The sequence below is a fragment of the Sander vitreus genome, chromosome 12, assembly GCF_031162955.1.
Source record: "Sander vitreus isolate 19-12246 chromosome 12, sanVit1, whole genome shotgun sequence".
Lineage (NCBI taxonomy): Eukaryota > Metazoa > Chordata > Actinopteri > Perciformes > Percidae > Sander > Sander vitreus.
The window spans coordinates 25,675,183-25,747,271 of NC_135866.1; the positions used below are offsets into that span (position 1 = coordinate 25,675,183).

At 39.2% G+C, this 72,089-nt stretch overlaps 1 protein-coding gene across 1 annotated transcript; it reads right to left on the minus strand.

Moving 5' to 3' along the window:
• Positions 1-587: 587 nt before the first annotated feature.
• Positions 588-50,326, minus strand: tox (thymocyte selection-associated high mobility group box). Its single transcript, XM_078264841.1, has 10 exons — positions 49,668-50,326; positions 32,481-32,546; positions 26,012-26,113; positions 19,654-19,938; positions 13,135-13,380; positions 10,102-10,338; positions 8,839-8,919; positions 8,159-8,674; positions 3,671-3,831; positions 588-2,834 (listed from the first exon to the last, which is right to left on the minus strand). Exons 1-10 carry the CDS (start codon positions 49,770-49,772, stop codon positions 2,798-2,800), a joined length of 1,836 nt encoding a protein of 611 aa, XP_078120967.1. The 5' UTR covers positions 49,773-50,326; the 3' UTR covers positions 588-2,797.
• Positions 50,327-72,089: the final 21,763 nt, after the last annotated feature.

Sequence of the window (72,089 nt, forward strand, 5' to 3'; positions counted from 1 at the left end):
ACTCGAATAGAATGCTAATATATGAGGCACAAATTGGGGCTAGACCAAATTTAGATCTTTTTTTTATGAGGAGTCACAATCAAAACAAAACTACACCCTCGGTTAAGCCGTAGATATACTCGCTGTTTAACCAAGCGTTGCATAGACAACAGCGTCACATTAATTTCTGCACATCCGACAGACAAAACGGACGCAGGATAAGTGAGGCAGTCATCATCCGTTCACGCACGTGCAGTTAAAAGTAAGTATATCTCCGGCTTGAGTCCACTGCATGCTAGCAAGTTGGATGATCACCACAGTTATTACAATTCATCTTGTACATTAATATTCAATACCAAATTGCAACCTAAAACCTATTTTAACATGATCTGATCTGAGCTAACAGGAGGTTAAAAGTACATCTTTTCTGAGCCTTCAAAGACATTTGTTTTGCAATTACAGCTCAGCTAATTTGCATGAATGCAAAAGGCCAGGATACAAACACAAAGTGTGTCGCAGGAGTGGTAAAGGTTTACATTATTATGTGCAGTTAATTAGAGTTACTGTCACAAACTGTTCAGACATAAACAAAGGAGAGCGGAGGCAGGTTTTGGAGTAATGACTGCACATCAATGCAGCGCTGACTTTATTCTCAAACACATTAGAATCTAAAAATAAGAAAATCTTCATGGTTGTTGTTGCCCAGAGTCTTTTCATCTGCCAAAAAAACACATTAATACAAAGAGATACAGAGCGACAGGGATTTGTCTCTCATCATCATCATTAACACTAAAACAAAACTTGATTTGATTAAAAAAAAACAACATTAAAACAGCCAACCCAGCAACAGTTATAGTTTCTTAAATAGTCTCTGTGCACAGAGAAATAGAGATGACAAAAGAGACCATGCAACCCAATCAACCACTCTGCCTTCTCATTAACACTTCACACACACACACGCACACGCACACACGCAGTTTGGATCCAAATCAATATTATCAACAGACATATGCCAGGAGGAGGAGCTGTCATCGTACAAAGGAGTATTTTTGTTTCTTTTTTTTTTTAAACAAAGAACTGTTTGACATTTCATTATTTCATGGAGTAAAATACATTTAGTTTCTACCCTGCAGATCTGAGCCTCACTGCGAGAGAACAAGGAAAGTTCTTTAATCATACGCAATTATTCACAGCCAGCAGCTGGTTAAAAAGGCAACAAACTGCTTCAGGTGCTGTTCCACCTCTTTCTCTTATTTGTCTTGAGCTGAATAAAGCAGTGCGAATTCAATCATTATGACTCTGTTCAACACTGCGATGTGTTTTTCTGTATCTACAGACAGTGTGTGGGACTTCGGTCCAAACTGCATCAAATCGAATGCTTATAATCGCATAATGAAAGATAACAGCGGGGAAACAACTTGGGTAGTATTTGGTTATCAACCTATCATTTGTGTGCTGTGTTTTCTCGACTTTGGCTGTACAATGATACACCAGCTGTGAGGTCAAAGAAAAAAAAAATCAATTGGCTTTAAATCGACAGCTCACAGTATTATGATACAGCAATTTACACTTGCTCTTCGGAGCCTTTTGGAACTGACGGTAAACACCATCTTCACAGAATAAGGAACTAGATATGGACTTTATAGGGCAGACAGGAAATTAGACAGAATATCCCTTTCTGAGGGACGTTGGGGTATATACACCTATAATCATGGTTCACAGCAAAGGACCTGCCCCCCTCTCCTCGCTGATATACACAATTTCAATTCAAAGCATTACCGTACATGGCTTATGCTGTAAATGGTCAGTAGAAGAAAATCCAGCCAATAACATTGGGACATGCAGAAATTGGAAGAAAGTATTTCTTCTTCCTGTTCTTAACACTGGCCTTTTGTCCCTAAGAAGATTCTAATGCCTCATTTCCACTGCATGGTGCGGTTCAGCTCGACTCTAGTCGACTCACTTTTGGTACCAGGTACATTTCTAGATTTTGTTTTCCACTGCTGATAGCACCCGTCAACTTAGGTGGGACTTTTAGCTGATCGTCACAGCAACGGCGCCAAAAACTGCCGTGACGTCATCTTCAATTCCATTCATTTATTAAGAAAAATGCACATTAATCAACTGTTCTGTAAATGTGCCAGTGTTAGCCAGCCGGCTAATTTTCCTTTGGCAAGATGTTTTGAGACCACAGCAACAGGAAACAGCAGGACGTTAGCACAATGCTAAATCCTTTCATCAGCAACCAAACAAAGGAACATCTGCACCTCGTCCATTGATCACGCCAGGGTCTCAGTTAAGTGATTTTTATTTTTATTTTTTAAATGCGGTCGCCATTGACGGTAGCTTGGTTGTTAATAATTAGCGGGTTTGTGCAGGGCACGGGATACCGCGTTGCGCAAGTGACCATTCTGGTGAGGATTCTCTGACCAATCAGTGGTCCGCAGTGTTTGAACGCCACCTTCTAGTATCGGCTCAGCACACTTGGAGACTCGATTCAAGTGGTACCAAAAATAAGTACCAGGTACCATCCACAACCTTTGCTAATGGAAAACCAAAAAGTACGGTTCCAAGTGAGTTGAGTCGAGCCGTACCATGCAGTGGAAATGCGGCAAAAGTATTAATACACAGAAATGTCCCATTATTCTACTGCTTGGGCTTTTGTTTGAAGTGCTGAACCCGAGTTTAGTTTAAGTGTAGGTGGTTTGTTGGTTACGGTTGGAGGAGGCTGGCCCGGGTTCCTGTAGATGAGGCTAGAGGTTCCATGGTGTGGCAGCCGAAGGGCTCGGTTGAAGTTTGGTGTCACTTTGTCCTGAGACTAGCTCAGATAGAGGTGTTTGTCTCTTTGCAGACCGCTGCAGGAGGAGAGGAGAAACAAAGAGTGAGGATGAAGAACAAAAAAATCAGCCACAGGAACAGTTGCAACGGTATTTACTGGATCCAACATCATCCAAGCAGAGGTGTAGCCAGCGGAGCTGTGCTATTCCCTTTGTTTTTAGGAAACAGCCATTTTACTCTATATGACTTTATGGCTTTGTTAAGTGACAAAGGCATTTCTTTTGACAGATTAAAATGCTGACAAGCTGGGCGCCTGGATAACTCAATTGGTAGAGCGGGCGCCCATATATAGAGGCTTACTCCTCAACGCAGCGGGCCTGGGTTCAACTCCGACCTGCGGCCCTTTGCTGCATGTCATTCCCCCCCTCTCTCTCTCTCCTTTCATGTCTTCAGCTGTCCTGTCAATAAAGGCCTAAAAATGCCCCAAAAACAATCCTTAAATGAAAAATGCTGACAAGCTAATTTAAACAAGATCCTAGTAACAGAAGCTTTGCCCAACATGTAGAAGTGTGGTTTTGTTTATTAGTAGTAGTATCCTGGGCTTCAGAGGCTCTGCTACGTAAAAACAAGAAAAAAAAATTTGGGGAACAAATACATTTCAACAACAAAAAAACAAGCAAATATTAAAACGCTGCAGTCCAGCTAGCCTTTAAGAGTAACTTAACATCAGGCTGAAAAGCAGTGTTTTGCTGCCCTCTCTGGTTCTATTTCACCCAGTATCACTGATAGGTGTGAGTGATGTCACAGTGGCCTGGAGTACACCTGCACATCATCACAGCAAGGTGAGGAAGAGGGCCGCAAAAACAAGCTTTCAAAGATTTTAAAAGTTCAGCTACTCTTTAGAAATACCTACCCGTTGCCATGGTAATCGGTGCTCCAGTCCAGAGAGGGGTGGTGGTTCGGCGTGTGTCGACCCAGCTGGTGGTAGTCCACTGATGATGACATCACTGCTCCACCATTAAGCATACCTCCTCCCATTGGCTGGTAGTCAGACTGGAGGGACGGGTGGTAGCCCTGGAATTAAAGATTAAAAAAAGTTATAATAAAAAAACAAAAAACTTAATACATACAAATTCCTTATGTATGCAGAGTGTGTAAACAGCTGATCACACTGAGAAAAGGAAAACGGAAAAAGAAAGAGGACGGCTGGTCAGCCATGTGCTGATGTGCACTCTGCTAACATGAGCTGTGAAAATTCAGAATCATATTCCAGTTGCTGTGACACAGTTGACTGAGATACCAGATGGTGAGCAATGCTTTACAACAATTAGCGTCCAATTGCCGGAATTTCTGTCATAACTCAATCAAATCTGAACACAGACAGGATACCCAATATTTGTACACTCAGTTTGTCCATCACAAATTTAAAAACATATATAAATAGATACATTTTTCATAGAAATTGATGCTCCTTAAAACTCTAGAACTGAGAATCATCACGTTTGTAAGTTTTCTTCAGTATCAAAGTAATCCAGTGATAGGTGTCTGTACATCCGTGGGTGGAAACAGCCAATAGCTACTTCGACATTCCTTTAATTTGCCAGATCTAAACACAGGTTAGGCCGGCTACACATGATCCACCGTAAAACCGCGAGGTAGAGGCAAAGCCCAGCGCAGGTGTACGTCATGTCGTCATTGCTTCTGTTACTGGTTGCGCCTTGAAAAGTCAGCGCTTCCTTTGAGTTGTCTCCACCACTCTCTCCATAGGAAAACAACATAATAATGTAAACCTTTACAACAGGTTTTTACCGCGGATCATGTGTTGGCGGCTTTAAACTTAGAAAATCTCTGTTTTACCTTATAACCTTTATCTAAAATGGAATTTTATCTCCTATATTTTTTGACATGTAATAGGTTATATTTTGTGGCAAAAGTGGTTCCAAAGTAAAATCCTTTACATTCATCACAGAGCTACGGTGCGGGTCTGAATGTGAGATGCAATCGCAGTAATGATGGCGTGTTTACATCCTGCTTCAACCTGAATAAGTCTATTGACAGCTGATGGTTTTTATCAAACCAACCTTTAGCAGCTCATTGGTAAAATGGTTTCTGATTAACACGAATATGAATGAATGCAACTGAAATGAAAAGGAGAAAAACATCAGTCATTGGTTCATCAGCACTAATTACAGTCTCTTGAGTGTCTTGCTGATTCTATCATCTGCCAGAGGGGAGGCGGTGAGCTGTGGACGAGTGAAGAGGAGATCAAAAGGTAAGAGGAGAGGAGGAAGCAGGGGAAGAGGAGGAGGAGGAGAAGAAGGAGGTGAGCATGTCTCTAACCATCATATAGTTGAGGGAGGAGAGAGAGATGGAAAAGAGAAAGATAAGCAAGTGCAGTGACAAGGTACAGTGAGTGTGTGTGTTTGTGTGTGTGAGAAAGAGAGGGAGACACACACAAACACTCACTCACACACATAAACAGAGAGAGAGAGAGAGAGAGAGAGAGAGAGGCTGAAAGGGAAGTTAATCTGAGTGTTGTGAGTGAAAGAGGAGAAAGAGGAGGACAGCAGGTGGTTGGGTTCTCCCCCCTCTCCTCCCCCTCTCCTCCTCTACCTCACCTATTCATCCATTGTTGAGCAAATTCTTCTCCTTCACTCCTTCACAAAGACCCCATCTGCCTCTTTTGTCTCTCTCTCTCTCTCTCTCTCTCCCCCCTTCCCCCATCATTTCTCACTCTTTACTCGGAGAAAAAAAAAGTTTAGCACTCTGTTACTGTGTACTCTCCATCTTTTCCTTCACTTTTTCGTTTGTTTTGTTTGCCCAAAATATGCAAAATGGAAAAAAGAAAAAGGGGGATTATGGGAATGTGGGATTTAAAAGTGCACTATAAAAGGGGGATCAAATGGGAAGTAAGACTGAGTGGCAATCCATCCCGCCATTTTTAACTATCATAGCATCTCACATCAGACTTAAAACAATTTCATATCACAGCCACTTGTCTCCGTCTTCCTCCTGTTGGGATCGGTTGACTATCAACAGACCAACTCACAGTGAAAAACTGACTGACTGTATAACATGAGTAGAGAAAAACAGAAGTAGAGAAATAGAGAAGTCCGGCCAAAATGGATTTTCCATTTTCTAAGATTCCCAAACTTTACTACTAAGCCCAGTTCAGACCAAAGATTTGCGACGAGACAAAACCGTTTAAGAACGTTGCAGGGAAAATTTGCAGCGGTCTGAACCGGCCCGTCACCTTTTTCAACAGCCAATCAGCTCGTAGCAAGGTCAGCTTGTCAAAATATTTTTTTTATTTTCTCACCAAGAGAGAGGAAGCAGCAGCAGCGGCGGTCAAGCGTGAAAAAAAAAGAGCTGAGAATCAGAGTTGTTGCTATGGAGATTATACACTGTCTCGTCGCATTGGTGTAAACTGGCCCACTTAATGAGGACCAATGCAAAATATTATTGTATTAGTACAGTTAAAGGTGTAAATCTATGGCACAGCTGTCATCAGGAATTGAAAACATGTGGGACAAAACTGACAAAACTAATAATAATGTACTGAAACAACATGAAAATAGTTGAGCTGAAAGTAAGTAATGACAAAAAAGGGTGATACATGAGTAAGCTGTGTTTGTTTTGATCTGGATTGTGCTACTGTGCTGTATATATGATTGTTTTGTATTGTCTTGTTTATTCTTGTTTGTTTACAATCATCTGAAATAAGGCAATTATTATTATTATTATTTTTTTCTCAAACATGATTTGTTTAAAATGGGTAGGCATTATAACCAAGCGCTTCAGCCTACACCTGTTTCAGACTGCTGATATGACTTGTAAATACATTGTTGTTGGTCGGCTTTATTGTTGTTACTGAAAGTGAGTCTGAAATAAACAGGTTCCAAGTTTCCGACCGCCGCATTGCAATTTGTTGCAAGTTTCAACTTGTCCCGTTGCAAATTTTCGGTCTGACCTGGGCTTTAAAAACTCTTTAAAAAATGCTTTAAAAGATCTGTTGATTGTCTTCTTGTAGCATCCAAACTATTTCTACTTGTCTGTATGTTATCACACATCCATTTCTACAGGCAGACAGCAAGAAACAGAGGTAAACTAATCCAACAGCAAAGCTGGAGACAACTGGATAATAATTAGGAATAACGGAGATAGGACAGGCTAGATTTCAGTTTTCAATTCAATACAGTTCTAGTCTATTCAGTGCTGCGGTCCTAAATGAAATGCTGATGCATCCTCTCCCACTCTAGCACCCATCTAATTTCCACTGTGTGTGCATTGTCTCCTCTGCTGATATATTCATCTATCTCCATTCACCTCTGTGCAGCTTTTAAATCAGCAAGCTGTTACCTCGAGGAAATGGGCTAACTGTGTATGTGTGTGTGTGTGTGTGTGTGTGTGTGTGTGTGAAATGGTTTGATGCCCGGGAACGTACAAATTGAAGACTAATGACGACACTATAGCTGTGTCCCAATTCCAAACTAAAGGAAAGTGTTCACACTGGAGTAGTCACAAAATTAGGCCCACTTTAAAACGGCAGTATAGATGCAAGAAGATGGTGGATTTTTTTAGGATCCTGTAACCCTTTTATTTTATTAACCTGTGAGGTCAAACGTGATCTGTGTTTTAAACCCTTAGTTAGCTTGACTACATAGAAGCTTTTAAAATTTATGTTCTTCTGTCTGTGCCTAAAAACATGTATTGCTAACTTTCTAATTAAAAATGTCAGAAGAAAAACTTAAAATCATGAAAAATCCAATATGGTATAATTTGATGGTTTTTAAAAGTTTGCAAGGCATAGATAACTGGACATATGCAATACATCCAAATCTTAACGGTAGTATTTAAACAGTTAGGCTGATGAATATTCTATATATTATATTATTATATTATAAATATTGTCAACAAATCCCATGAAAAGACCAAAACCAACAATGTACATGTGTTATCAAAGCCTGATATGTATCATTCTTCTGTGCCATAGAGCTCCATTGTTGTCCAGAACCTATTATTAAAAACACATCAGTGAGCCACACTGTTGTACTGGGTGAACACACAAACACTGTAGTTTATTTTGACTCAACTCCAAATTCAACGTCCTGCTGCCCTAAATACTCACTAGAGCACCAAATGTGGATTAATCCACAGCTAAAAATAGTCCTGAACAAAAGCACAAATTTCCTGCTGTTTGAGTAACCTTTTCTGAACACTACAGGGTCCACTTGTTAAACTAAATATTTGGACTTGGGGCTGAGTGCTACGGACAGGTAGGGAAGTCTGAAATTATTTAGAGACAAACTAACTTCATGTCCAACTTACTGAATTATATCAATAACCAACAATTAAACGAACTTTACAAAGTTATACGATGTACATTCAGTGTGCGACTCACCTGTGTGATGGCGGGCGAGTGCGTCATTCCCAGTGAGTGTCCACTTAGCTGCTGGTGCTTGTGGTGTTGATGGTGCTGGTGGTGTTGATGGTGTGGACTGTGCAGCCCTCCCAGGTGTGCCTGGCTGTGGAGGGGAGGGCTGACCTGGAGAGGAGGGGTGGACGCCGCCACCATGCTGCCAAGGGACAGACCTCCCTGGTGGGGGACGCTGGGCCGCGGCACGGTCCCTCTGGAGGACAGAGCATGGAGCTGGGGGTGGATCTGGGTGTGATGATGGGGCAGGTGCGGGCTGAGGCCAGGGCTTGAGGCGTTGGAAGGGTGCGATTGGTGAGGGTATGGCATGTACATGCTCGGGTGCTGATGAGAAGGGAGGGAGTGAGGGTGGGCCAGTGAGCTGGAGGAATGGTGCTGGCCTGGGTGACCAGAGTAGACTGAAGGTTTGGGTGTAAACATTGAGGTAGAGGAAGGTGTGGAGGAAGAGTGGGGCGGCTTCATTTCAGATGGATCATTGTAACTCTGGAGAACAAGAAAAAAACACAACAGAAAATCAGTTTGTAGGTTTCAGATTGACTCAAAGACTGCTTTAAGGCACGAGTTAAATGCCAAGTACTTGAATTATTATTGTGTGTGTGTGTGTGTGTGTGTGTGTGTGTGTGTGTGTGTGTGTGTGTGTGAAGTACCTGTGATACCAGACTGGCTCTGTAGGCAGCCAGTTGTTTCAGATACTCCTTCTTAGCCGTCTCTGTCCTCTTCTTGTACATCTGAAACACAAACGTTTGACTTCTCAACCAGCTACTGGACTATCAACCTCTATTACAGTTAGCAGCATTTAAAAAATGATTTCTACAAATCAATTTAATTAGCAGTGCATCATTTGTAAAGTAACCGTTTTTATTTATGTGAACTGAAGCTGTGGACAAGCTGTGAGAATTGTGGCTGCATTAAATCATCGCAGTAACGTAACATGCACTCAGGAATAACCGTCATGGGGCTCATAGTATTTCCCTCAGCTGACACAGTTATCTAATACACATAACCACAATAATTAATTCCCCAAGGAACCTACTACAACTCTTCTCTGAACTTTTTAAAATTCAGTTGACATGCTACTTCTGGCAATTTTGCGAGCCCAGTAATGATCGGTAGTCTCAGTGGTATTGTTAGAGCTGCTGTTTCCCTGCAGAACTGTTGATTCCTGTCACAAAGACAATGTAGCTAGTGAGACGCTGTCCATCTCACTCATCCTTAATGGTTTTACTGAAGAGGACAAACATGTTATTTCTTCCTTTTCTTTCATCATCTGCCATTGCCAAAATTCAGAAACAAGATGAAGGGTCGACAGCCATGCTAGCTTCTCTGTGAGGCTGTACTTAGGCACAGGAAGCTACACAGGGAGGATGATGCTAACATGCTGATGTTTACCATCTTATTGTGTTAGCATGCTAACATTGGCTGCTTACAGTAGCACTAAACACAAAGCACAGCTGAAGCTGATAGGAATAGAATAGTTTTAGTTATTTGGTCATAAACCATCACATTGTATTAGTATTGGACACACTGACAATTGATCTGGTGGTGGTGCTAGATGAAATTAAAGATATCTCCAAAGTTATTACAATTCTTGCTGTGGGGAACATGAATATATGAACCAAATTCCATTGCAATCCATCCAATATTTATTTTGATATTTCAGTCTAAAAAGTCAAAGTGCAATCAACATCTTTAGAGCTGTGCTGCTAACATTGCCAAATACTTTAACAGTATTTTCCTAAACAAACCTAATTTTTGTGTCACATTTTACAATTAGTGAATCATTATTTATTAATATAAATGCATTTGGATAACTACCATGTAGATATTCTTCTTAAAATAAGACTTCAAATAACAGTGATGGGCTAGCAGAAAGGCACATAGACATGCAAAATTAAAGATGGAGGATGTACCTGTTTCTCTTCCTCTCCCAGGCCGTCCCACATGGAGGCCACAATCTTTGACACCTCCCCGAAGGTGGCGTTGGGATTCTGGGCCTTGATGTTGGCTTGGGTGTCCCTGAAGAACAAGGCGTACGCAGACACTGGCTTCACTGGCTCATTAGGGTCCTTTCGCTTCTTCTTCTTTGGTGTTTTGGGTTTCTTGGAGATGTCCACTGTTGCTGGCCTCTTCTCTCCTCCGCTGCCCAGCTAAGAGGAGAAGAAGGAGGTTGAGTAGGACACAGGTAGGTTGGTATGGTAAGGATGAATATGCACTATGGATGGACAGAGGGATGGGTGGACTTTAGTTCTGTAGCACAAATGTATAAAAAAAAAAAACTAAACTGGGTGGAATGTAAATAACACGATTTGGTAAAAAGAGTTCTGTGTAGTAATTGATTATAGGGATTGACTGATACTGTTTTTTCAAGGCCGATACCAATACCCATTATTAGTAGCTAATGAAACCGATAACCGATATCTGGAACCGATATGCATTAACAGTGAAAATGACAATCTTTAAGCCAAAATTAACAACACAAGACGTTGATGCTTTAAGCAATAATTTAATAAATTAGAAACTTTAAACATAATACACAGTAACAGATAGTCAGATAGTGTTGTGGACGGGATATTGAGTCAGACTCAGTGGTGAGTGAAACCGAAGCAGAGGGACAGAACCAGAGTTGTAGTGGAGCCAAAGTAGACCACTTTTAAATTCATTTATCATCCAAAAACGATATCTTCCATTCTATTATTACTAACCTGACATTTTAACTATTCACACCTCTAGTGGTGTCTTTGATGACTCTCACATGACATGTGACCTCAACCTCTTCTTGTTTGATGTCAAGCTATGACTCAATCACAGAGATCACAGCATCTAAGATCAGTGATTCAAAATCATCAAGACTACACACAACAGTCTGTCTGTATCTACACTACATTATTTCAGTCAGAGTACTGCTTAGGAATATTGTAAGCACTACTGCACTATGCAATACAAAATCAACGCAGTTACATGTGTGTAGTTTATTCAAAAACATTGTTTTGATGCCAACCAAGAGTTGCTGCACGAAAAGAGCAAGTGAAGTGAAAGCAATTTCCTGCTAATTTCACAGGATGCTTTCTCGAACGAACCATGTCATTTGGCACAAACAGAGACAGTGTTCAACTGGTGTACTTAATTACCAACTAATGAATTCCAATTAAATGCTAAAACAATCTTTAAGTCGGTGCACAGCAGTTCATCTGACCAAGCAGAAATGTGAAATATGTCAACCAAATACCAATACTACAATGAACTGGAAATCAACAACTGCTATAATATAATAGCTAACATTAAATAACCTCAGAACTTTGTTCCTTATTTTAAACCAAAATTAGTTTGAATACATACTGTAGTTCTTAACGGGCAGTGGTGGAACAAGTATTCAGATTCTTTACTGTAAAATGACTAATACCACACTGTAAAAAATACTCTGTTACAAGTAAAAGGGCCGCATTGAAAATGTTACTTAAGTAAAAGTATGTGAGTATCATCAGGAAAATGTACTTAAAGTATTAAAAGTAAAAATACTCAATGCGGATTAACCCTCACATGGTCTCATCATTTCATCTGTACTTATATTGTTGGGTAGTTTCATTTATAATAAAACATAGTATTTTATTAACTACATGTGTTTTGTGTGCAAAAATCTTAATTTGTAAAGTAACTAGTAACTAGAGCTTTCAGATGAATGTAGTGGAGTAAAAGTAGAAAACGGCATGAAAAGACAAGACTCAAGTACAAGTAGCTCAAATTTGTACTTAAGTAGATGTACTTAGTTACATTCCACCACTGTTTACAAGACACTTTTAAGAAATTATTATTAAGGAAATGACAGAACTGTAAAAAATAGTTACAAACATTTGTATTGAACAAAATTGAAAATTGTAGCTCAGCTTGTTATCACAGCTTAAAAAAGCATATTAGCCAAAATGGCTTCCTAGTATGAAATACATTCTGTATTTCTTGACCTTTAACAACATGATATCAAGCAGAACCTTATTTTTACAGTCTATGAGCAGAACATAGTTTTAGGAGCCAGAGTTCACTGCTGAAGAAATTCAACAAAGTGCAGCAGAGGCTTCACTTTGCTAACTGTTGTTGGTGCTAACGGTGTAGATAAAGAGCAACATTGTTTTGATTGTGGACTACTAGACCTTTATTTCTGATGTCTGACAACAAGCTTTGAAAAAAATATTTTTTTAAATGAAAAGAAGAACAATACAGCAGTTGACTGATGGGTGTTTCTGTAACCAACAACTAACCCTAACCCTAACTTTAGAGGCATGAATTGTGTGTTCTTGGAGGATCCATTACTTTCGGGTTAAGCAGATGAAATATGATCAAATGTGGGCCTTTAAATAACCAATGTTTGAATGGTGCTATACAAATAAACCTGCCTTACCAAATATAGAATTTGCTCATAATTACTAAAAGCTGAAATATATACGCAAGTAAAAGTTAATACTACATGTTGTGTAGCTTTATAAAAGCAGCCATTGTTTAGATGTATAGAAGTATATTATAAAGGTATAAGCAAATTTTGTGTGCTTCTTGAAGCAATAAACTACCTGTATAGTGCCTATAATGTTGCCTATATACAAGCCATTCTTCTAAACATAACCAATGAGAATAATACAGTTGGTAAATATTATTCAGTAGTACAGTAATGGTTTCATTCTTTCCAGAATATGAACAGTCAGTTTGGTGCAGAGTGCTTGTTTCAGTGTGAGTTATCTAACAGTGAGGGAGCTGATTACCATCTAGTTGATATGCAAGGAGAATGGGTCTTTTATGACACATAACATTAACATAACAACTATCCACTGTACACACACACACACACACACACACACACACACACACACAGAACAGAACAGATATGGTTGCTAGAGCCCAGCGAGATATGACTCATAGAAACAGGAGATACAGTGTCTGTGTGTGTTTTGTTTTTTTACCCTGAGTCCGTCATCATTCTCGTCCTCATGTGCTGAACTGGAGGGAGATGGTGTTGCGGATTTACTTCCAGGAGGTGAAGGAGAACTATGGGTAACAGAGTTTCCACTGAGTCCCAGCTGAGATTGGTTGATGGTGGACAACTGACTTTGCTGGCTCATGCCGGATTGGCTCCTGGGTCCAAGCGCAGCTTCGATTGGCTGTTGGCTGCTGGTAAACCGAGAATCAGAGTTCACCATCTGCTGCATCTGTTGCAAAGACAACAAGTGATAATGACAGTTAGTATATGAAGGCAAAAATCAGGTTTCATGTGGCGTTTGATAACTTGATGGGTATGTTTTTTTTTGCAACATCTACAAACATCTACAACAGTCTACATTGTCCAATCAGAATCCCGTTTCAAGTTATTTGTTGCCATTACTTCATGTAGATCATGATAAAACAACTTGGACAGACATCTAATTTAATATAGGTTGAAGAAGCGTTATTGAAGAAATATCAACTGGACATAGGCAGTAGCAAATGGGTTGTATATATATATATATATTATTTTTTTTTATCGTCATCACAATATCAACTGGTGCAATAAACACATCGCAAAAGGCTTGACATATCGCGGAAGACACTCAGTGATATTTTTGTGTTTATCAGTAGAAAACTGCACTTTAAAATGTCATTCTTTATTTAGAGCTGCTTTTTATATTCAATTCATTGCTCAATTTGTTCAATAAAAGAATGTTGGAAATTATTTTCTTTCATTTGTTTTAAATTCAACAAGCAGTTTGTTGTATTTTAACAGAATACTGAAAGCAGCAGAACTGATCTGTTTATTTATCGCAAGTAATATCGTTATCGCGATATTCAACAACGTTATCACATATGGCATATTTTCCTCATATCGTGCAGCCCTACTCTTGGTTCCTTCTTGGTCCACTTTAAAGCTACAACATGCACCTTTTTGTCTTGTGGCAGGGAATGTATAGCTAGTCCTACTCTGTTGCTCAGGTTTTTAGTAAACACACTGAGGGTCCTACCTACTATTCGGTGCCTATACAAAAAAATCCATCATTTTATTATTTCAGCTGAAGGAGGGCTTGTTAAACTGCAGTTCAATTTTTTGTGTCGAGGATAAAAAGGTTTCCTCAGATCAGGTCAATGCTGTACTGCACAGAATACACATTTGTTCAGAGTTATAATTATAGCATTACTCACGGGAGTCACATACAAAATATTATGTGTTTAATAGGGCTGTGCAATTGATCACATTTTAATCACGATCAAGATTTTGGCCCCCAACGATCACAAAAACAATGTAATCGAGAAAAACAATTATTACGTTTTGCAAGTAAACTCTTATTTTATCTTGTGTTCTGAGCGAGAAAAAAAGTTCAAACAGTAAAGTATTAAGGGGAATTTCATGGTTCAAGGTGTTTTCACTGTTAATTTGTTTCACTGTTTCTTAAACTCAATAAATGCAACATCTTTCCAAAAGTCAATGAGTAATCGTCTTAAATTATCGTGATTTTAATATTGACCAAAATAATCGTGATTATGATTTTTTTCCATAGTCGAGCAGCCCTAGTGCTTAATCAAACAGGTTCACAATATAACAACTTTATGAGATGATATGTCCAATGAATTGACAGCTCGTTCCACTGCCCCCAAATGGGAAAATAAAATCAATCAACTTAATGTAAGTGTCAGTGTTGCCCTGAAATCAGGATTGTATCTTGGATTCCATATTGGACTGAACAGAAGGTGTGCAAAAAAAACTTATCTGAGCTGGCTCATGTTCATGTAACAGAGCTGGGCTCTGACACAGAGTCTTTCTTTGCGTGACAGGTTTTGTACAGTGTGCAGCAGTCCAGGATTCACTAATAATGAAATGTGATAGTAACCGTGGCAACAGGCATTACAGGTGAGAGTGATATGAGAGAAGACAGGATCAGAAGTCATTTTAACACCAATTCCCGCCCGTGTGTAAAAACATCAATAGAGATTCTAAACTCCATTTGCTACACTCGGCAGAAGTTGCTTCATAACTTTCTCTGGAGGAAACATTTCGACGTCCACAGACGCAGACTGAATAGATACAAGCACTGGTTTATTTCCTTGGGCATCCATGTCCTCAATAATTTGTCAGAAAGCTGATGTACTGCAGGATATAAAGTGTCCAGGCAGTTTTACTGTCACACCTGTGTCATGAATGCACGCACAATCCAAAACAAATGTCTCCCAAGAGACAATGTGGGAAATCTTGAATAAATCTCATGAAACGGAATAAAATGTCAACATGCCTGAATCAATCTGTATACAATCAAATAAAGTGACGGACATTTTTAATGTCAAATGAATCATGTCAAAATGAATGTTAACATAACACAGTGTCTCTGCCATGAAGCAAGAAGCAACAAAGCACCTAATTCTGTTTAAAGTAGTTTTGGACAAATAGGAGAATGTTATTTCATGGTATATTTTGGTGTTTGATCCTTCCTGTTCATAAGCCCCTTCCGTCCCCCACAGTGTAGCGTAGTTCAGTCTTGATCGGCAGTGCCAAAATGTCTCGCAGTGAGTCAGCCATCAGTGATGTTCTGTCCATTTCTCAGGAAAACAAAAGCTAAACCAAAATTATATCTAACACCCTCAGCATGGGAACTTTGACACCAATCGTCACAAATATGAAGATAGGGACACGGTTGATGATGTGTATTTAGAGTTTCCTCTTAGTAAGCATCAAATAATAGCGGATGTGGCATTACCTGAACGTATTTACTGGCAGCAGCCTCTGAATACTGCTGTGGTATTTAGATGGAACACCGAGTGACATTTCTCTAACATGGGAAGAGGTTTCAGATTGATGTATGCGCTGGTAGAAATGCTGAAAAATAATAACTGTGGTTCGGCAATGGTTGGGTTGGGACTTCAATAAATGTCATATTAGTCAACAGGCAAAATATCCTACTGTCATAATTCTCCAGAGAGCTTTGACTGTTGAATGAATGTTTAAGTTGAAATAGGTTACATTGTTTGACGACCTGAGGACCAAGCTGACCTATAGACGATGCATTTATTTGAAAAAGAAAAATAATCAAAACTTTTTGTCTTAAAATACAATATATATCTGTTTGTCTTCCCGTCGACCGTGCAACTTCTTGTTTTTCTGGGTCAAATTTGAAATTGACACTTTGTTTTCCAACGTTTTGGTCTGTTTGGTTTTGACACTTTTGTTTCGGTTTTCCCGATGTTTTTGTCACTGTTTTCGACGTTTTTGTTACTTGTCGCGTAGTTTTTGAAGCTTTTGCCGACGTATTTTTGTCGCTTTTTATCGATATTTTTGTTGATTTTTTTCTGTACTTCTTTTGACGGTTTCGTTGTTTTTTGTCACTTTTTTCAACATTCTTTTATAAATTTTCTTTCAAATGCTATGAAATTGAATAAAACACCCAAATTCAATGAAAGTAGCGAACTGATAATTTATTTTACTTGTGAAGAGCGTTTTATGGAACCATCATATTTTATTTTTTGACAATTTGGTTGAAAGAAACCCAAATTTCTGATATAGAAACTTTTTGAAAATGGGTTTGAAAATTTGACCTGAGGACAACAGGAGGGTTAAATGTAATGACTGAAAATTCTTATAAGTGACTACATTATAGTTTATATTATTATAATAACTGTATGTAATATATGATTAAGCTGTCAGATTGATAAGTTAAATAATAACAAAAAATCTTAACTTAAAATGCACTAAAGAAAAATGCAGAGTAAGAAATGTAAGAAATGGAAAGGTTTTTTTCCGTTGTAGTGTTCAGTGGTTTAGGTAATAGCATCGCAATGTTGACAGGGACAGGAGGTCATCTAGGTGCTAAACGTAACATTATCGCAATTTAAAAACACTTTTGGAACTAAAAGCATCACCAGTGGAAACAAATATTTATCAGATTTTCCTTTGGGGGGAGTCACAAAAACATTTCTGACAATGGCCAAAGAGAAAGACAGAGGGGGAACCCCTGAGGAAAGCAGGGCGAGTAATGACTGACTCATGTCTCGAGAAGGAAAAAAGCTTTGGCTGTACACAGGATGCTCACATCATCACATAGGTTTGGTTGATGACAGGATTTCAATATAAAAAAGTACAGCGGTAAAATTCTGAATCTGTTCTTCATTTTAGACTGGAAATTTTAAATTTTTTATTTCATGAATGAGTTTTTCCAGTTGTCGCGGAATTGTAGATAACATTACAACATTAGTTAACATTTCCATTTGAGTTATGTCTCATTGTTGTTATGTCATAAGAATGATGCTGATCATGACTTCGATGCCAATGTGGTTACTTGTGGTTACTATCCCTCAGACTCAAAATGTGTTCAAAAACTATACTAAAAATCGAAATAGATTTAGACGTATTCGAAGACGTGGAAACAAAATGTGTTTATTTTCTAAAATAAAACTATAATAAAAATCAAAATAGATTTAGACGTATTCGAACTTTGACACATCACAACACATCAGTCTAATAGACACACATGTATAGGGAAGTTGGGTTGATATTATTAATATTAGGACTAGGGCTGTAGCTAACGATTATTTTCACAATTGACTAATCTGCTGATTATTTTCTCGGTTAATCATTTGGTCTGTAAAAGACTTAGACAACACTATAGTTAAACGTAAACATCAAGGGTTATTATGAACCAGGTAAGAAGAACAAAATCACAGAGATGGCAGCCAAAAGTAAAAAAAGAGCAGTCCCAAATTGCCTCTTACACACACACACACACACACACACACACACACACACACACACACACACACACACACACACACACACACACACACACACACACACACACACACACACACACACACACACACACACACACACAGACTTGAATCTTCCTATCCCCCCCACCCAGATTAGGCTGAGCCAGACATGGTTGCTAGGCAACCATCATTCATGGACTGGCAGTAAATGAATGTTAGTATGAGAATATAAAAGCGAAGTAGAGAGAAGGAGAGAGAGAAAAGGTAGAACTGAGACAGACAGATGGAAAACAAGACCTTTCCTTCAGGCCAATAATTGTCTCCTCTGTTACAAAGCTAACAGACAGGTTAGTCACACTCCAAGAGAACAAAATCTGGATTTAATGAAATGTATTAAAAAACCTCTGTCTGGTGTTTTATAGTCATTCTAATTCAACCACAGTCAGGGCTTTCATGAGGTTTCAAACTGACACTTCATATTACAGCAGGTGGATTTAATATGGAGATGGAGACAACAGACAGAAAGATTGAGAGATCAAGAGTGGGAGGTGAGAAGTTTCATTTTCAGTAAAATGGGAGAAATCTTTATTACAGATACTGACACATATATGCCTTTGTCACCCCACTGAATACTCAGATTTTATGGCAGTTGAAGTAACTACAAGTCTATGAAGGAGACACTTTCATTTCTTTACTGTATGACACAGTCAGGCACATCTGAATGTTACAGCTAAAAGCAAGATTTTCACTTTACTGTGAAATGAAAACTTAAAATATGAGGAAAATGTCACATCGACCAGCTGCCATGATTCAAATAACATTGCCCCGGGCAATAGTCCATTTCACACAGTTAAGGTGAATAAAAATATTAAAGAATATAGTTAAAATATATTAGCTAGTTGTCAGTTCAGATCTTAAGACTCACTGAGATCCTCGAGCTTCTTCCAATAAGTAAAGTCAAAGTATCTTTGAGCAAGACACAAATTGATAGTCCACCCTAAAATATTTTTTTTAAGTATCAAGCACAATCCAAGGTGACTGTTCAAAGTGTGTAGGTCCCAGTTAGGCAGCAGCAGCAGCTTCAATTCATCTCAGTTTCAATCATTTCATTTTATGTTTTTACAGTGATAAAAGTATCTAAACCTTCATACAGTGTTTCCCCTATAATTGTACAGGCCTGGCGGGCCGCCAGGTCAATTGGAACCCCCAACAGGCCAGAAAAATCATTTTTTAATGCCAAAAATAAGACCAAATATCGTTTTTCCTCTATATGTATTCTGCAGGGGCGCAGCACCGTGAACTTCAGCGCCGCACTGTAATGAGTTCATGAACGAGGCAACTGTTTGTGTTCATGCATTAGTTCATGTCTGTAACAGCAGGGCAGTCGAGTGTGTTAACTAAACTGTTAAGCCAGTTAAAACATTGTCGGTTACAAACAGGCGCGATAGTGAATGACACGCTAACGTGATAAAGTATTCTGTGTTTTTACTGTAGCTGAGCTGGACCAGAGGATAATCAGTTAAAACAGTTCGATGACGCTGTTTTGCCTTCGTTGTTTAAGTTTGCTGGAAGTGATGTAATGTAGCGTTTTATGTGGAGGGAGCCCTGCGCTGGACTCGATAAAAAAAAAAGAATCAATCAAACCGATTAATCAAATCTTACAATCGCTGGCGATTCATTTAATAGTAGATAACTAATGGTTTAATCTTTGCAGCTCTAATTGTCATTAATATGTGAGATCATTTATGAGCACTCACCACAGAGAGTGTACTGGTCATTGGGCCGCCATCCGGACTGAATGTGCCACCATCTTGGTTCAACATAGCATTTCCATCTTGGCTACCAGGCATGCCAGGCAGATCCATGCCCTGCAGCTGGTAGGGGTGGTGTGGAGCTGAGCTGGAGGGGGGGTCCAGAGGGTGGTACGGCCCAGAGCGGGAATCGTGGGGGAGGTGGGGGGGCAACATGTGGTCTGGCAGGGTGGGGGGAGTGATGGGCGGGATGTTGAAGTCCTCATCGCCCAAACCTTGCACTGAGTATGACTAAAGAGAGACAAGATTGGAGAAAATACAATTAAATCCATTGAAACTATACTTTTTTTAAAAGTTTTTAATCGTATTCGCTACATGGTTGTTTTCCTTACTAACTCTTCACTGATGAGGGACAAAGTCAAGTTTCGGGAAGCTGACGTTTCTTGATAGAGCTTGAAAATCAATAAGATTTACATAGGGGACTATAAGAGACCAAAGTGGCATGAAGCATTACTGTCAGAGATAATAGATGGAATAGATGGAAAAACTGCCCATCGCCAATCACCATTACCTCAGAATGCTATACCTAGTCTGAACGACAGCTCTGTGTTGTGTCGTGTAGTCATTCTTCCTCAGCTCCTATCACAGACTAATTATCAATAATGATATTCCCAGGCTTAAAAAAAGAGCAAATACTCATTCAGCAACAGAACACAGTCATTTACATGTACAAGCCCCCTTTTGCCTAAGAGAATACACACAGGGCAGATCTTTGTGCGTGGAAATGTATCAATGCTAATCTGACATGAAAAAAGAAAACCAGTAGCAGTGCCATGTATGATAATTATTCTGAGAGCAAAGACGAGAGGGAGACATGGAGAGGGAAATGGAGTGAGAGAATCATGCAAGAGAAGAGTGAGAGATACGAGGGTGAAAAGAGAGAGAGGCAGTGATAGAGAAGCCCTCTCATACTAATCTGACAGAGGAGATCTTTTATAGAGACTGACAGCCTTTTTCTGCTTGGCTAGCCACACCAGTCTCTCCCTCTCGTACTCTTTTGCTCTTCATCTCTCACCATCCTTCTCCTTCCTCCCCTCTTTTGCCCTCTCGCTTTTCTACTCTCATCCTCAATTTCTCTTTCATCTCTCTCACTCTGTCATTCTCTCATACTCTTTTCTACTCTATCTCAAACCCATATGCGGTGTTGGGTTATGAGTTGCGTGACTTGAGAGCTGAGTGATGAGTCAGGAGTTGAGTTATGTTATTTATATGCTGACTATGTCATTAACAGCCACTGCGCTAAACCACAGTTGGAGTTCGTATCTTCACCACTTTAAAATAAAATGTAGGAAACGTGCAATATGGAAAATGATCACACCTTGCACCCTAACAACTAAAAATGCTTCCCATGATCTCCCTTTCCATTATTAATTCACAAGGATCTAATTCTAATTGGGCACCTGACTTGGGCAAACTGTAAATGTTTCCCCTCCTTCAGTGGTGCTGTAAAAAGCTACAATGGGAAGGAGACCAAAAGTGTCAGAGCTCCATTGTGTGTGTGTCTATCTTCACACACATCTACAACTAGAACCAGTTTCCTGCAACTTAATTAAAGTGCTACACATCTTTCACCTACTGTATGCATACTGTAGGTAATCATTAGGGCTACAAGACAACAGACTATTACATCCTGAGGATGCTGTTGATGTAATACCTTGCAGCTGGATTCTCGCGATATCACATATCATATGTAAATCCCTCTTGTCAGACTTTAAGTAATGTTTTTGTGTCCGAACAGCAGCGGACCGGACCAATCAGCGTCCACTAAGGAGCTACTGGCAGCTATGGGCGTGGTCTAGGTGTGTGTGACAGCCGCGAGTGTTTGTTTAAAACAACAATGGCGAACTAACAGACAGATGGTTCATCCAATCACCTGCCAGGTATGTTTTGGAAGTGCTTGCCCTTTCCCTAACAGTTTCCAATGACGGCTTCTCAGATAGTTCTGTGTAACAAACCATCTGGCGTGTCACGTTAGTTGATGTAGTGGATCTCACAGATTATTAAGTTCTCTTCTCAAAGAGTTCTTCTCAGCCCTGGCCAACTCCAGTCATCTGAGCCAGTGGTGCTGTAATCAGATTCCAATCAGTCCCAAACATGTCTGAATCTTATAAGCTACTGAATACTTAATTGTGAAATGTAATCACTACTGAAATCTTAATGTTGAAATTGAAGTACCATTGAATGTATAGCTCTGAATTTTTTTTTACTTTAAAAACCATCAATCTAAATGTATGTGGTCTGAATTCCCATCTGGTCAATTCCAAGTTGTTCAACTTCAAAAACATAATTCCCACTGTATATATTTTTTTCAGTTCACAGATTCACATAGACACTTTACTGTACTTTACAGTACTTTATATTCAAAAACTATGTTCAGATTGCCAAAATTCAATCAGCTCAATTCGGATCTAAAAATTGTGATCCGAGTCAAAAACATCTGGCTGCTCAGATTGGCTTGGTCAGATTCAGATCCTAGAATTTAAGATTGAAGACTGACTGAAGACTGAAAATCCGGGATACCAAGGATAAGCAATCAATCCTGGATGGAATCGATCAGTTACGCTTTTAAGATTCAAATCTCTATAGCCAATATTTGCTTCCATACATTTAAACATGTTTATTAGGGCTGGGCGATAGAGAGAAAATCAGATATCACGATATTCTTGACCAAATACCTCGATATATCGATTTTGCGGTGAAATTCTAGGGTTGACAATTGGTGCTTTAACAAAGTATCTTCAAACTTAGATTTTAGATAAATAATCATCAGTAATGTGGACATAATGTCTAAGTGGGGAAAAGGCAAATAATAGAACAGCTAGAAGAGTCTGGTAAGTTCAAAAAAAGTACATCACTTTACTGTAATGCAGCCTTTAAAACCAGTAAAGGACAACACTTATGTCATATTACGATATTACGATATCCAAAATCTGAGACGATATCTAGCCTCATATCACGATATCGACATAATATCGATATATTGCCCATCCCTAATGTTTATGTGCTGCTATTCAACTATTATCTAAGTACTAAAGGCACATGTGTGTACTACATATCACAATATTACTCTCATATATCACTAAAGGTCAGGTGTAAGTGAAGCTGTTTCTTTCTTTGCATTCTTGTTCAGTCACCCACCAAGGTCTTAAATCCTAATCTGCAATCATGAATCCAGTAATTTCTGTCTAGAGCCATCCAAAGTTAACCCTCATGTGTTTGACCCCTTTCTCCTACAACATGTGTTGTTCAGCCTGAACGCCCTGTCATGTGTATCCAACATTATACTTAGTACACTGTTTATCAGGTCCTGCCAAGCCAACAAGTCCAACAGTTTGTTTCTTAGACACAGTGTCCTGTTGGAGCTCAGAGCTCTGCATAAATTACACTGCTTGTCTGTTGTCTGTCTGCCTCTCTCTCCCTCCCTTGTCTACTCTCTCTATCATTTCTTCAAGTTCTGAATAAATTACTCCTCTCTCTTTTTCTCTGCTCTTCCATTCATGTCAGTACAATAGCCTGTTCCATGTGTACTGGGAGCTTCGAGAGAGACTAATGTAGTCAGGATTAAGTCCTTTCACGCATGTTATGTTCACATTACACACTTCTCATAACTCCATGTTCATGACTGTTTCATACAAGATGAAAAAAATATATTGTGTGACCATCAGCTTCAGTTTCTATGGGAGGATGGTGATTAAATGTCTCCATTAGGGGTAGATAACTGATGTGAAGATATCATTTAGTCATTAAATTAGATCATATTAGAATTGCCTAAAATGTATTTCTGTTTATTTGATGAACTGGTGCATTTTCTGGCCATATTTATGTACATCATGTATGCCAATCTGTTAATACTGACTTAATGAAGTTAAGAGGATAGCTGGTATATTTAAATGTTCTGGATAATGTGTTTGACCAAACCTCATTTTTGTTTTATGCTCTTCTATCTGTGTCTGTTATATGGTGTTACTGTTGCATAGTATCTACATACAGTAGTTGTGGATCTGATGATTTGAATATCGTATATAGTATTATGAGTAATACTTCCGTCTACTTAAACAGCTGCAATTATTGCAATGTAAATCTTCCCTCTCTCTTCATCAGTACGGTCCCTCTTCTAGGAAGCTGACATTTTAAATAGATTGTAAATGCTGATTAGCCTACGAGACAGAAATCCATTATTATTATAAAAGTAGCCTTTGAGGGCTTCATACAAACACACACAGAGACAAAGAGACTGAGCTAGATGGCAGGCAGCATGTGTTTTTATGTATGAAAATGCAGGAGAGAATGTGTATGCAAGTGTGGGTTGCAGTTCACACATAGCGCTCCAGCGCTGATTTGCGAGTGCCGAGCCAACAATGACTTGCCTCTGATCTGGTGCTTTTGTTGGGGAGCTCCTAAAACTGTTGGCGAGTGGAAAATAAGGGCTAATGTCCTGTGTTGGGTACTACGCATAGACAAAAAGCTGTATCACTCTGTTAGAGTTGTTGGGACCATAGAAACACTATGTCCACTCGCGGTTGTAAAAAAAGGTGTTACAGAGTGATGCTTCTTTTACTTCACAAACAATCTTGCAGCGAGCACACAAACCCGTCAACAACTAAGTTTCATTTCGGCCTTTCATCAAGTTACTTACAGAATTAAAGCACAATACAGCTGATATGACCTGCCACAAGAAACATTTGTCATTTTAACCAGTGACGGTTAGCGCCGGCTGTAAATGAGAAGCTGCTCTTTGTTAATTAGAAAGTGAGAGGAGAGACAATGGATTTGTTACTGTCAGAGCTTAACACATTTTGGTGTTAGAACAGAGCCAATCACCAGTGCACCCATAATCGATTTTTCACATTCACACACTAATTTTAAATCTCATATGCAGTGAGCTGCTAGCCTGGTCCTACCAGACTCTCTGGCCACTCTCCATTGACAAGTGTTAACTTCCTTGAAGGCGGGTACTCTGTTGAAGTTTAAAACTATTGGATCTGCCCAGAGCCACTCTGGATCTGCTATAACCAATCGCTAACGTTTGGTCGTGACGTCGGCTTAGCATCGCTAGTGTTCGTGATTGGACCGGTAAAGATTTGACCGGAGGAAACCCAAGAATATACCGCAAACCCAGACGGAGTACTGAAGGAAAATGAAAATTGAGCAGAAGTACGTAGGAGGGCGGAGCCAGGCTAGTGAGCTGCATCCCTTGCATTTTCTTTTTCTTTAAGACAAATACAATCTTGTCAGGACTGCCTTCCTAGCCTCTTCAAAGTAATAAAATGATGATGGGCACATGCCATTTAGAGCAGTGTGAACACACACACAAGTAGCAGCTATAAAATAAAAATAAAAACGTGTCAACGCTAAAGAGTCTTTTTACTTTCATTCCCTATAGATGGTGCACATCTGCAGGTCTTAACTGCTGCTACCTAAGTAAACCTTCCCTATACAGCAGGTGGTGCAGGTTGGACTAGAACTTCAAGTCCCGTTCTGCCACTTAGATGATACTGGCTGAACCTGCCATCTGGTGCATTTAATCAATGGACTTTTTCTTTTAATAAAAACGACACTGTTGGTGTAATTGCTACAGTTGTGTGCCCATTTAAGCTCAGTTTTTATGTGTGAGTTTTAGTGTTATAAAATTAGGGGTTATCGGATTTGTGATTAGATTTTTTTTTGCACACTGATTCATATTCTCATTTGGGACATTGGCTTCCAGTTTTTGCTGCTTGCTTTTCGTGGTTGTAAATACAACTTTCGGTCCTAATTCCATTTCCCCCCATTGTAGCAATCCACAGTCTGAAGGGAAACGAAAGGGAAGTGAAGGGACAATCAACGAGAGAGAGAGAAAGAGAGAGAGGAAGGGAGGGAGAGAGAGAGAAAGAGAGAGAGGAAGGGAGGGAGAGAGAGAGAGAAAGAGAGAGAGAAACGCAAGCTGCAAACAGCTCGTTATATGTGCCTCCCCCTGCTGATTTTGACAGAGAATCATTCATTAATTACAAAAATAGTTAGCGCTCTGCTAGTGCTATGTTTTTATGTGATAGCTCTAATTGATAAATGTATTCGAAAATAGGCTATATATCATGATTTATTGTAAAATCAGACATTCAACAACCCTATAGCACAAATGGAATGATCTTTGTTTATAACCACATTTTATCGCCACTGTGACGATTCGACTGGGAGACTTGCAGTCTCCTCAGATCGAATCCTCAAATAGTTGACTATTCAAGCTCACCCCTATATAAAATCATCCTAAAGACAGTGTTGCCTGGATTGTAATGTGTTTTAAGTGTGTAAGTGTGTGTGCATTTACCCAAGGCAGACGGTGTGTGTCAGCCATGTGTGTGTCCCTCCTCCAGTGCTGTGAGGGTGGGTTCATCTTGCTGAGAGGGTGAGGGGGCTGTGGCACACGAAACTGTGGGAAGAATAACAAAGACAAACAAAAGTTCAAATGGACGCAGAAGCCGGGAAAAGGTCAGAGGTGAAATGAAAAGGTCATTAAGAGGAGCAAGGACAAAGCAAGAGAGAGAGAGAGAGAGAGAGAGAGAGAGAGATAGAGAGACAGAGAGAGAGAGACAGAGAGAGAGAGAGAGTGAGAGAGAGAGAGAGAGAGAGAGAGAGAGAGAGAGAGAGTGAGAGAGAGAGATAGAGAGACAGAGAGAGAGAGACAGAGAGAGAGAGAGAGAGTGAGAGATAGAGAGACAGAGAGAGAGAGACAGAGAGAGAGAGAGAGAGCGATAGAGAGACAGAGAGAGAGAGAGAGAGAGACAGAGAGAGAGAGAGAGAGAGACAGAGAGAGAGAGAGAGAGAGAGAGAGAGAGAGAGAGAGAGAGAGAGAGAGAGAGAGAGAGAGAGAGAGATTCTACACAAGCCCTTGCTCACACAGACGCATACAAACAGTCTCCAACACACAGGTCAAAATTATATTTTATCTTTATAGTTGGGTAAAATTGCTTTTACTTTTACAGCAATTGAATTGAATTGACAGAAAGAAAGAGAGAGAAATAAAATGAGAATCAGAGAGCTATTTAGAGAACAAAAGAGATAAGAGAGAGAGAGAGAGAGGCTGTAAATAAATTGCTTCCCTCCACAGCTAATCCCTGATAAGAAAAGGTTACATTGAGTACTGTACAGCCGCAATAGAAGAAGAAAGACAAACACATACAAACATCATAAGCACACAACACTGGCAATAACAGGCTAATTAGTTTAAATAGTTCACGTTTTATTTTAGTGTATATTTTTCTTTAGGAAGAAGTGTGGGTTTTTTAACACCACCATCCTGCACCTTTGTTAATGTCTAAACAGTCACACCTGGAAGCCTCCCAGTACAACCACTGAGCAGCTCTATAAAGCTGGGCAGACACTTTATTGATTAAAGGAATAGTTCAATATTTGGGAAATATGCTTATTCGCTTTCATGCCGAGAATTAGATGACAAGATCAATACTACTCTCATATCTGTCCATTAAATATGAATCTGGAGCCAGTAGCTGGTTAGCTTAGCATAAAGACTGGAAACAGGGTTCTGTTCAGGCAACCAGTGGAGGCTCAAGAAATAGTCCAGCCTATCACTCCCCATTTAGTCTACATCCTCGACGTTCCACTTCCGGGATTGCTCCGATGCCGCAGGAAATTCCGCCGGATGCATGTATTTTTTTTCCTTCTGCTTTCTTTGTGTTGGAATTTTAAACTCCCATGGATTCATGAGGACTATAGTTAACTGCTCCTCAGATCTCTGCAGGGTAAATCCAGACAGCTAGCTAGACTATCTGTCCAATCTGAGCTTTCTGTTGCACGACTAAAACAACTTTTGAACGTACACGTTCCACCAAAACAAGTTCCTTCCCGAGGCTATTCTGCAGCGACTCTGTGTAGAGCTTTGTGATTGGTTTAAAGAAATGCCAATAAACTACAGCACGTTTTTCTCCCATCCCGGAATGCTGTGTGGACTAGCCAGACCCTCCTCCGCAGCGCTGTGGAGGAAGGTCTGGCAATGCGAGACTACTCCCCATTAAATCACAATTTATTGTTTTTTTTGTACGGATTAAACAGTTACTAAACTAGTGGGCTTTATAGGTGCTGGTAGGTGCTGATTTTGTAACCTTTCCAGACATTCATGGTTCCCAGAGGATGAATCCTAATGAGCCCCTGACTTTTCCTCTGGCATCACCATGAGGTTTTGAATAAAATGGTTCGACAACTATTGGAATGGATTGCCATTAAATTTAGTTCAGACATTTATGTTCCCCTCAGACTGAAGTGTATAATCACTTTAGCGATCTGTTCCTCAACACCATCATCAGGTCAACATTTTATTTGATAGTTTGGTTTGTGACTAAATACCTGTAAAACGAATGGCATTCCCATCAGCCTCAGCTGTACTTTGTTTAATGCTAATTAGCAAATGCTAGCATGCAAAAACGCTAACCTAGGACAAAGAACACGGTAAAGTTTGTGTTACCTTATTTGACAGAAAATTTGATAAACAGAAATGTTGATAACACTTGAGGAAATAAAACCTGGACGATAAAACTGAGATAAGTGCTCCTATTCAAGTTTATGTTCTGCTTTTCAAGAGTTGTTTGGTAAATTGCTATTAAACACAGTCGAAGAGGATTTGAATTGCTATTTTTGATCTCAATTCTTATCATTTTGGTGGTGCTGATTTACCTTTGGGCCTGGCAAAAACCTTGATATATTGTTTCATCGAGCCGCTTCCTTTTAAAGTAATGTTACCTCTCGTTCTCCCTGTTTCAGGGTAAGATCAGTAATATCACACTGCTGCTCCATTAACAATTTAAAATATGACGAGTGTGAGGGTCAGACTGGACTAATATTGGTCACATTCATCACACCAACCTCTGACTTTATGAAAGCAATGGTACTTCAATAATAAAACCATAAATTCTTATTCCACACACCACTCCCCATCGTCTTATGGCACAACACTATGAATAAAACATCAAATCATAGATTCCTATACCACACAATATTCTCTACATTGTGCTCTATGAATAATGTATCTCTAGTGCTGTTTCTTATTAATATTGCCTTTGCTTGGCGGTGAGGTAATTCTGTGCTAACAAACACACATCTTACTCTCTAGAGGCTTCTCTAGGTCTCTGGAAACTACATAGTAAATGCAGTTACTCCCACAGCCATATAAAACAGTGTCTGCTGCATAGTGCTGTTCCGAGACTGTTGCTTAGTAATCTAAAAACAGCTGATCTTTAATACATTGGTCATCGCACTGAGGTGACGTAACGCGACAGCTGTACATACACCATCAACTACCCTTACACGTTGACTTTACTTTATGCAATGAACGCAATGTTCTCTAGTGGAAATTTCTATCCATGTATCCATTCTCTACACTTCTTGTTCTGTTTACAGAGTTTTCCCTACCATTATAAGGCTTAGGCACAGCACCCAGGCAGTTTTGGGCACCACCTAAGCCGAATAAATGTGAGCATCAGAACTAAATAACAATGACTTTTCGCAAATCTAATGATTGTAGTTGGTCCCCAGTGGACTTCTTTACAAAGCTTTGTCTTTAAGTTTTTGTTTTTTTGTTATTTATGTATTGTCTGCTCTAGCGTTTCCAATGTTTTAGACACAGATATGGTAATAATAATAGTCTGTAATGATGTGAAATTGCATTTTTTTCTTTTATTGAAAGCCGTAAAGTTTTATTGAGGGAGGACCCCTAAACCCCCTGCCAAATACGTGCACCTACCGTAACTCTCTTCCACAAACCTGGGGAAAACAACAGTTTAACGTCTCAGCGGGATTAATCTGCATTTATTTGGCCTCTGGCCATAATGTTTTTTTTTTATTAGAGATGAATATTGGAATCCTACAATTAACATTTTAATTGTTAACCATAGGCCATGCTGAACAAAAGTCTACCCAATTTTCTTAGTTTGATTAATACCCATTGTGTTCAGTATAGCCACTTCTGTACTATACATTTTCAATGTTGAAATAAAGGCAAATAAGGATGGTGAAGTCTGTAAGGAAGCCCAGCTCACTGTTTAAGTTATTGGGGTTTGGGACCTAAGCAGTGAAAGATAAGTGAATTTCTTTCTTTTAACTGTGCTGCAGTTTACATTGAAGAGACAGACTTAAAGCTGTAGTGGGTCTTAGTCATTCAGTGTCTGAATGGATCAGGGAGCAGATACTCATTTAAGTGCAATTTTCATGTAACTTTAGCTCCTGAGGGTAGAGGAGACAGATCATAGATTCAGAAAATCAGGCAGTAAGTGGTTATTTCCACAGACTGCTTACTGACATAGGTACACACCCAGAGGGGGAATAAAGATTACATGTGCATCTTGGAGAGAGGCAGATGCATTTACACTTTTTCAACATCTGGCGGGAATGCGTCTCGGATTTCAATCTGTCTTGAACGCTTCTTAGATGCAGTTACTCTTAACTTTGTGTGAATGGGGTTAGAGAGTCACAGTGATTTCTGACTGACATACTGGCGTTAGTATGTGTTCAGTACAGGATTAGTGCTCAGAGCTTTATACATGAATAAATAATAAAAAACAGCACATAGTAACGAATAGTAACGTTTTTTTTATCACATATAGATCAAATTCAAATAATCCAATTTTTTGTATTTTAAATTTTTCGTCATTCCTTTATCAAAAATAAACTATTTGTGCTACAATTAAGTGTAAATTAACAGAAACTAAAAGTGTACGTGACACAAGATACAATCAAGAACAATAATTATATTCAGCACTTAACTATTGCCATTTTTCAAGACTTTAAAGGCAATTAATAGTAAATTGCTTTAAAAACAAACTAATTCTATGCAAACATCCCAAATAAAGGAACTACTTTTGAAGCCAGAATTGCATTTAGTAAGTAACTCCTGCGGCAATCCACTCATACTGCTCAATAACCCTACACAGTACTGCAGGAGTTCTCTATTTGTGTAAGAAAAGAGAAAGCTTCAAGATAGAAAATCGTTGTAATGCTTTCTGTGCCTCAGGTTGAGTGCAGTAAGTGATATTGATTTGTGGAACAGGATGGGAGGAAAGGTTGGTTTGAGGCAACCGGAAATAACTGTGAAGACTGAAATAGCTAAAGGTGAGCTCAAAGATACAGTGTGGCATGATCAAATGATCACATAGAAAGCATCAACAAAAATGTTCTGTAAAATAATATCATTAATGCACTGCACTGTAAATTCATCTGAACATGGGCATAATGCTAACGTTATTTCTACTCTTTGATGTACTACTGATGTTTCAGAAGGGCTCTTCATCAGAGCTCTGGGTTTGAATTAGGGATGCACCGATATGAAAATGTTGGCCGATACCGATAACCGATATTAACATCACTGTTATATATACTCGATATTTACTCATCGGCCGATACCAAATGATTGCCCATATATCGTGCATCCCTAGTTTGAATGGCATTCCCAACTGTCAAGTACAATATAGTCTCGCATTGCCAGACCTTCCTCCACAGCGCTGCGGAGGAGGGTCTGGCTAGTCCACACAGTATTCTGGGATGGGAGAAAAACGTGCTCTGGTTTATTGGCATTTCTTTCAACCAACCACAATCATCTTGGGCAGCGCTAGGCGCCGCGCGGAGCCCTGGAGCCGCTGCAAAATAGCCTCGAGAAGGAACTTGTTTTGGTGGAACGTGTACGTTCAAAGGTTGTTTTAGTCGTGCAACAGAAAACTCAGATTGGACAGATAGTCTAGCTAGCTGTCTGGATTTACCCTGCAGAGATCTGAGGAGCATTTAACTATAGTCCTCCTGAATCTACCGGGGTTTAAAATTACAACACAAAGAAAGCATAAGGTAACGTAAAAGAGGGCCATACGGCGGAATTTCTAGACTAGACTAGACTACAATAAGTACAATAAAACCTATGATCACAATAGAAAGTAGTTTATTAAAGCCTCAGAGACCACATCTAAGGTGTCTACTGACAGGTGATACAACATGGTTTTGTCTCACTGTTTCTTTCATTGTCCTGCTATAATTAATATCTAAATCCTTGCTGATACGGACTAATGAACTAATGTCTCACCCTAATGTCATCAACTAAACAGCAACATATTCATTCATAAATATCACATGTTTTGGTTTCTTTTTTCGCACATATCCCAACAACAGAACAGCTGAGAGACTTATACAGTCCTTCATTTACGGTGCTATCTTGCGCTACATCGTTAATAAAGACCGAAACACACTTCATCGGCCGGGAAACCAAGTCCAGGCTTCATGAGCGATAGCTATCGATCAAGGTAGACAAAGGAGGTTTGTGGGTGGGATCGCCTTGAAAGTGACCAATCATAGGAGGGCCAGTGCCTCCCTTGGATTCCGCCACCAAAATGTCAAAAGTCAGTTTCATTTGGGCGAGCAGAAATCAACTTCGAGAGCAGAATTTACCAGCGAGAGCGTGTATGCCCTCCAGCGCTCACAAAGCAGACACTCGTGGGCGCATGGTGCAATTCTTTCCCTCTCCCTATGTTTTGTTTCACGCTCGCAGCTGCCTGTACAACTCTCAATTGTTGAATTGGAGCGCAAAGATTAATATCTGCGCGTGTGAAGCACATCCAATTCAGTTGGGAAATGTTTCAACACCTTTACAAGTAATTTAGAAAATAGCTTAATGTAATTAGTCAGAGAAAGAGCTTCATAGGGCCCTCACTCTGTCTATGTCTCACACACACAACAACAACACACACACACACACACACACACACACACACACACACACACACACACACACACACACAAACACTAACCTGATTAGATGAGGCATAGTCAAGGCCTGCTTCTGGCATACCCAGGAACATGGTGTCCCCATCCAGCTGGAGAGAACAAAAACGCAAGAGCAACAATGTCAACAAACTATAATCACACACAGCAAACAGAGAACAGCCAGCAAGGAGACGAGACGAAGTGAAGATGGAGGTAACAGATTACAGGGTAGCAGCCAGTATGAAAGATTAGTCCACTATCTGTATGCCATCTCTTTTGAGATATTGAAAACCCTGTTTGTGACCTAAGTGAGGGCTGTTACATGTAAAGGTCTGGCCCTCATTTCCAGAAACAATGTCTGTTGTGAGCAGACTTTTTGTCCATCTCCATCACACATAGGCTGAAATAAGGTTATTTTATGGTAACCGCCTGTAAACCAAACAATTAACAGAATCAACAGAATCTCAGACATCATGATCCACATGTGCTTAGTAGCCAGGTGTAATGTCTTGCTTTTCCTCTAAACCCTTCCCACTTCCCATTCCATAAACCAATCCCCCCCCCCCAAACAGGATAATGGCATAACTGACTAGATTGAAGGATATTGTGCAGCAAAACAAATTCCAGCTCAAAATCACAGAGAGAACCTCACAGTATACCTTGCCCACATGATGACAGGCGAATAAATAAGTACTCACAAGTCTCAACTCATCAACTGGTGATCAAGACGCTATCTTATATAAAATATATTAAACTATAGATTCAATTATACAATCATATGTGTATTAGTATACAAAATGTTCACATCCTAAAAAATATACTTATATGCCTACATTTTTTTAAAGCAGGTTTGGAATATGTAGTTTGTTCACGCTGGAAAAGTTCCCCAATCAAATACCTCAAATTGTCAGTATGTATATTAAATCCTAATTTTTGATTGTGCTGTTGTTGATTGTTAAATGACAGTAACATTCCAAAATTACAGTGTGATTGACATCAGTTAGTGTACATTTTACATCATTTCCCGTTAACATCATTTTCTGTCCATTACAGGAAATTATCTTGCGGTCTTGTATACTATCAACATAAACTGTATCCAATTACAATATACATTACATAGCAAAATGAACTTTTACTTCCTCATTTCCGTTTCTCATCTCCCCTATATTTCCTCCTTTCTCCATTAGCTATTATTTGTCCTACACTACAGACAAACAGCAATAGTTGATACAAAAAAGAAGTTTGAATGTCCCTGTGCATGCCATAGGTACCCACAAGACAGCTTCTGATATCACCATATCACATGCTCACTTTGAGCAGCCTGTGTTGTCTCTTTCTGATATGATAAAGGTTACTTTTTGTGCACTGTTACAATATATACTCTCAGGAAACACATTTTAGTTAATTATTCATTTTAATTTATTAAATTAAAGGTGCTCTAATGTCACACGTTTTTTAGGCTACAACATTTTTTGTCACATACAACAAACATCTCCTCACTATCTGCTAGCTGCCTGTCCCCTGAACACACTGTAAAAAAAAGCGCGGTCTCTGTAGACAGCCTAGGCTCCACAAACGGCAACAAAAACAAACTGGCCAACCTGCACCACGAAACATAATAAACAGTCTTCCAGCGTTCAAGCCAATAACCGACAAGAAGGATTTGGGGGTTGGGGTTGGGGGGGTTAGTGCACGGAAGCACAGAAGGGAGGGGGGGGGGACGGTATGAGGAGGAGGGAGGGGCGAGCTAGCCTTGTTTTTTTTTTTAAATACTTTGAACGTCAGAGCACCTTTAAGTCTTCACTTAAAGACAATAATGTATGGTAGATGTTTCCTACCACTGAATATACTGTTTGTAGCTGATCAGTCTGCCTTTAAAAGCTGCTAATTCTAAAGAAATTTCAGTAGTCTTAGTCTACGTTTTAGCCCCTAGTATGAAGAAGAGATCATTTCATTGTTTCTAACTTTTGCAGAAGCACATTGCTTTTGGCACAATTCTTGCTAATGCAAGATGTTTTTAGCTTTGTGGTCAACACGTTTACTGTACGTGTACTATAAAAGGGAGCTCGTCATAATGACCCATCTCGAGTCAAAAGTGTTGTCTCCTCTCCATTTCTATCACTGTGTGAGTCAGGGAGAACCCCAGTGTGTGAAGACCTGACATTGAAACACACATCCCATTCAGGTTGGGCAACATTCAAGTTATGCTGAAAAGATTAGGCTACTGAATTATCTCAAATGAGCAATTTCAAGACATTACATTGGGCTGATAACTGGTGCTGAGCATTTGTCATGATGTTTTGACATACAGAGACAACTGATTAACAAAATAATTAATCAAGAAAATAATTGTTACTTATGATCTAAAGCACAGTGATAAAATATGTGAATATGTACAAAAAACTAATGAGTCCTGTTACATTCAAATGCAGACACATATGTTTGGAGCTGCAACTAATAAGTGCTTTCATATTTGATTAGTTAGCCAATTAGTGTCTCAAATTATCTATGAATCATTTTGATATGTGAAATGTCAGAAAATAGTGAAAGATACTGTTATCCAACAGCCCATGATGATGGTCCTACAGAATTGCTTGAACTAGTCAACCAACAGCCCAAAACGACATTCAGTTTACTATCATGGCAAAAAAAAGAGCATTACATCTTCATATTTAAGAAGGTGAAACTAGTGAGTACTTATTTCTGCTTCATTCAACCTTTATTTAAACTCAAAAGATCATTGAGGGGCGACCCTCATTTACAATGACATTGAGTAATTACAAAGACAACAACAAAACAACAACAGAGAAGAGAATGCACCATCATAAGAAAGATAAAAAGACAATAAAACTTTCTGAATTGAAACATTTATAAATAAAATCTGATAAATATATTAGGATACAAAATAAAAGACAATTATGTAAAGCAAGTACAAGTAGAAGTTTTCAAGTTTAAAACCAGATTTCTAAATTGTCCAAAAGGCACAAGTGACTTCATTTTAAGAAAGCGCTGTAATTTGTTCCAGGAGTCAGATGCACTAAAGTTAAAAGCAGTTTGTCCAAGTTCAGAGCTTGTGGAACATGAGTAGAAGAAACCATTTATATTTTCTGCAGCTGATACTACAGTTTTCAGATTGAAGTTACCAATAGCAGTGCCAGTGTTCATCACCTTTAATTTGACTATTGCTATAACAATTAGTTATATAATATATATATATATATATATATATATATATATATATATATATATATATATATATATATATATATAGATCTCCCTTTATTTCTGGTCAAACCCTACATCACACACCAGGAAACCAAACCAGCAAACATATTCAAATAACTCATGGTATCCAAGGTACACAATCATTGTCTTGGTTGACAAACACAACACAAAATTTGAACAGGTGGGTAGAAGCAAAGCACTGTCATGTACACAGACACACACAGACACACACACAAATACAAACACAGGTGGACATGTGGACAGACAGGTGTAACTGCCCTATCCGTTTGCCAGCTGTTGGGTATTATGCAAATGAGGTATCGTTTACAGAGTCAACAGAAAGCTACAACAGTGTTGTGACGGACATAATACACTCTCAGTGTGGCTTATATAATTAACTGTTATAATTTGATGCTTTACATGGACCATATACACATATGAAACAATAAGAGGAGTAAGAGGAATGGTGAGAGCGGAGGATGAGATTTGAATCTCTCTTTCTCGTCTGTATGTCTGATATTCATCCTTCCTCTCTGGGTTTCAGTCCTGGATTATACCTTTAAAGGCTACATATAGGTTACATGTATCCTAAAATACAGCAGCTTAACATGTTTATAGTGTTGCCTGCTTGACAGTAACTTATTTTACCTTACATGTAATACACATCATCACAACGGATCCACTACCTGTCGCACTACCAGTCACTGTTTGGAGATCAGCTGATAGCTTCAGATATCATAGCTGCCACCTCATGTGCTGCATGCATCCATTTAGCCCTACAGTATGTATTATCGGTTCACACCAGCACAGCCAGTGTGACCACCTGCCCTTACCCTTATCTAAACCAGCTTAACCTGAAAAGTTAAAGTTTATATCTCTAACGTTAGCCTGATGTTGACGGTCAAAGATTGTAGATAATAGATCAAGTCCAGTTCTGTGGTTTTATTCTCAACATCAATAACTGTAAATGAAAAATTAACAAATGTTAACACACAAAACTCTTTTTTAGAACTATTTGACATTGATACATATTGCCAAATATGCTGACAAATGTTAACGTAAACCGAATCAGGCTACAAAATAGAGTCATTTGTAGATGGTAAGCTAAGTGGCTAATGTGTTGCTGCTCTCCCCTGGACAAATACAGCTCTCAAGCTAAGAACTATCAAAAGAGAAGAGATAAGATGGACAGAGGACAGAGAACAGAGAAAAAAGACATAAGAGAGAGAGAGAGAGTGATGATTTATTTTCAGCAAGCGCTCAGTGTGAGAGGCAGCCTGGAACCTATCACACTCTTCATCAGTCCTGGGAGGGACAGACGGACAAACAGAGGAGGGGTCTCAGCAGATGTAAGCTTCATTTATGACTGGACTCTCAACACTCGATATTCGGGATGCAATCGGGATTGAGATTGGGATTGTGCAGTTTCAACCAAAACTGTCTTGAACGTTTAGAGGTATAATCTGCCGAGGACATGGGCAGATTATGGCAAGTGCATCTTGGCTTGCCTATTAAAAACAATAAGGCTTGATGGCAAAATGTTGCATCAGTTTTGATGTGCTGTGAAACACCACTGGTCTGATTATGTAAATCATAGCTAGTTTGCCATATAGCAAATGGTTCAAGTCCGGTTTAGTTATCCATGTAATATTTCTTCTTAGAAGATGCAAAATCCATTTAAAAATATTTTCACCAAGATTTTATGTTGCCATGCATCCAAAGGTCGTTCTGATTCCTACTTGAAGACGACCCTGACCACTGAAGTTTACAGTAGAGCTGCACGATTAGTTAATTCAATAACTAATCTGCAATTATTTTGATAATTGATTGATCCTTTTAGTCATTTTTCAAAGGAAACAATTGCCAAACATTTGCTGGTTACAGCTTCCTAAATGTGAATTAATGTATAGTCATATATGACAGTGAACTATCTATATCTATATATATATATATATATATATATATATATATATATATATATATATATGAGTTTTAGACAGAAATTTGAATCACTCTTCTTGCTGTTTTTTCTTACATTTCAAAACAATAAACTGAGGAAAATAATTGGCAAATGAATCCATATTTAAAATAGTTGTCAGTTGCAGCCCTGGTTTACAGCAAACAGTAACGCAGGTTATCTTGCCACAACACTCTTGGATCTATCACCAGTGTCAAAATAAGTAGAACACAAAATATAGTTCAACTATGTGTCTGGAGTATTGTAGGTATTTTTTTTAAAGTTATTTTCATCTAAACTTTGGCAGTAAAGATTTCCTTTAATCCAATTTCCATCCGATTTTTTATATTACAACGGACACAGTCACAGCTATCTGTACTATACTATACAGTATAATGCACACACAAATACGTACTCATCACAAACAAAAAACCCTCAATCATCGTGTCAGACATGGGGGTGGGAATCTCTTGGCACCTCACGATTCAATTCCGAGGCCGACGATTCGATTCTAAACCGATTATCGATGCATCTCGAAGCAACAGTTTGTTTATGTACATTTCCATGCGTGATTTTTAAAAATATACATATAAATCTGAGTTTGCTACTCAGAGTTTGCTAATCATCGCAGCTAGGCAAAGCTTAGATTTTGAAATACATTTGTCACACACAAGTTTTAATAAAAAAAGTTCTTCTTCGAACATGAAACATGAGGTGGTCAGATGTAATATTTTTTTGTTTTGACATGTGTAATGCTGCATGGGCTCTAGCGCAATGCGTGCCTGTCTCATATCCTGTGATCTTCTTTGGGTTGGCATTTGTTAAACAGATGAGATGGTTTCTAAAAAAACAATCTTTGTAATTTTTACTGTTTTTACCACCTTGTAAATCTGAATATGCTGTAACACCCAAAAACACTGCTGTCATATTTTCCATCACAGAGAAATAAAGATCTTCTAAGTCACAGCCGGTGCTTATAGGCTCAGTTCAGTAGGTCATTAATATTCCGCGGATGTGTCTCGGGTGTATTTGTCTCAATGTTATGTATTGGTAAAAGTTCCAAAGCAGAAAAAAAAAAACATGAATCTATGTTTGAGCTGCAATGGGTCAATTAATCAATTAGTTGAAACATAATTGACTAATAATATTATATATAATAAATAGAATTGGTCAAGCAAAACTGCCAAACGTTCTCTGGTGTCAGCTTCTTTTCTTTGTCATATGACAGTAAATTGAATACTTGAGAGACTAAATGACTAATCAATTAATTTGAGAAAATATTCGGCAGACTAATCAATAATGAAAATAATCATGCTGTAACGTGTCTTGTGTGTGTGTATTGCCAACCTTACAGTGAGAGAACTAAAGAGGATAGCAAGAATTGTAGCCAAACCAAATTACTTTCTCTCTCTCTCTCTCCCTCTCTCTCTCTCTCTCTCCCCCCTTTATGCCTCTGTCTCTCACTCTCTCATCTCTGCTGCTGCTGCTGTGTGTGTGTGTGTGTGTGTGTGTGTGTGTGTGTGTGTGTGTGTGTGTGTGTGTGTGTGTGTGTGTAAAGCAATGGTTTGAATAACAAGCAGCCAGCTAAGTGGGTCAGGGTCGGAGGAAGGGGGAGAAAGGGGGAGAGAGAGAGACTATTAGGATGACAGACAAGGACAAAGGAAAAGAGAGAAATACAGTGTATTGAGGAAAAAGGGAGCAGCATGAGGAAGAGAAAGAGGGAGAGGTTGGGAGGAATTAAATGTAAAGGATAAGATAAGGAGATGGAGAAACAGGTAAAGAGAGAAAGTGAGTTTAGGGGGTAAGATGTAAACTGGATGAGTGTGATTTTACACCCTTTTCTTCAGACCCAAAATCTTGTTATTAAGTAAAAGAATTCTGACACTGAGGTGAGATACTGAAAAATAATGAAAAAAGAGCACTTATCTGACCTCACTGTTGAAAGAAATTGATTTTAAAGCGTTAAATGATGAATCTGATTCAACTTTAACTCAGACAGAATAACAGCATACACACAGATTTTTGTTGGATAGTTATAAATTGGGTTGTGAGGCTATCTTTGTGTAAATATGTCAAAAAGACTGCTGGAGACCATTTTTATCACTTTCGAGTTTGGAACTATTTGGCTAGACTGGTCTAAACGGCATCAGGGAATATAAATCAAGTCTGTAGAGTGAGAGATAGATGGAGAAAGAGAGAGGAAGACTAATGGGCAACTGTGTGTGTGTGTGTGTGTGTGTGTGTGTGTGTGTGTGTGTGTGTGTGTGTGTGAGAGAGAGAGAGAGAGAGAGAGAGAGAGAGAGAGAGAGAGAGAGAGAGAAGAGGGAGATTCACACAGCTGTGGTAGTTCAGCTCAGCAACTGTTTATCTGTCTTATCTTTGTCACCATGACAACAATATAAACCAAGTTTTATTGGCTAAACTGTGTCTACCCTGAGTAGTGTGGACTGTGGTGTGTGTGTGTGTGTGTGTGTGTGTGTGTGTGTGTGTGTGTGTGTGTGTGTGTGTGTGTGTGTGTGTGTGTGTCGGGTAACACTTTTTGTGTATATCTCTTACTTTCAGTTAAGACAGATAGGGTTTTCATTCAAATATTTGTGAACTATGCCTAATTAAATTATAAAATCTGAATGAATCTCCGTGTACAAAACTGTCTTTGGAGTTTTTGAAATATTTTCTATCCACCAGTGAATAACGAGGATTTGCTAAGGATTTGTTTTAGAAAAAGTACAAAGCTGAGGTCGATTGATTTGCTTCACCTTTGCTACCTTTGCCACTGATCAAAAGTAGAAGAGAGTATAAATGTGACTGTCATAGAGGGGGGAGACGTGATAATCGTTACATACGGGGATAATGGTGCTAGAGAGAGTAGTTCAAACCCTGCTTACTTTCTCACCATGCACAGTAGAGGCTGACATTTTCGGGGGGAATCCTGTGGGTATCGGGATTCCTGTAGGATTCCAGCGGGATGGAAGTCAATTTTAATTTGCATCACGTGACTGAGACGAGAGCGGGCGAGACGGGAATCATAATAACAATACGTCATATTTTATATGCAGTTCTAATAAGAAGAAAGCCTATTTTCACAGGAATAGGAGTTGGATGGGACAGGAGTGAAAATCCACTCGACATGTGTCACCCTCTACCTCCCAGCGAGCCAATCAATGAGTGAAGTGGGTGTGGATATGGAACTGCTGGTTTCGCAAAATTACAGTCACCCAAACATCTAAAAGGTGTGGAGGGAGGAAGTTTCAGAAGCTATTTGACAAGTACTTCTGATGGAGTGTGCTTAAGGACTGGACTGCATAAGCAAGGTGTTTTTTAGCTTCTAACTTCATGTCAAACCACAGTTTAAAGTGTTTCTGGTCCCCTAATACGCCTACTGAGACTGCTAAACTTGTTATCTTTTTCGACTGCTGATTTGCAGTGCAAAGTTCTTCTTTTTACTCTTGAGTAACATTTTTGTGACTGAAACTTGCCCACAAACTGAGCAGAACAGATAGGATTATATTGCTGGGCCTTTCAAATGTGACTTATTTATTTGACTCTATCCACAGTAATTAGCATTACACCACCACTTATCATTGTATGATCGTGACCAAAAGCCGAGCGCTAAAGAAAAATGGGCCGCAACAACTCCTGAATAATTCCTCAGGAATGGATCCAATCTCTTCCACCACAAGTTAATTGATCCAAGTTATTGTCACTAATACAGCACACACACACACACACACACACACACACACACACACACACACACACACACACACACACACACACACACAAAACAATGCAGCAATGATTGCAGTATGTGATTTGATTGCAATATGTTTGTTTTGGAGACGAAATCCTGATAATTAGTCTCTCCTGACAGCGCTCTATCTCCGCCCATCTGTTCCATTTGGCATCCCTCCACCAACCAGGAGTCCCTCATCGCTCCGTCCCGATGATTCAACCAACTGAAACGCTTTCAGATTCACCAAAAAACAAGCAACAGTGATGAAAGTCACCCAATCAACAGCAAGCTTAAGGGGAGGGGAGAGTGGGGGCTGGCGAGTTGTTCAGCCAAGATGGACAGACGGACAAACAGATTGACTGGTTGTGTTCTGATAGATAATTAGATGAGATGCCGACACTTTGGCTGGTTAGAAAATTGTAGGAGGGGACAATGGGAGTATGTGATACAGAAAAAAAACACCAGGAAGGGGCCAAAGGATAAGATAAGATACTATTGATGGAGGCTACTTCATATCTTTTTTAAATAGCTGAGAGTAGGGCTGCTCGATTATGGAAAAAAACATAATCACAATAAGTTTGGTCAATATTGAAATCACGACTATTTAACACGATTACTCGTTGACTTTTGGAAAGATGTGGCATTTATTGAACTTAAAAAAAACACTGAATCAACAGTGAAAACGCCTTGAACTGTCAAAATTTTGGATTTCCCTTGAAATAAATAATATAACAGATGTATTCACATGTTTAAATAGTATTAAATAATGAACAAAATAAGATCAACTGCTGTAGTGAACTTTCACAATCTTTTGAAAACGAGTAATAAATAAAATATAAAATAAAAAAATCTCAATTACATTTGGAAATCGCGATCTGCAGATATATCATCGGGAGAAGCATTCAAGCAGACAAGCTGATTGCGTTGTTGATACATTACGGGCCATTTTAAATATACTGCAAATCCATTGTAATACATTTTTGTAATCCTGACTGACAAAAATTGTTCTTTAAAAATGGTAGTATTGCTGTGAGGGTTTATTGTAGGGTGCATTATTTTTCATACTCGAGTGGATCATCCTGTTAAAGCCATGGCTAGTTGCCAGTGATCATAATATACAGTAAGCAGTCAGCCAAATGACAGCGTGGAGCAGATTTATTATTACATGAACACTGAGTGTAGCCCGCAGGTAAACACTAAACCCCAAGTTTAATTGTGATAAATTGTCATCCAAGGTGACGTAGAATCAGAGCTCACAGTGGCTGCTGGGGTGGAGGCAGGGTTTATAAAATGCTATGTGAACAGCAGCAGAGGCTTCAATAGAACGTTTCTTTTCTATTATTTTGAACCAACAGTAGTGTGTCGGAGAGGAAGTGTCGGAGACAGTCAAAGGCCTCTTGCTGAGGACTGAGGTAGCATTTCGCCCACCGACAACTTTGGTTTAAACTGTTCTCATTACAAAAATAAGGAACCTTTAATACACTTCTGTAATAAACACTTTCCCAAATGTGGGTAGATTTACCTGTTTGGCAAGTAAATTTCGGAAGGCGATCTCCCACACTGGCGGGTAATGTCTGTACCAAAGTAGTCATGTAATAAAAAAATATGCTGAGTCTCTACCGTGTTTTGGTGTAATTTACGGGCGCCCTGCTTTTGTCCTCTGCTGTTTGTCAGAATTTGACACACACAAACACACACAATCCCACGTGTTTTACGTGCGTCTAAACAGTCTAATAATCTTCTCCTTTTAGGGTAGACTAAACTTCCTGTCACACTATTGCATTACATTTCCCTTTGTTAGTTTTCGGCATATAACTATGGAGATGGCAGGTAAATACTGAATCCATTTGCATGAAGTTAAGGTTTCCTTACTTTCAATCCCTACCTATTTTTGTGTTGCTAAGTAGTCCCACATCACCTGCCATCCCATAACCCTTTAAGAGGCGATTCGCTAGCGTCCCATGGAAAATGAACAGCGCCAAACTTCAGTGGGACAGTGGGACACTGACAACAGCTAAAACCAGCATCATTTCAGCTACATACTACACCAGAGCCATGCACATATCTGAGTGTAATTTAAACACCATACTGCTGAACTAATACAATTATTTGCATGATTTGAAAAGAAATCATGACTTCAGATGACTGTGTGACTGTCCTTTAGACCTGCTGTAACGCCTCTACCAAGTTTTGAGTACATTTTTCAAAATCTCATCCTGTCCTACTTTCTACTACTTTCCTGCTGCTCTCCTTCAATCTATATTTTCCTGTTCTCTACTAAGGCCTACTCTGTTCCTCCCTGTTCTCTCTTCCTCTCTATTTGCTTTAGAAATACCTCTCCCAGCTTTCACAATCATCATGTTTACATTAGGCCCTCTTTCTCTTTCTCTCTCTCTCTCTCTCTCTCTCTAGCGCTCTCTGTCTGTCCCTCCATTTCCCTTCCTCAACTATGCTCCCTGATTCATCTCACCTCTCTTCTTTTTGCTTTCTGTTGTCCTTTCTTTCACAAGGTTTAATTCAATAGTTATGTATTTAAACTGTTCCACCGAAAATACTTGCGTAATTTCATACAGATGCTAAAGTCACCTCGTGATATTGTAATGTTACAATCAATTAACTTCTGTATCAAATGAATTGCTCCTATTCACGTCTGTGAAGACTCATTATGAGCACTGTCGTCCAATCAGAGCTCAGCAGGGCTCACTCACTTCAGTTCATCCAACCAGCCCTCCATGTGACTTAACTGTGCATGTGCACCACAACACTGAGTCTGACACTTTATTTATGATTTTAAGATTGTATACATGTTAAAAGATCACTAAGAGATTCATTAGGCAAAAAAAAGAAAAGATTTATAGAAATATATATAGCATATATGTTTTGAATTACAACCAACTGCTTCAATGGAACAACATTGATAATAATTTGTAGATTTACACACAGCATGTGGTCGCCTGACAAAACTGCCCCCATGTTTACCAGCATCTTCAGACTATGATTAGACTATGAGGTTTTTGTCTGGGTCTGGTCTGGGAGGCTCAGCTTAGAGTCATAACCACATAAAAGTGGCACTTTAGTAGTATATAATGTCATTTCTTTAGTGATTGAATATGGTGTATTACTCTTTCGTAAAGCTTCCTTCAGATGCAGTAAACTAGGCAATAGTACAAGGTATTATAACTAGGGCTGGGTACCGAACTTTGATACTTTTAGGCACCGACCGAATTGCCTCCATAGTATTGAGTAGCGAAAAAATGTCATTTAAAACCAAATTTCAATACCTAAGGAGCAAATCTCATCAGTGTCAGTGAGCCAATAAGCATGCAGCATGCTTGTACCAAGATCTAATAATGCATGTGATTGGCTGTCTAACGTTACACGTCATAGAGGCTCCGTTACGCACAGAGACGGGGCTCACGTCTGTGTGTTTGTATTATGAAAGGCTTGACTACAGTGTGCATCACAAAGGTGTAAAGGAAGTGAAAAATAAAAATTGTACCGTAATGTGTAATGTTTTAAGTCTAAAGTTGTTGTAATTTCTTCTTGTTATAATGGATTTTATTGGTTTTATTATATTCTAATTGGTATCGAAAAAAGTTTGGTTCAAGAACCGGTAATGAATTCACTGTATCGTATCACGATACCCAGCCCTAATTATAGCAATGCAATACTATATATATTTGAGTGTGTGTGGAGGACGAGCACGGTAAGGGCTTATGTATGCCTAATGTATCAACATTAGCGTAGGGCTGGCCAATATATCGATATTATGTCGATATCGTGATATGAGACTAGATATCGTCTTAGATTTTGGATATCGTAATATCGTGATATGACATAAGTGTTGTCCTTTACTGGTTTTAAAGGCTGCATTACAGTAAAGTGATGTACTTTTTCTGAACTTACCAGACTGTTCTAGCTGTTCTATTATTTGCCTTTTCCCCACTTAGACATTATGTCCACATTACTGATGATTATTTATCTAAAATCTAAGTGTGAAGATATTTTGTTAAAGCACCAATTGTCAACCCTACAATATCGCCGCAATATCGATATTTAGGTATTTGGTCAAGAATATCGTGATATCTGATTTTCTCGCGTATCTATTATAGTTCCAAATCAAGGCCACATTATATCCGCATTTCAACTGCATGTTACGGCACGGCTATTCTAAACTCTTTTTTAGTTTTCTATTAGCAAAGGTTGTGGATAGTACCTGGTACTTGGTACTTCTTTTGATACCACCACCACTCAGTCAATGTTCCAGTCAAGCTAAGCTGATACTTGAAAGTGGAGGTAATCACTGCAAACCACTGATTGGAGAGAATCGTCGTCACTAGCACGACATGGGACATCCTGCACAAACCTGCCCTTTTTTTTTTAAATAGCCAAGCTACCGTCAATAGCAGCCACAAAATGAAATAGAGAAAAGAGCCTATATCAAAAGTGAGTTGAGTTGAGCCTGACCATGCAATGGAAATGAGGCATTTGTTGTGAAGTATAGCTTTTTCGGAGGTAATTGTTCAGAAAATGTAGACCACCACTGGTTTCATGTCTTTACATTAACACATCTGTAGGACACACACACAGCCTCACTCCGTTCTTTTTCGCTCAACCACTCTCTTCTCTGTTCCACTTCTTTGTTTTTTCTCTCACTTAGTTTCTTCTGTGCTTCCTACTCTACTCTCCTACTTCCTGTCTCTCTCTCTCTCTCTCTCTCTCTCTTTACTCTGCTATGCCTTTCTCTCTCTCTGTTCCCCCACACAGTAATATGATCTCTTCTACCAGGCCGACACAACCGTGAATCAAAAGACACAGAGAGAGAAATTTTGTACAAACCTTAGTGGCCCCACCCCCACTCTCTCTCTCTCTCTCTCTCTCTCTCTCTCTCTCTTCTACAACATCCCTACCCCCAACAACCCTCTTCTCTCTCCTTCTCTCTTCAGTCCCTACCCCCAACCACACCACACAGCTCGCTCACTCTCTACATCCACAGCGTCTATCTGCTATCTCTCCTCCCTCTCTCTGAAACAAATATACTCACTGACAGCAACACAATGCAATACTGTATGATTCTGTATGCACAACATTTCTTGAATGATATGTTAGATTCTGAGCTTTTTCTAAGCAATTTTTGTTCTGCCAAGCAGCAGATATGGCATACAGCACAGTGAGTGTAGTCATTTAACGCGACAGACAATACTGAGAGTAGGGCTGCTCGATTATGGAAAAAATCATAATCGTGATTATTTTGGTCAATATTGAAATCACGATTATTTAACACCATTACTCATTGTCTTTTGGAAAGATGTTGCAATTATTGAACTTAAAAAAACAGTGAAACAGTTTAACAAATCAACAGTGAAAACACCTTGAACTGTGAAATTTCCCGTAATACTTACTTAGAACTTTTTTCTTTCTTTCAGAACACAAGACAAAATAATCATTTTCTTTCACTTAATCTGGTTTTGTAAATATTAGGAGCCAAAATCGTAATCACAATTACAATATTGATTACTTGCACAGCCCTAACTGAGAGTTAAATAAAAAAACAGTGAAATACTAAAAAGACATTATAAAGACATTGATGTGATATTCCGTTCATGCACAATCAGCACTTATTGAGGTCAGAGGTCCAGTCAGCTACAAAACTGAAATCAGATGCTGCCCCCCCCCCAATTCCAAGTATCTACTATATAATAATTGCCATACTGTACTGTTTTTTTTCAATAATATAGTATCCAAGAAATCATAATTTGTTCTCTGTCAGACACCAAACTGTATCTTCAGAATGTCACTGGCAATTACATATCACAAAGCAAAATGTTTTTCCAAACAAGGCAAAATTAAATTTTTGTTATCCAAGATCTTCTGTCTGTCCACACTCAATGTTTTTTTTTAACAGCTGTTAAGCAGACAGCAGACTTTTCTTATTCTGAAATGACCACTCAAGGAGGTATATGGAGATATTTGCACATGTAACAAACAGTAGTGTACATTAACAGCACACTTAAAAGCAAACTACATACCCAAAACATGCATAAAATCAGTAGCCTACTTAATATGGAACCAAAGTCAGGACAGGGGTGGAACTTAAGCAGGCGCTCTCTAGCAGAGAGTTTGAACCATAGACTGTAAAATTAGTGGACGTAGCATCCGTGACGTCACCTATTGGTCTGTGGACTGCCGTTTTGAAGCCTCAAGTTTGGTGATAAGGGTGTTGCCATCTTGTTTTTTTGCAATCAGATATTTTGATATTTACTGGCGGGTTATCGCGGACCTCCGGCTACTGGCGCCATTCATAAACATGTACGGCAGAACAGAAAACTGGCAAACTTTCCCCCAAGTTACCTGCTAAAGCTAGCGGTAGCTAGCTAGCTTGGTTAGCAGAACGTTGTATATAACGCTGTGCATTTCTAGGCGACTAAAATGTCCCAATTAACTTTGATGAAGTGAAAACACACAGTGAGAGGGTTAAGTTTAAGATGAAAACATGGACAGCCAAAAACAAGTTCACGGCTATTTTATTGTACACGGTATCATGGTTAGCATTGCTAAGCCTCGGTCCTGATTGACCAGTTTGGCGCAAAGCCACGCCCCTAAAGCATCCCCTGCTTTATCGTCTATTTTAAAATAAATGGGACCATAATTTACTAAATGAACATCATGCTGTATTGAAGAAGACTTGAAGTAGTGATTGAGACCATAAACTCATTATGAAAATGTTAAATCAAGCAAGAAGTAGGGTCATTTTCTCATAGACTTCTATATTAGATAGAATGCAGGTTTAAGGCTCTTCCGCATTGGCTTTACTTTGCAGGCCTGGAAGCTTTGTCCATTATTTTCAGTCTCTGGTTAAAGCAAAGTTTTTGGAAACACAATAACACGCTGTTGTTGCTGAGGGGTTCAACAGAGGAAAAGCAGCTCCTCAGTAGTGTAGTGATGCTGTGAGTTAATAAATGTGAGACGGCAGGGTAGGATCAGAAAACCGGCCTGTTAATAATCTAATCAACCATTAAATTGTACACCAGCCACTCAGTGATGACAGTATATTCTGACATCATTCGATCCGCTAACTCCATGACAGAGATAGATTATAATTTAAAAGCAGTCAGCAAAATAGAAGAAAGTGGCCCATCAAGTACTGTACATGTTAATAACCCTTGGGTCAGCAGCGAACATTAGTAACAATTGGCTCAGTTTGGGTCCCACAGTGCTAAAATTATGTACATGATGAATTCTTTTTACTTTATTACGTGATGCTATTTCGGTTTACATCCCTACAAATATATTTGCGTGTCATGTCAATAAAGCTTGCCACAGTTTGACATGTAAAACTAGTGAATTCAAGTTATTTCGAAAGTATATTTTAACATTGGTGTGTACGCATAATATAAATGTATTTTTATTTATTTATCTATCTATATTAAATATTAGGAAATTGCATTTTTCCAACCAAACAACAAAATGAATGTGTTCCATTTTATTGTGCTAAGATTGAAGAGTGGTTAATACTCTGTGATATACCCTGATAGCTGCACTCATCAGCAGCACCTAGTTAAATAATTAAGCAATTAATCACTGTCATATGAGCACGGTCCCATTGGTCTTGTGTGTCCTAAGGTACCCAGACACCTAACTCTGAAAATCTATATATCTATCTATCTATCTATGTATCAATCTATCTATCTATCTATCTATCTATCTATCTATCTATCTATCTATCTATCTACTGTATGTTTCTGTTGTGAATCTGACCCTGACCTTTGACATAGCTCCGGAGGAAGAAAGACAGCAGAGCTTCCCAGACACCAATTACCCCTAAGTATCACTAAATAGAAATGAGAGAGGCACAACTTCAGTAAATATTAACTATTTTAAGCATACCAAATCTAACAATGTATGTTCCTCACCCTTTTACTTGCCATGTATTTCATTCTAACCCTAACTCTTGTAATGCGGTGCATATTTAAACTTAATTACCTTTCAATTACCAGTGGTGAAGTTTTAATTAAAGGTGTCATTACTACGGTACATTACATCACTGACAACAAACGGGGAGTAAAATTAGAACCTTTGTATCATCCATTGAGTGGATGTGATCAAAATAAACGAGTAACACTGGAATGTAGTTGCCTTCAACAGCTGCGTTAATAAGTGGAGTATAATAAAGCAATTAATTACCACTTAATTGGCAGGGTAAGAAGCATGAATACCCAGAGAGATAAGATAGCTAAAGTAATAGAAAATATATATATATCTCTAGACAATGGGAAACAGAAGTAGCGTATGCAGGTTTCTTCTTTCCTTGCTTACCTTGTTGGTACCAAAGGCCGGGTCAGGGTAGGAGAGTTGCCCAAGCCTGGTGTGGTCTGACGCGGCCAGAGGCTGAGGTGGAGGCGGGTAAACTGTTACATCCATGGCTCAATATACATCCACTTCTCCGTCTGTCCCCCTTCGACTTTCTTTCTTCTCTTATCTCTGTGAATGTCTGATAACCTTATTGTTGTTTTTTTACAATGTGATATGTTTTGGCGAGTCCCTCAGCGACCAAACAGAGAAACAACCACGGTCCAAAAAAGCAAGCTTCTTTTGGAAAATAATGCAGGTTTCAAGCAGATAGTTCGGCGAAATAAACCTAAACCAAGTTTATGGAGTCAGTGAAGTTTAGATTGATGCTCTCCTGTCCACACCGGCTTTCATGCTGCTGCTCTAAGTAACGTTAGTAAACTTCCCAGTGAACCCACTTCTTCAATACCTGGCGTTAAAAACAACCGGCAATAGTGCACTTTGAAAAGCGTCGTTTTCCCTCCTTTTGACGTTGTAGGTGGCGGTGTTTGGTTCGGACATGGGACGTTGTTGGACCCTGTCTGTCCCTGGTTGGGACGCTGTGTTTTAATTTTCCTCCGATGCTGCTGCTGCTGCTGCCGCGCGTGTGCTCGGTACAGAGATGCCTCGCGGACCAGTCATACAAAGAGCTGCTGCATCAAGTTAGAAAGAGTCAGCCGAACAAACCCGGACGTACAATCTCTCACAAAACAAAAGCGCAGATTTTGTCACGTGTCTATGTGAAAAACAAGACATTGAAAGGGACAAAGCAAACAGAACTCATTCAACCCGTACACGAAGTCATTACATTAACTACAATCACACATTTCAGCGGTGTGTTGTTCAGAAATTAGGCCAGTGTCGCAGAATCCTGTTCGGCAAGCCATTTTATTTTGAAAGTAAACGACATATATCCATTTGCGTAAATCTTGACAAACAGGATCCAAAGGAGCTGAGCTGAACGGCAGAATGTGCTCCATCTAGAGGTGGAGAGAGTGTCAAAATAGGTCCAGCCAGGTGTTGGTCTAAATAAACTGAACTTTGAGTGAGTGAATGGGTAATTCAATAGTAGGGGATGAGTTTTATAAATTAACAGTCAGCATTCCATAGAAGCAAAAAAAGAAAAGAAAGGATTGCAAAAAAGATGTATGTTTATTATTAATGTGTCTGCTGTCCATGGTGCTAATACTGCACAGAATACACTCCCCAAACCCAGGCCCACTGTGTGTCCATCCGTCCTTGGTAATTTGATTACTTTATCACAATTTCCACACAACCCAAGTACAATCAGCAAAATCCAATATAGTTTTAAGTTTGCAAATGTTTTAGTTGGTATTGTGCATGCATTCTGCATCAACTTAAATAAAGAAGAAAGAAGTACCACACACATTTTACAGTGAACTTATAGTGTAGGGCATGCCTATGTATAGTCTGCTGTGGTCACTGTATTTGGGGGGGGTAGCTAACAAATTTTAGCTTTTGACATTTTAGCATCTTTTTCCATTCCTGCATTTCCAGTTTCTGCTAGTAGTTCAAATGTTTCCTCCTCCCCTACAGGTTGTTTAGCCACATATCTTCCTGCCTGTCGACAGTTCCTTGAGCAATCCAAGATCTCATTTGACTTCAAGCCCAACAGATTCATTAAAGGACAATTCCGGCGCAAAATGAACCTAGGGGTTAGGAACACGTGTACCGAGTCGACCTTTCTCTGGGATATGTTTTCATGGTAATCAAATGTGTATGTAGCTTGAAACAAGCTAGCGCAAACTGCTGATTAGATTAACGCTAGGCATTCGGAGCACTAGAAGAGTATACCTTGGGGTATGAGGGGTATTTTGAGCCTTGTTAGTGGTATAAAATAGCGATCTATTTTTACTCTTCCAGTGCCCCGAATGCCTAGCGTTAAGCTAGTCAGCGGTTCACGCTAGCTTGTTTCAAGGTATATACACCTTCGATTAGCATGAAAACATATCCCAGAGAAAGGTCAACTCGGTACACATGTGTTATTAACCCCTAGATTCATTTTGCGCCCGGAATTGTCCTTTAAAATGAAATAAAGTAGCACCTGTAGCGGTGGTGGAAATACAACCTCACATCTAAACCACAGAACGTCGGTCGCGGTTTATAAACTTAAAGGTCGTGATTTTCAGCATGTCTTTAACATTGTAGCATAGGTAGCAGTTTGGTTATGTTTAGGCATCAAAACAAGTTTAAAAAAAGATCGTGGTTTGGGTTTAATCTAGTCTCGCATTGCCAGACCTTCCTTCACAGCGCTGCGGAGGAGGGTCTGGCTAGTCCACACATCAATCCTGGGATGGGAGAAAAACGTGCTCTGGTTTATTGGCATTTCTTTAAACCAATCACATCGTCATGGGTGGCACTAAGCGTTGGACGGAGCCACGGTGGCACTGCAAAATAGCCTTGGTATGGACAACTTGGTTTTGGTGCATAACCACACCCTTAGTATTAATGCCTTAAAGAGGAACGCAATGTTTCACACATTTTTATTTTATCCTGCATACATAATCACATAGATTCATGTTGGCATATGATCTTCAGGCGGGGTTTTTTTTCCAGCAAAATTCATATTGTGTGTAAAAACTGCTTTTTCAGATGAAACAATGAAACAGACTGTGTGTTTGAGAAAGAGAGACTATTTAATACTCAGTAGCCAAAGTAAAATGAATGTTTGGATGGTCTTCAATGACAGAACACCACATTTCCATTATCTGGAAATAAATACACAAATGCACATAAACAAAGAGATTCTCTCCCTCCCACCCACACACGTGGACACACACACACACACACACACACACACACACACACACACACACACACACACACACACACACACATCTCACTGATTCACACACATACAGTACACTTCAACAGATGCTCACACATGCATATCGAATGTAAATATCATCTCTCACACTTAAACTACCTGCAGACATACACATAATTATACTCTAAATAGTTGAAAACACGTGCATTTTGGAAACATAACCTTGGACACACAAGTACATAAAAATGCACATACAATGCTGAGTTTATACACACACAAATAGGTATCATAAAATGTATTTCTCTTTTTCATGCATTCTCAAACACTCTCTCACTCTCCCCCTCACACACACACACACACACACACACGCCACAAACCAGCCCACACATACTTAGTGAACATACATACAGTGGGCGTTCCGCCCTTCCCCCACATACACACAAACATATATGCACCCCTCCCCTCTGAAAAAGACATAATTCACTTGCACATTCTCCTCCCCCCCACACACTGTTCCTCTCTATAAAACTCCACACACACACACACACACACACACACACACACACACACACACACACACACACACACACACTAAACCACATGCACATATGCATTAAAACAATCAAACACACATATAGAATTAATTACTACACACACACACACACACACACACACACACACACACACACACACACACAACTATAAACCCCACATGCAAGCACACACCTCAAACATATACATATACACTCTATACCTGTGCTGCACCATATACATGTCAACATGCATTAGTATATATATAAAACACATGCACAAGCAAACAAATACACTCTCTCTCTCTCTCTCTCTCTCTCTCTCTCGCTCTCTCTCTCTCTCTCATACAGTTCTTAGATTCCCATGCATGAGCTTTCCAACATATCTGATGGGTTGAAATAGTAATCTACTGTAGCATTTGAATGATGTGTGTCTCTTCATGTCGGGGGATTACATTATAGATTCATAGCACAGCAATCCACTCCTGGGTAAAAACAGCCAGCCCTTTAGGTTTTATAGCTTTCCAGTGTGAGAGAGGAGGTGCATGAAACCTGAGGTTATCAGCTAAAAGAAGTTTATTAGGTAAACAAAATGCTGAATTAAAAATAAAAATGCTAGTGTTTACCTTGCGTGACAAAGAGCAACATTTAATTTTAATTAGGGTTTCTGAGATGCTCTATCTCTATATACAAACAAGAATATAGTCTGAATGCAGATGTTTTGTGCATCATTTTATACACATTTCGCCAAAATGCAGCCTAAGATGTGAGTTTTTTAAACTCTGGGATGTCCACCAGAAGTTATTATAAAGTTCAGATGCATGAAGTTGTAATAACAGTTGAGCAGTCTGTTATGTTGATTGGGAACACTTGCAGTGGAACAGAATAGTATTTTTATGAAAAAAATAAAAAATAAATTATTTATAGTATAGTATATAGTACTTTTATAAAAGTACTATTCTTAAAACTCAAAAGGCAATGTTGTGTTGTTGTTTTTTTACCAAAAAAGCATAACATTGCCTTTTGAGTTTTGAGTTTTTGGCTCACCAAGAGTTGTGTTTAAAACACGTAGATCATCTGAGGGCTCTTGTCCCGTTGGACCTCTTTTTAGAGGCATCAACCTTCCCACATTTCAGCCATTACCTCAGTGATTATGTATTTATTACCCAAAAGAATTGCAGCCAGAACTAAGAACTTAGGCCTAAGTTAGACCTAAAAGTAGTGCAGTACTGTATGAGTAGAGTATGAGTCGTGCTGAAAAAGGCAGCCAGCCTTGTGTTCAGCTGTCAGTCATTAAATCAATGGCCACAATATTTTTGCTTCCATAGATCTTTTTCACAGCAGACATGCAGAAATAGCACAGGTGTAACTAAAACCATTAATTATTGGTCCGTTTTGTTTAAAGTGCTCATATTATGCTCATTTTCAGGTTCATAATTGTATTTAGAAGTTATATCAGAATAGGTTTACATGGTTTAATTTTCATAAAACACCATATTTTTGTTGTACTGCACATTGCTGCAGCTCCTCTTTTCACCCTGTGTGTTGAGCTCTCTGTTTTAGCTACAGAGTGAGACATCTCACTTCTGTTCCATCTTTGTTGGGAGTCGTACATGTGCAGTACCTCGACAAGGACTACTAGCCAGTCAGAAGCAGAGTATGAGAGAGTGCCATGCCAGCAGCTAGGCGAGCATTATAACGTGTTACAAAGTGACGCACGTTCATCACTGAAGTAAAGGCTGGACTACAACAGAGCTGTTTGGAGCAGTTTGTGAACAGTGTTTTCTGTTGGAGATGGTAAGTCCCTTTGGGGTGGACTTTGGGCTTTTTCACTTTGTAAACCGATAACATGCACAAAAAAGATATATAACACAATAAAGGAAAGGGAAAAAGCCAAAAAGCATAATATGAGCACTTTAAGTGTCTCAGAAAGCAAGCAGGTTTAGCGGCAAGCACCACCTGGTGTAGCTGGAGTTTCCTGGTGAGCCAGTCCACCTGTGGATGTCATGTCCCTCTCTCCAGCCACATTCCCACTACCCCAGGCCCCTTCATTACCATTCTCATACTACTGACATACTACTTCATACCTGTCCACCAGATGCCCTCTGATTTTTCCACCTCCCCCACATCCCCTATCGCTCTCCCCCCTCATTTTCTGTCCTCTCTCTGCTGCTGCTATACAAATGCTTACAATGCTCCAAAACATAGTCATACGAGAGAAAAATGAATCAACATTTATCCAAGAGAAGTTTCAGCAAACTCCAATTTCAGCATTTACATAATAGCCAAGCCAAGACACAAATTATACTTCCATTCACTTGTTTTCACACACATTTTCAATTTGTAGATAGTAAAATTGAGTGAGAAATGAACAGTAAAGTAATATGAAATACAGAAAATAATGGAAAAGTTGGCATTCTGAGAAAAAGAGAAGATTGAGTATCTCATCAACCCCTCTCTATCCCAACATGGCTGATAAATACACCACACAAAGAATATTTTCTATTTAAAAGCAACAGTCATTTTTTTCCCTCAAAAGCCTAAATATTTTATCTCACTTCATGACTATAAATAACTCTTAACTCACATCCTCTTGAAGTATTAGTCAAGAGGATTGGGCATCAGCAGTTTACAGTCAATAACCTTATTGAATCTGTCAAAAGCATTTACTGCTCTTCATCCTGCACATACATTTATTCTTACTACTCTTATAATGTTACCACACTGCACATAGCTGTATATACTGTAAATATCTGTCTATATGGTTCATTCAGTATATCCATATTTATTCTGTTTTTTCTTATATATTCTGTTAATACACTGCATATATCTATATCTATATTATTCTTACTACTATTATAATGTCACTGCTACTACATTGCACATATCTGTACATGTTGTTCATACATTGTTCATATTACATAGCCATATTTATTCTGCTCTTATAACACTGCACTATATTTCTTGTCCTGCCTATGCACCACCTGTCTATACTTTGTATATCACATTGCACTTTTCTGATTTTTTGCACTTCTGGTTGGACGCAAACTGCATTTCGTTGTCTTTGTACTTGTACTCTGCACAATGACAATAAAGTTGAATCTAATCTAATCTTCTAATCTAAAGACTGTAATTCAAATAGGCTTTCAGTTAGACAAGGTTTTTATGGCTGTCTGATTTTATGCACCTATGTTTTTCCTTTTTATTCTTATGTCTTTTATTTACTGTATTTCATTTTATTGTGAAGCACTTTGTGATTTGTATCTGTGAAAAGTGCTGTATAGATAGACTTTACTTACTTACTTACTTACTTATGAGAAAAGAGTTGATTTCATGTTGTTACAGTGATATAGAGCACAGTATACAGTACACAGTGCTGAGGCTCCTTTTCAATGAGAGTTGAGGATACTTACATCTCAAGTATCACTGATGTACCGCTGCTGCTGCTCCTCCTTATATTTCAAGCTGTAGCTGTCATAGCTGTCCTCCCCCACCAAATTTCAATTATTAATATGTTTCTATAAAATGAAACCGCAGAGACCTTCAAGTCCATACCTTTTAAGTTGGTTTATTTAGGCTTTTGTTTTAGACTGTCACCTTGTAAACCAGAGGAAATGAGGCGCTGTCAGGAGCTGCCAGACTCCGATCAGCAGATGTCAGCTGGGTCCAAAGCCCCTCTGGGTTCATCTACGGCTCTGCTCTGACATGAACACCATGTAGCATGGCCTTCAGTATCTCACTGCATTTAAACCTTTCATACTGACGGCAAAAGGCAAGAAGAAAAACATATCCTCGCTTAGTCATTTTGAATGTGGGGAAAACAGAAGAAAGATATTGTTTGAGTTAGCCTGCAGGCCAATCCCAATTTGTAGCCCAATATACAGTAAATGTATAATATACAAGAAAAACACTCAAACTCAAATCCTCAAACTGGGGCCTGGTTTTGAGGGTGTTTCCAGTTTGGCCAACAAACTATGAACAGTTTAATTTTGTTATAATAGAATTATGTCATTCGATTTTGTATAAATTCTCTTAAAAACGCAAATAAGTGTGGCCAGGTTAGCTCAGTTGGTAGAGCGGGCGCACATATGTGGAGGTGTATGCCTCGACACAGAAGGTCCAGCGTTTGAGTCCGACCTGTGACAATTTCCTGCATGTCTTTCCCCTCTCTCTCCCCTTTCATGTCTAGCTGTCCTATCCATTAAAGGCGGAAATGCCCCAAAAAAATAATCTTAAAAAAATACGCATATAAGTTTCACTACAGTCATCAACATCTCATGTACAGTGTTGACAGCAATACAACTAAATACTGAATGTAACATTTTTGAACACTTTTCTTCTCATAAATGCTAAATATGTAAATATGTTCCAAAATGCAATTGCTTGAATGTTCAGATATTCTACTTGATACAAAGTCCAGATTTGTATAAAATCACAGGGAAAGCTGAATCAAACCTCTCTTTAGGGAATTTTGAAATCCTCCCACTTTCATTTCTCATTCAGCCCGTATGCAATAAGTGTTCTAATACACCATCAACTGCCTCTTATTGCTATTCGTATTGTTTCACTTCACAAGAACCTTTATTGTATTCTGTATTGCAGCACTTTGTATGTCTGTATGTCTTTTTGTGATTATTTGTTAACTTTCTTGCCTTGTGGGACAAAGAAGATCTGAAGTGAAGTGAACTGTTAAGATCAGGTGAAGATCAGCGCCTCTACATTTCTGTTCTCTGCACTGTTATTATACCACTAATGCTCTTGTTTTGTAGCCTGGCTCTGCCCTCCTACGTACTTCCGCTCAATTTTCATTTTCCTTCAGGACTCCGTCTAGGTTTGCGGTATATTCGCAGGTTTTCTCCGGTCAAATCTTTACCGGTCCGATCAGCGAACAGAGGGAGTGGCTGAGAACGATGACGTTGAGGTCGTGCACTAGGGCGGCGGAGAAAGATGCGAGTGAAGCCATTCGGTCCATTGTGGCAGCAACGCTGCCGAATATCCAGAAGTTAAAGCCCGAGCAAGAAAAATCTTTGCTGAGTTGTGTTGGTGACCATGATGTTGTGGCCCTCCTCCCCACGGGGTTCGGGAACAGTTTGATTTTCCAGCTCGCTCCGTTAGTGGTGAAAGGGTTAGCTAAGGCGAACGCTAGCGATGCTAAGCTAACGTCACGACCAAACGTTAGCGATTGGTTATAGCAGATCCAGAGTGGCTCTGGGCAGATCCAATAGTTTTAAACTTCAACAGAGGAAGTTAACACTTGTCAGTGGAGAGTGGCCAGACTCTCTGTACAAATGAAATGTACCAGAGTCTGGTAGGACCAGGCTACTTGTTTTGTGCATCAAAAGCAAATCAGCAACCCAGTTCTGTTATGAAGCATTTCTGTTATAAAACAGCTTATAGGATCATTCTGGTTTAGTAAAACTTGGGTCAAATTTTTGTATAGCCAGGCCATCATTTCTATCAGTTTTAATAACACTGTACTCACGCTGTGTGCTTGAAAATATTTGTGTTTGAGAACCACTGTATCAACCATTGCCTTAGCGGACGGAGTTTGCTCTGTTTTCATGGAGATTGCTATGTTGTCATTGACCTTGGACCTAAATTATAATAAACTGGAAATATTCTTTAGAGAATATTAACATTGAAAACGTATATATAAAGTATTTTATATTTACACACCTCACGTCCAGTTCTAGCTGCATTGATGTGTTTGTGTTGATATCAATATCAGCGCCATGATCTACATCTGCAGGTCAGCAATTCAATTTGGGAAAGAACAGGACAATAGGTAGGAGGCTTTTAACAGGAAGAGAAAAAGAGAAGTCATACAGATTTATTATTAACTTTTATGACCCTTGCACAAACCAACATATTCTATATCAACCTCTCTCTCTCATTTCTGCTTTTTTATCTAACACACACACACACACACACACACACACACACACACACACACACACACACACACACACACAAACACACACACACAAACACACACTGATCGTCTGAGCTAAAATTCCCTTATTCGATGAATGGCAAGTCCACTGAATTCATTTGCACATTTTTAGCTGAGGGTTGATGCATCGTTCAGGCCTATTTTTTCATGCTGTCACTGTTTTACACCCAATCTCATCATTATTTCATACTGGGCTATTTACAGTTTTTCACGATCGCAATGACAATTTTTTCAATACTTTTAACAACTTTCCTAAACTCTTAACGCACCGACACACCTACAACACACAATTGGCAAAACAGTTAATTTCATGCTCAAAATCACACATTGAAAACTAAACTCCAACACTGATTTTCAAAATACAATAATTCACTAACACAATGTACTATGTCTACCAAAACAATGCAAACATGTCTCAAAATCGAATAATTCTTCCAAAACGCTAACCCATGTTCTCTCCCAACAGGAACATTTAGTCAATCATAGAACAATATCATACAAAACACTAACACTACAGAAACTGCATTATTTTATATGTGTCAGGTCTGCCCTTATACAACAGACAAAGTTACTGTATTGATCATAGATTGTTTTGCACTGCAGTTTCTCTTGAAGTATCTCTACATTTTTGTTTTGTTTAGTAAATGCATGCATATTTTTTTTCAAGATTATTTTTTGGGCTTTTCCGCCTTTATTTGACAGGACAGCTAGGTGAGAGAGAGAGGGGAAAGACATGCAGGAAACTGTCACAAGTCAGATTTGAACCCTGGACCTCTGCGTCGAGACATAAACCTCCAAGTATATGTGGGCCTGCTCTACCCACTGAGCCAACCCGGCCACCATTTTGTTTATTTTGCTGTAGAGATACAATACAAAAAATGAATGACCCCTCTCAGAGTATGGAAAAAAAGAGACAGAGACAGAATTGTCCTGGTACTCCTCTTCCTCTCCCTCATGAAGGCATTTTTCTTATTTTCTGTGTTCATCTACAGTATATTGTTCAAATAGGTGTTGTTTTACTGTATGTACTACCATATGATCATGCGATTGAAAGAACCTCAACACCTGAGTGTGTTTCCTAGAAGGGAATCAGCTGTGATTGATCTATTTGCATAACTTCAATCAGCGGTTTCTCAATAAATGCATGTATAAAATGCAGGGGATATATTGGTGTTTCAATTTACAATATGATCAGCTGTTCACTTTGACTTTAGCCTATAAGTTAGGTTTAGAACATGATGTTATCTGTTCTGACCTACAGTGTGTAAGCATTTGTAAATTTGGCAGTAAAGATCTATTGTTTTGGTCTTGGTGTAAGAAAGGAATTTGTGTTAACTGTATGCATTTTGTGTCAAAGCAACAAGAAATGTGTTAATTGTATAGCCTACACAGACAGATGTTGTGCTAACTGTGTTAAGAGTTTAGGAAAGTTGTTAAAAGTATTGAAAAAAGTGCCATAGCGATCGTAAAAAACTGTATTATGCTGCTGTACAGCGCACGCGCGCGCACACACACACACACACACACACACACACACACACACACACACACACACAGTTAGAACATCGTCTCCATTCCTACACTTTCTAACTGCCATAGCGTTTGTATAAACACCACAGGTAGAAGTAAGTCTTCGTGCTATTGGTTATTTTAGCATCAGTCCAGCGTTAGAGTATGTAGACTGTCTGTCTGACTGGTTAATAATATCATTTTGCCAAAGATAAATTCATTCTAAACAATCATCTTGCTTTTGGTGATCATAAAGCTAATATCTTACGTAATGGATGTCAAAAGTGTAGTTTCAACAGGAGAAATTATTTCAGTTCCCTGTAGAGGTAGAAGTAAATGGCTTATTATAAAAGTTGTCTCTAAACTGGAATTGGTCCTCACACTGTATTCATTACAGGTTAAAAAAAATGTAGCCCTGATACAATGTTTACCCACCAGTGTATAGCACTGCCTTTAGCTGTTTGACTAAAGCTGTGTTTATTAGACTACTTATGTAACCAGTCATTTATGTTCTTCTTCTTCGTACATCATTTTATCTTGTTCCATTACTTTGTTTATTTGTAGTCCAAATGCTCAAAGTGAGTCTATGTTACAGTTTTTCTTGATTGCTTTGACCTGCTTAAAGAAACTGGGATCCATTCGGTTTTCATCATCACTGTCTCAGCAGAGCAGAAGACACCTCTTGCAAATGTGTTAACCCTTTCTCATTGGATTGACACATTTCCCCACCCTTTTGCAGAACAGTTAACACGGATGTCATTCCAGCAGTCCAAACTCCATTGTTTTAGCTATGGTAACCAAACAGAAACCATCTGTTCCTAACTATTAGAAACTACATACATACGTATGAAATCACTGAAGCACCTGTTTGACACTCCTTCACACAAATCTTCAATTAGCAATCAGTCTGCAGGCCTTAAAGGTGCAGCGTCTGTGTTGTTCTTTGCCAACATGGATGGAAGAAGTCTAAGGTAGATGAGTGTGAGTGTGAGAGGAAGAGGTAGAGGAGTCCGAGTCCGAGTGCGAGGTGGAGGTATAGTTGGAAGGGCTCAGGTTTCTGATGAAATTCGGGCAACTGTTATTGATCACGTTATCAATCATGGCCATGTGGCCCCATCATCAAGACAGAAGAGACAGAGTATCAATAGTGGCTATTTCTTATACTCTACAGTAATAGATGTTTATACTTTACTGTAAGAGATTTTATTTTTATTTTCTTAATTTCTTATACTCTAATATTTTCTTTTGGTTTACATGTATTATGTATACTATTTACAGTATTTCAGTTTTCAGCCACAGTTTGAAAATAATAATCAATGGAATCAATAAAATGTGCATCAAAGCATTTCTGATTCTGGATCCAATTCTTTGCAAGAAGGCAAATATGACAACAAATGGCACGAAATGGCATGAAAGCTACGTCCAGTAATAGACTACAATGACAAGCAATGGTGCACTGATTCCCACTGAGAGCTGTATTTAGTATTTTGTTGTCCACTGTGTAATGGTTGATAGGAAGAGCTCATACATTTGTTTGCAAGTTGTGATGTTTGAAGGCAAAATTAGTTTTTGTTGCATATTTTAAATGTTTTGGCACGGTTAGAGCCTTTTGCAAACAAAATGTGTCATTTTGACCATGAGTGCCACTGTTTCGGCCTGTGTGTTAACCGTTTTGAAAAATGTGGAGTTTGAGTTGACTGCTGCGTCAAAGCAATCAAGAAAAACTGTAGTGGCTCTGCTTCTAATTAGACAACTTCATTTGACAGGATTTGAATGTGGGGTCTTCATAAGTCAAGTGCAAAACAGCACCCCTTAAATAATTTTTTTTTAAAAAACACTTTCTAACACACTCTTAGAGTGATCACTGTAAATCATATCATGTACAGGCTGTCATTTGGAATTTTCATCTTAACCCAAATAGCTAATAGGGAAGTCTGTATGACAGGAAATGAGTTTCAGTTTGCATTGGAGCATTTTGAAGTGATCAGAATGGAAAATGACGTAACGCCAGGCTCTGAACTGTGCTCCTTTAAAGGTCCTGTAAAGCTCAGTGAATATGGTGGGGGGCACAGACACTGCCATTTAAAAATGTATACACTCATGGTACTGGTACCAATAACGTGTTCATACAACGTAGAATAGTGCAGCATACCGAGCAGCATCTTACTTACTGACTAAGCAGACATGTACATTTAACTGAGCTCAGAATTCAGCCCACCTACACTTGAACTGAATCAACACACACATCAGTTAGTATTTAGGTCAGGAGTGAAATCTCCATTTACATTATGCCTTTCTGTCTATTTGCCTCTCTCTTTATCAACCCCTGTTAGCCTCCAATTGAAACTGTAAAATCTAGAACTTTTCGTATTATCGCCCGCACTGTTAAGAGGAAGCTAAAATTATGTTTCATCTACAAAAAAAAAAGATGACAGAACATTTAAAGCCTCTCTTGTAACACTGTCTGAAAATGTCCTGCAACCAGATAACACAACGTAGTTTATAATTCACCATTAAATGCAAAATACGTTAGCTGGCACAGCATATACAGGCCTACACAGCATATACAGATAATTACTTTTTTACAGGACTGCGGCTTTTGTTAAGTGATCTCATGTAACGTTATTTGTTTTCAGATAAGACGAAGTAAGTAGCCTGAAAGACACCAACGCCATCCAAACAATATACACACAAAGCTATCAAATGTATTACAATATAGGGCACCCGGATAGCTGACGCATATAAAGAGGTTTACTCCTTGATGCAGCGGTCCCGAGTTTGACTCTGACCCGTCACCCTTTGCTGCATATCATTTCCCCCCCTCTCTCCCCTTTCATGTCTTCAGTTGTCCTGTCAAAGGCCTAAAAATGTCCCAAAAATAATCTTAATTTTTTATTTTTTTTATTACAATATAAGGATGAATTACCTGACCAACTAGCTGCATATTTTTATCAGCAAACACACCTGGCACTCTGCTAACCCCATTGTAGAGGTTAAGCCCAAGCTTTAAGCCCCTGAGGTGCTGTTCCACGGGTAGAGTAATTGACGCACTTTTTAAAACCATTGGTTCCATTTATTTACATGAAATCTTAGTTGGGTTTCCAAAAAAAATCACTGCTTGTATGTATGCCTGTATAGAGTTGTGGTGTTGGTGTGTGCGTGTGTGCGTAGTCAAAAACTGTATGTGCTTCTGAGTTGCACCCGAGGAACCAAAGATTGGTTCCTATGTATACCAAGGGCACTAGTTGGCTCTTACACCCGTCATGCGAGGCCCCTGAGTGATTTCTGTCCCTCTCTCCCTTTTGGCTTCTTCATTTCTCTTTACCTGTTTTCCTCTGGTGCAGAAGGTTGTGTTTACCTTGTAGTTTATTTTAATCAGCCATTACAAAAGTTGATTTCTGTGGCAGCTATTTTAGGTCAATCAATCAATTTAATTTGTCACATGAAATCATACAAGATACATTTCAAATGAAATGTGCATCATTTATCATAAAGCAGAATGTGGCCGTCAGATCGGCACACAGAAAAAGAGTCACCCAGTTGGCACCGACACTCCAGGATCCAGCTTACGTTAAAGGTGCAGTAGGTAAGCCTAAGGTATAAAACTAACTTTCTGTCATATTTGCTGAAACGGATCCTATGTTCCAGTAGAACTACATGAATGAAGCAGGTCATTTGAAAAATAAATCTGGCACCATCTACAGCCTGTAGTGCGATTTGCAAAAATCCACCGCTCCCTGTTCAGATGCACCAATCAGGGCCAGGGATGGGGGTATCTTTTCATTCTCCCTTGTGGGGTGAGCAGACCGTTTTGGGCTTTAGCGGAAAGGACGGAGGGACTGAGAAGTTGTCGATGTTCAAATTTTTTGTCTAAGTCCTGGATCTTCACAATCCTACCTACGGCACCTTTAAGTCTCTGAGAAAGGACACCACAGCTCCCACTGGAAACCAATAGAGGCCAGCTCGCTGCACCAACACCTTCACACTGGCTAGCAGGATGCCGAGCAGAGATGTCACAGTTGGTGTTCAATTCCTCCACGCTTTCCTCAGTGCCCCCTCTGATGCAGTGATGGAGATGGGACGCAGAGATGGTCTTGCTTGTCTACGTAGTCGGGATCATAGCCATAAGTCACAGCTGTTAGCCATCTCCACCTTTTTCCTCTGTGTTGTCTCTGATGTTTTGAAAACTTTGAGCGACCAGGCTAGCAGAGTCAGCAGGAGACTGGCGCGTTAATTTCCCTGTCCTCATGAGCAACTCATAGTCATCAGATGGCTGCAGAGCTGGTTTGGATAGCCACCGACCGATCACTACTGCGCAGACTCTGGCTCCAAAATTACAAGATGGCAGCGCCTGTGTCCGGGATATTTTGGCTTCACTTTTGTACAGTGGGAGAAAGTGGAGACGCGTCGTCCATCTTTATATACAGTCTATGGGTAGAACCAGAATTAAAACATTTCAGGACTGCAATGAGGCAAATTAAATCAGACAATTTGAATAATACATAAAAAGTGGAATAAAATATCCAACAATAATAAATATATAAACAACAGTAATAATACTAAAAAAGATGAAACATGCTGAAAGTGAAGCAGTGTAAATAAAGATAAGATAATGTATCGGCTCAGATCTTTATGTTCAAAGCTGAGGGGTCCTTTAGTTTTAAGTCGGGACTTAGGAACAGCCAGAAGATCTGAGGCTCTGTCTCATGCAGCAATATAACTGGGAACTAAACCATGAAGTGCTTTAAAGCTAATCCGTAAAATCTTAAAACTAGATGCCGTGTACCAAGATTCCATTCATTCCAATAAAAGTTGCTCTCTATGTGCATACCACGGAAAAAAATGTCAAGCACCATAGGCCCTTCTATGGCCGAGTCAGGAGCATGTGCATGAAGCACTGTACTGAAAATCACTGACAAGAAAATAAAACAAAAAAAAACACAACTACTGAACATTATTGAAATCTTAGAATTACTACAAGAGACCCCTTAGATATTGTTTCTTTCTTGCATTTGGTTTAGTTCTGTTAGTCGAGGCATTGCCAGACCCTCCTTCACAGCGTTGCAGTCTGGCTAGTCCCAGCATCAAAGGATGGGAGAAAAACGTGCTCTGGTTTATTGGCATTTCTTTAAACCAACCACAATCGTCTAGGGCGGTGCTAAGCGCCGAGTGGAGCCACGGCGCTGCTGCAAAATAGCCTCGGGAAGGAACTTGTTTTGGTGGAACGTGTACGTTCAAAAGTTGTTTTAGTCGTGCAACAGCAAACTCAGATTGGACAGATAGTCTAGCTAGCTGTCTGGATTTACCCTGCAGAGATCTGAGGAGCAGTTAACCATAGTCCTCATATCAACCAGAGTTTAAAATTACAACACAAAGAAAGCGGGAGGTAACGGGACATCCGAAAATGGACATCCGAAAGAGTGACATCTGGCGGAATTTCCGGCAGAACGAGAGCAAACCCGGAAGTGGAACGTCGTGGATATGGACTATAATTCTATTAAAATGGTGTGCTCTGTTTTGTGAAGAGCCTACTACTGATGATCTATCACTTGCCATATCTTGTTGTACAATTTCTACTTAAATTAAAAAAAGGAGCACGTGCATGAGAGACTTCCTTGAGCTGGCAGACTTCCTTTTGGTTTCCCAAATAATTTACTGTTACTGCTCTGAAAGACTTTCCAAATTCTGATTGTACAAAGAGTTGCTGCACTGCCTGTGTTCGTCATTTAGAACTTACAGATGCAGAAGATAGGGTTGACTAGCACTGTTGTATTTCTACATCTGTAGCTATCCTATACAAGTATGTATAGTGAATATGAATTAATTTGGTTTCATTTTGTGCACTTGGAATCCTTCTATGTAAAAATGGCAAACAAATAAAGCCTATTGAATCATATTTCTGATTGTTTAAGGTAGCACAATTGTATGTGATCATTTTGGATGAGATTAACTGTTGTGCTAAGCTGCATGTTGGTAAAGAGAACTGTATTTGGAAGAAGAATAGAGAAATGTGGGTTACCAGTATGCAATAAGACTCTAGCCTCTCTCTCATTGGCTGTTGACTAAAAAAAAATAATTTGAGATTTACGATTGAGTAATTTGAGTAATCGTGTTTTGTGTGTGTGTGTGTGTGTGTGTGTGTGTGTGTGTGAGAGAGAGAGAGAGAGAGAGAGAGAGAGAGAGAGAGAGAGAGAAAGTTAAGAAGAGGAAGAGATAGTGTTGCTGACAGCCTGTCAGTTTGCATAGACAACAATTTGACGATGAGGTCTACTCCGTTTTGACAGGTTGCCCTTCAGCCCCCCCCCACCACCAAACACACACATAAACACACACACACACACACACACACACACACACACACACACACACACACACACACACACACACAGTAAGTCCACAACAGAAGACAGAAGACAATAACAAAACATAAATCATAAATTGGATCATGTGGCTTCAAAGTACTTGCTAGTTGTCAATGAAGGTGAGAGGTAGGGCGGAGGACTCTCTTTATTGAGAGTATGGGATTGAACTGTAGCAGAAATAAATGAAGTAATCTCAACAAGAACACACACTTATATTACTAAGGGTGTACTACTACAATTCCTGGTTACAGTCACTTCATTTTAGTTCCTGCATGAGCTGGTCAGGTTTAGATTGGATGTGTTTTGTTTAGGGCTGTCAAACGATTACAATTATTTAATTGCGATTAATCGCTGAAGTTCTATAGTTAATCGCGATTAATCGCATGTTTTATCACAATTAAAATTCTATTATTTTGCATTTCAGAACTGTTTTTAAGTACATAATAACAATGGAAAGCAATTCTTACCAGTGTATCTTGATTGGGAATCAAATGAATACAAAGAAAGTGACTTTATGAACTTGACTATTATTTATTTACTGTGTGAATCTGTCATTATTGCACAATTCCTACAAGTACCTAACCTAACTGAGATGTAACACTAACACTTTGCTTATACAGTACAAACAAAATGGTCCAAAAACCAGATGCCACAGCAGGACATTTAACCTTTACATTTTTAACAAGGATTGAGAACAATTGACTGAGATGTAACACTAACAACCACCGTTAAGGTAGACGAGTGCAAAGTCCAGCCAGAGTCAAAATAGTGTTTAGTAACTCCTAAATAATTGTGATTACTCACTGACGTCCAGTGATCACCGGTTAATGAGACAGCGTTTGCACTTGGCAGCAGTTCCAGTTGGGCTGCTTTCTCCGTGGAGTACAGGTGTATGGTGAAACTACTACTACTACTGTCCCCCTCGATTGGCAGTGTATAAGACGGGTCAGAACATGCCAACCGTAGCACTTCTTTAAGACCCGAGTCCTCTACGATGCTGACAGGTCTGCAGTTAGTTGCCACCCATTTTGCAAGAGCTGTAGTAATTTTTTTGGATTTGGTTTCATCCACAGGTCGGCAAGTAGCACTCTCCTAAATAGTGCTTTGCCTGAGCCCGCTAGCATCAAACTGCGTAACGTTAATATGCTTAGCTTGTAGGTGGTAGCTCAAGCTTGACGTGCTAACTGCCGTCCGGGAGTTTTTTTTAAAAGAAAAGCGCCATTCAGAAGTGTGTTGCTGCTGTCTTTCTCCATGCCGGCAGCCTGCCTGCATTCTGCAGCAGAAGATGAGTTATGAAGAAGTACGGCAGCGCCAAAGGGTCAAAATAGTAGCCGTTAGGCATGACGCAAAGCCGAGTGAAGTGTAAAATAAATTAATCGCATGCCGGCATGCGATTAATGCGATTAAAAAAAAGTAATCGCATCGCGTCGGCCCTTAATCGCATCGCGATTAACGCGTTAACGCTGACAGCCCTAGTTTTATGTTATGTTATGTTATGTTATGTTATGTCCTCCTGTAATTGGGTTGCAACTACTGATTATTTACAATATCATTTAATCAGATTGTTTTTTTGTTTTTTTAACAATTGATTTATCTTTAACTGAAAAATACCCAATATGATTTTCCAAAGCCTAAAGTGATGTCTTAAAAAAAAAATTGTGTTAATTTACTATTAATGGAAATAATAACAAGACATAAATTAAACTTTAGTAACGGGGAACTCCACTGATTTTAGGTCAGTCACTGCACTCAGCCAAGAAAGATTTACAGCACTTGTAACTTTGGAAAGAGCCATGCTAGCTGTGTCCCCCAGTCTCCAGTCTTTATGCTAAGCTAAGCTAATCACCTGCTGGCTCTAGCTAAATAGTACATGAAAGTGGTATCGACCTTCTCATCTAACTCTGGGCAAGCAAGCAAAAAAGTATTTTTCCTTTGAGCTTTACTCATATAGGATTTATCTCAACAAAGTCACCAATGCATCACAAACAAACAGATGCTGGTATGCTGTAAAGAAAAGGAAATTATAGACTTTGCAGGATTTAAAAAATTGAGAAGCTTACGGTGGAAGGATTGAACTCCAGAGTCCAGAATGTGAGAAAAGTAGGCTGATGTTTTGGGGTTAGGAGGAGGTGAAAGAGCTTTATGGTGAAAAATGAATGCAAACAGCAGGCTGAAGAGAAATCGGGTATGACCTTTATAATGCATCTCCCCTATGACTTATTGTATAAGGTTTTAAGGAAGAAGATGCGGAGGGTGTGAATCCTAAATTAGATCACCACTCATATTGTAGGACTGAGAAAATAAGACATGTGAATATTCACTCAGTGATACTGCTGTAATCTCTATGTCTTTATTATGATACCAGGTAAAGCAGATCATCCAGTAATTAAAAACCTAAAATGTCCCATTTAAATTACCAAACAAAATTAAAGGGACACTGTTATGATGAAAAAGCTGTGGCACCATCTCTGCAGGGAGTTGAGGCGTGTCTTGGTTACTTAAACAAAAATCCAAGCTATTAAAAAGATGTCATCACGTATCAAAGACTTAACAACCTGCTCCAGTCTGTGCAAGAAACAGGGCAGGTTTTCGCTGCTACACAGGGTGATTTTTTTTAGTTGGATTTTATTCCAGTTTGTACAAAATCATGAAGCTGCTAATACTGACTCAGACTGGCCAGTAAAGTAATCCATTTTAACATTTATAGAGCAATTTGTTTGTAGCACATTACAAGGCTATCTATTCTGACACTGCACACACACACACACACACACACACACACCTAAGCACACATGTGCACACACACACACACACACACACACACACACACACACACACACACACACACACACAAATACAAAACGCCTGAATGGGCTAATGCAATGATACAGAGAGATTGATTCAGGCTCCTAAACAGGCCACATCCCTTCATCCCACATATTCTATTGTCTTCTCTTCTCTTCTCTTAAAATCACTAATTAGTTAGAACTACAATCTTACCTTGAGCGGGACAAGGTAAGATTGTAGTTCAAATGAACATTTGTGTGTTTGCTGTTTGTTCATCCCCACATCAATATATCTCCTGTTATAACGGCACAGACACAGAAAAACAAGGAACGTGGTCTGAAACAGACAGACAGACGGAGAGACAGACAGGCAGACTGAAAGAAAAAAGAGAAAAACAGAGAGAAAGAAAGAGAGAGAGAGAGAGAGAGAGAGAGAGAGAGAGAGAGAGAGAGAGAGAGAGAGAGAGTCCAAACAGGGAGAAATGGAGCGCAGCACATCAATCATTAGGATGATTATTATGGCAGTTGTCATGGCAACATTCTCCCATCCCCCCTCTCCCCCTTCTCTCCTCTCCCTCCCTCTCTTTCTCTCTCAAATCAATTCAAATGTGCTTAAATGCCACGGTAGGCATAGTAAAGTGTGGATGAATATGAAGAAAACAAGAAACTGAGAGAAGAACAAGACCACTAAGCACGAAATAAAAAGGATAAAACAAGATTTAAAAAATTCTTTGAATCTAAGTTATTTAGTTAAGGTGCCATATTGTTTTGAAACAATCCAATCACGATTGTTTTGTGGTTCGTATCTTATCATCTAGTGGCTTGACATCTGTGAGTTGATTCTGAAAGCAGTCATGAGAACAATGCGACACGATGCAGGGTTCAGTTTACAATGATCTAAAGGTTTAATAAGACACACAAGAATACAGTATATACATTGTCTAACAATCACTCCATTTACTTAGATGACATGAGAGTAGACAGATAAGAAAGAGGCTCCATAGGACGGGAGGATTGGTTCAAGGTAGCATCTTCAGAAAGGAAAACTGTGTTGCAATTTTTGACACAAATGTACGAAAGAAATTGAAACAGATAAGAGAGGCTTTGTTCAGAGTTTTTACAGAATGGAACGTAACATATTCACAACACTATATGTTTCAGTCGCATTCAGGGATGGGAGGAAAACCTGCTCTGGTTTATTGGCATTTCTTTAAACCAATCACAATCGTCTTGGGCGGTGCTAAGCACTGGAGAAAAGCTGCGGTGCCTCTGCAAAATAGGCTCGGAAGGAACTTGTTTTGGTGGAACGTGTACGTTTAAAAGTTGTTTTAGTCGTGCGACAGAAAACTCAGATTGGACAGATAGTCTAGCTAGCTGTCTGGATTTACCCTGCAGAGATCTGAGAAAAGGTTAACCACAGTCCAAGGCAACGGATATCCGGCCTAAATGAGTGAAATCCGGTAGATTTTCAGGCGGCAACAGAGCAATCCCGGAAGTGGAACGTCAAGGATATAGACTACATTTACCCAAATCATGTAATGTGATTCCCATAAACAGATAAAACACCTTGACTACATTGTATATAACTGTATGTTTCTACAACAGGCTAACCATTTCTAACAAAAACAAACTCACCAAGATCACACACGTCGCCTCCAAAATGATCAGCTCCCCTATCCCTAACATCTCAGCCCTGAACGATGGAGCTATCACACGCCTTGACCTCGCCATTGTCAATGACACCAATCACCCTCTATATCCACACTTTGCACTGCTGCCATCTGGCCGCAGATACCGGACTCTGAGGTGTAGAAGGACTCGCTTTGGCAGAAGTTTTGTCACTTCTGCCATAGCACTGCTGAACAAACTATCTCGCTGACTTTGTATAGATCTGGTGTCATTGTTGTAAATGTGGTTGTTTCTGTGTCTATATACCTGTCTTTATGTTATCTGGTGATGTACAGTATATGTCCGTGTATATTGCCATGTGCATGAAACAGACTGTGAAAACAAATCTCCCTCATGGGACAATAAATATCTATCTATCCATGTTGCACCACGTCAGAGAGAGAAATCTGCTGCTGTGTTACACAGCAGGAAGAGGGAGCTGTTCTCCCCGCACAACCAAGCGAAATCCTTCAGTGTTTCTGGGGATGACAGATGGTAAAAGGACTGAGGGTCTGTGGGAAATATACACCTGTCTCTGAGAAGTCCCAGTTGTTGTAATACCACTGATTTACAGTAAAAAAAAAACAGGAAGAGATTAAGAATCCGTCCATCCATCCAGGGCACATTGCATATCTGTAGATTGCAGTGTCCTTAAAGATAATTCTGGTTTATCAACATTTTGTGATCACCAATCGTTCAGAACCTCTGACCTTAAAATAAAAATCAGATGGAGTAGCATTTCAAAGAGTAAGAAGCCTGAAGAGTATTTGGAGATTGCTCCATTGATTTTAATGTAAAATAAAAATTGAATAAA

Excerpts from the sequence above, each read along its gene's own strand:
- tox (XM_078264841.1), bottom strand. The coding sequence starts at position 49,772 with ATGGATGTAACAGTTTACCCGCCTCCACCTCAGCCTCTGGCCGCGTCA. Across the intron at positions 26,114-32,480 it reads ACTATGCCTCATCTAATCAG|TTTCGTGTGCCACAGCCCCC; the intron begins GTTAGTGTTTGT and ends TTCTTCCCACAG. Across the intron at positions 8,675-8,838 it reads GAGCCAGTCTGGTATCACAG|AGTTACAATGATCCATCTGA; the intron begins GTACTTCACACA and ends CTTGTTCTCCAG.